General features: G+C 37.1%; 3 protein-coding genes across 3 annotated transcripts; 1 reads left to right on the top strand and 2 right to left on the bottom strand.

The window, feature by feature from the left end:
• Positions 1-14,319: 14,319 nt before the first annotated feature.
• ccnd1 (cyclin D1) lies at positions 14,320-23,021 on the top strand. Its single transcript, XM_067457022.1, has 5 exons — positions 14,320-14,762; positions 16,040-16,255; positions 16,559-16,718; positions 17,904-18,052; positions 19,987-23,021. Exons 1-5 carry the CDS (start codon positions 14,565-14,567, stop codon positions 20,140-20,142), a joined length of 879 nt encoding a protein of 292 aa, XP_067313123.1. The 5' UTR covers positions 14,320-14,564; the 3' UTR covers positions 20,143-23,021.
• Positions 23,022-40,588: 17,567 nt separating this feature from the next.
• On the bottom strand, positions 40,589-44,005 carry lto1 (LTO1 maturation factor of ABCE1). Its single transcript, XM_067456902.1, has 5 exons — positions 43,815-44,005; positions 43,562-43,667; positions 42,444-42,514; positions 42,253-42,370; positions 40,589-41,376 (listed from the first exon to the last, which is right to left on the bottom strand). The coding sequence occupies exons 1-5, from the start codon at positions 43,871-43,873 to the stop codon at positions 41,305-41,307; spliced, it is 426 nt and encodes a 141-aa protein (XP_067313003.1). The 5' UTR covers positions 43,874-44,005; the 3' UTR covers positions 40,589-41,304.
• A 2,328-nt stretch (positions 44,006-46,333) lies between these two features.
• On the bottom strand, positions 46,334-51,175 carry fgf19 (fibroblast growth factor 19). Its single transcript, XM_067456788.1, has 3 exons — positions 50,889-51,175; positions 48,645-48,748; positions 46,334-47,148 (listed from the first exon to the last, which is right to left on the bottom strand). The coding sequence occupies exons 1-3, from the start codon at positions 51,088-51,090 to the stop codon at positions 46,861-46,863; spliced, it is 594 nt and encodes a 197-aa protein (XP_067312889.1). The 5' UTR covers positions 51,091-51,175; the 3' UTR covers positions 46,334-46,860.
• Between the last annotated feature and the right edge of the window lie 1,038 nt (positions 51,176-52,213).

Here is a 52,213-nt window from a genome sequence, read left to right as displayed (position 1 = left end):
TGCGCAACAAAACAGACATTTGATGCAGTTTCACAGATTCATGGGCGGGAACAAAAACATTCATGATTCATGACTCTGGAAAAACAAACTGCATCCACTGTTTAACCCTGGGTTGTTTGGAAAGCTGAACAGGGTTACCTTTCCCTCACAGCCAGAAACACACTTCTTTAGTGGCATTGTTGATTTCGTGGCCTACAAACAAAATGACAGCGCTTCCAACGGCTCCCGTAACCCAAATGAAGCTTGTTGATGGAAACATTCCACCATCAGCTCTGTTTTCTGTTCAGAAAAGCTTTAACTCTTATCTGTTGGTTGTTTGTATTATTCTATATTTTTACTTGTTATTCATTTTTTTATTTTTTCCCTTTGTAGCACTTTGAGATTCTTCTAAATGAAAAGTGCGTTATAAATAAAATCTTTTATTATTATTGTGGCAAGGGACGAGGGCGAGGGACCGCGAGAGCGCATGACACACCGCTCTCGTCTCGCGGCCGAGTGACGGGAGCATAAAGGGAGGAGCGAAGGCGGCGGAAGACAAAGAGGACCAGGCCTGGATTTATGTTATGTTTTGTTTACGTTTTATAATGTGTGTGTGGGCAGTCGTCCGTGAGGGGCTGCCCGCGGTTTTACTTTCGTTTTGTTTATTTATTTTGGAATTAAAGTTTGTTAAACGTTCGCCGGTCCTTCCTTCCCAGCTAAGAACTTACGATTACAATTTCGTTACAATTATGTTCCTTACGTTACAATTATGTTTTTGTTAAATATGAGGACACAAATGTGTACAATGACATGGGTGTGACACAGGTATTACAAGGCGAGGGTGAAAAATTAGGACATTACCCATGTCCCCAGTGTAGGGCAGTGTAGGGGGATAGAAAATCCGGTTTGTACATTATAAAAACCATTACACCTATGGAAACTACATCACAAAAACGTGTGTGTGTGTGCGTGCGTGCGTGCGTGCGTGACATCAAACAGGGCCATAGTCAGACAAAAACTTTACTGGAGTGTAAATAGGAGTTTATTTGGCACAGAAATACTCTGTCATACATCTAACTCATTGTTTTGAAATTACTCGTGACTTTTTACAAACAGCGCAACTAACCATTCTAAACACACACTGTTCGTACGCGAGATTAGACTTATGCATGTGCTTATGTGATCTGCAAATACACAGTTATTAGCATTCTTAAATATAGAATTGTCGGATAAATGAGCTAAAGCAAAGTACTGCTTTAGCAAAGCGGGAATTCTTTGAAGAGGCTCTCAAATCCTAATCTCATGGGCAAGCATTTGCACTAGAACACGGTGCATTGTCTGTGATCTGGTCACTGAAGAGGCTTTTCTGCAGTGCAAGGTGACCCCTCGTGCCCCTGTCAACACCCACCCAGCAAATTACAGACTTAAGTCATACAATTATGCATATATGATAGCATGCATTCCTCACATGATCGGAGGGTGCAGCCAATGAAATGCAGTGCTACTGTATGTAGTGCATAAGTGCAAGACTTGCCCCTTGAACCAACAGATACTTCTGGTGTCAAATAATGGACGCGGGATAATGCTTTCTCTATGAATGTGCATTGCCATATCTCCAAAGACCAAGGGTCCATGCACCCAGTTATCATCTTAACAGACTGTCTTTGTTAAGATGACCAGAAAGCTGAACACAGACATGGTTTAAAGCTTCTGTGGAGTTACATAACACCCCAAACCATCTACTAAAAACATGAATTAATTGTATATCATGCATAATATCGAATCAACGATGTGCACATTGAATAAAATGCCAAGAAAGAGTTTGACATTTCCATTTTCTTATTTGAGGGTGACTCTTCCACCCTGCATGGGTGATGGGAAATCCATTTGGCACCACATTCATCTTCATCACCATTAGTGGAATAAAAGATAGCCACTGGGCTATCATCGAGAATGGATCCTGTCAACAAAGAGGTTTTGGGGACTGAGACTCCACTTGGGCCTCATTTGAATTGATTTGTGGTTTTTCTGGAAATGTTGCTAGTTCTGCTCAGAAAATGTGCAGCAGAGCAATACGGAAGTGGTGTGAAAAGATTGCAGAACTAAACAAGGGAATCTTTGGATTATATCATCATGATTATCTTGCAGAAAAAAAGAGGAAGCCTCCATCCTTCCTTTCTTCCGAATTTAGAAATCAGCTGTGAAAGAACACTGAAAGTACCTTGTGAATAGGCTTTGTGTCAAAAGGGACTGTTGTCATATACTTTAAAACGCCAAAGCATAGTCATTACATCTGAAAATGTACTTGTTATATTATTAAATTTAATTCATATCATTTTAAATATGTCATGAACTGGCTTTTTAAAAAATGTTTTACTGTTGTTCGTGTGGTTTTTACATTTAAAAAACATCATAATGACTAATAAGTAATAGGCTATTTTCTACACTCGTTTTGAGGCTCTCTCCTGAACGCTGGGTTCTGATGGGGGTCACACTGGAGACTTGGAAGTAAACGGCTAGGATTGGATAAGATTTGCATATTTAATGAGCTTCTGCTCTCCTGTCAGTTCAGGTCACATGAGGGAGGGATTGTTTAGAAAGCGGCACCAGAATGATTCTCTCGACCACAGGGCTCGTAAACGTCTTTATCAAACAAACACAATGATTTATTTCTCATCCACCCGCGATTGATTGGAATATTATTTTTGTATTATTTGGCCACCTGATCGGTGGATAAAAGCACCAACCGCTCGCGCACACACACACACACACACACACACACACACACACACACACACACACACACACACACACACACACACACACACAAATGTGCAAGCCCAACCCAGGCTCATTGGAAATACGTGACTCTGCCTACATTTTTGCAACACCTGAATTATGTACCTCCAGGTACGTTTACCTGCACTTTTGGGGTAAACCGTCCACCGGAGGCTCTAAGTGGTAATATTTTTTCTCCATTCCAGATGCACAACATGACATCATGACTGATCTCACAGAATGAATATTTTTATAGCCTAATTTTATATTTTGGAGTAACTAACTCCACTCCTACCCTAAACCTACCCACTCTCAACAATATAAAACACGTAACAGGCAAATAAATGTACAGTCACATGTATTTATTGCAAAAACTGACCAAAAAACTGTATAAAAGTATTAACTCATGTTGCATTCCAAGTCTTCTGAAGTCATACGATATCTTCATGTGAAGAACAGAGATGATCTTAATATTTTAGTCGTTGAAATGATGATCGCGCTCCTTTGCGAACAGAACACACACGCACTCGTTCATTCATATTTCTGATTCAAATGATACACACAAGTTGAATGACGCGATCAGTCACGAGACACACGAGAGCCAATGGCATTTTACAATCAAAGCTGACGTAATGACGCAATTGGACACGAGACACACGACAGCCAACGCTGTCAAAGCTGACGTGACGTTTCTTCCGGCGGCAATATTTGAAATTTATTATTAATCTTTGGCGGATGGATTCGACGTTACTGATCGCTTTTGGGGATTTTCTTCACACAAATCAATCGTTTGGCCTCGGAACACTTGGAATATTTGTACTTTCTGAATAAATTATGCCTGCAGTCGTATCTGCCTGTTATATCCTGTTTTTTATAATGTTTTATACACAGATGGGTAGGTTTAGGGAAGGGATAGAGTTACGCGTTCAAAATGTGTCTGAATATGTGTGTGTCCACAAGGTAAATGGATTTATAAACATACTAAATTGTTTTTTTTAAAATGTAAAAATTCCATCCCATTTCATGAGATCAGTCGGGGAATGGAGAAAAAATATTACCACTTAGCGCCTCCGGTGGACGTTTCACCCAAAAAAAGCAGGTAAACGTACCTGGAGGTACATAATTAGGGTGTTGCAAAAATGTAGGCAGAGTCACGTATTTCCAATGAGCCTGGGTTGGCAAGCGCGCCTTTCAAATGTCAAGCAAGAGAGAGTGAACAGTGCAGATCAAGAAAGGAATATTATTTCACTATTTGAGATTCACCGGCCTGCCGACTGGTTCACGTTTTGGTAGCCCGTCTGGAAAACACACAGCACTGGGATGTTGAGCTTTGCGGGCCCTGGCCCATACATGTCTGAATCACGTACACATAAGCAAAATTATCTATAACAATGCAATACTATTACATAAAAAAACAAGTTTTACTCATATAAGTGTGTTGCACCATTCCTCCTGTCGGATCCAATATAGAAGAATAGCGTTGTGTTTTAATCTCAATATGTCTACAAATCCAGCATCGACCTAAGATTTGATTACAAGCGATCCTGCAGTGAAATGAAGCGAACTCACGAATGTGTTCCCCACGTGAGGTGGAACTTCATTAGAAATAAAGTTCAGCCACTCACTCCTAATATTAGGATCAGAAGGAAGCTTATGCAGCGACTGTGTTCTTCCATAACCAGGAATAGCGCAATGTCTCGCTATCTTCTTCAGCATGTTTATTGCTGCTGGCTAGCGCAATCCGAACGGCTCCATGAGTCGGTGGCCGGGGCGACTGAACTACACGTGCTTATTATTCTGTAGAGGCGTTTCGTCAGTCGAGGACGTCAAGATGCGAACACGATCGTTTGCTGAGCCTCGTGTCTAAAAAAGCTTTTCTTTGACTAACAAGGATGTTTTCAGCACTGAAACTTACAGCATATTCTTATATTACTATGATATATCAAGAGCTCAAGGGAAAGTTCATTGCTCAGTTCATCACCCCTTTAAAGCAGCTTTACAGAAAATGCATGTGTCTAGAACATTCCCTGTCAGAATCTGTTCAATCAGAGATGACTGTGTCCAAGTAATGAATTTCAGATATTAGCGAATCTACGATTGGAGATACAGTTTGCTTTTAAAAAAGTTAAGCAAAAAAACTGTTCACTAACAGAGTTTCTTATTATCCATTATCTTATTGAAAACATATTACAAAATCATAATTCAGTCCTTGCCAAACAAGCTACTTCCTTTTTTTACTTTTAATGAAATGTTGGTATTACTATGGTAGGTACATGTTACATATGTTATAACAAGTGTTGCCACTCTTTATTAGTCACTATACTAACTGCATTTGTCAGTACAACATACTATTCCTATTTTGCTTTATTTATTTGTTTGTTTGTTTGTTTGTTTGTTTAAAGGCAATCAGTGTGCATGCTTTTTAAGTAAGTCTAACTAGATTTTAAAGTGTAGGTAATCAGTGTAGAGATGATATAATTGGTGTTATATTGTTATGTGATCATATATATATATATATATATATATATATATATATATATATATATTTTTTTTTTTTTTTTTTTTTTTTTTTTTAGAACTAGTAAGAACTCTAGAGCTGCATTTTGGACCAATTGTACACTCTAAAAATGTCTGAGTAAAAAACAACCCAATGGGGGTCAAATATGGACTAACCCAGCAATTGGGTTGTTTTAACCCAGTGATTGGGTTGTCTTAAGCAAATATTTAACCCAACCGCAGAGTTAAAACGATCCAATCGCTGGGTTAAAACAACCCAATTGCTGGGTTAGTCCATATTTGACCCAACATTGGGTTAAAACCACCCTGCATTTTGTAGAGTGTAGCTTGTTTATTGAGGATGCACTCTAAAAAATGCTGGGTTGTTTTAACCCAATGTTGGGTCAAATATGGACTAACCCAGCAATTGGGTTGTTTTAATCCTGCGGTTGGGTTAAATATTTGCTTAAGACAACCCAATCGCTGGGTTAAAACAACCCAACTGCTGGGTAAGTCCATATTTGACCCAACATTGGGTTGTTTTTTACTCAGTCAGGACAGTCAGTTAGTAAAGCATTACAGTAATCCAGTCTAGAGGTCAGGGAGGCATGAACTAGCTTTTTTGCATCCGAAACTGATTGCATGTTTAAACGTGCAGTATGCAACTTTTGGCCACTAGGGGTCACTCATTCAAAATAATAACAACTGACGTACTTTGATGACGCCGGGAAAGTGCGTGGACTCATGGGAGTTGTTGTCATTATTGCCACTGTCAACCAGCGAATCTGGCATCTCCAGCAGAAAACATGTTCACTGACAAGGTAATTGATTGTTATATTACATCTCTATTATTGTTAAGTTTAGTTACGGCTTTTCACTTTATGTAATGTCAATCTAATGAAATAGCAGCAAGCTACCGTTACTTAACAAACTTATCAGTAACGTTAGATAATGTGCGAGACAGAATGTTGTGCGGGCGGTCGCTATGCCAACATACCTATAAGTTGGTAGGCTATGTTGACATATTAACCGCGCATCATAATTTGAGTTACTCAAATTATAGATATGTTGACATGGCATCCGCGATTGTCGAACATTCTGTATATCAACTGTTCAATAAGGAAATACATTTCAATTTAGTTTATCATTACCAACATAAAACATAGTAAATGAGAGAACCAGCACCAGCAATACGTTGTTCATTGGAACACGCGCTGTGTCGCTCCCCACGTTCATCAATCATTCTAATAAACATTTATTTTGGAACTCAGAGATATATGAATAAGTAGATCATTATTAAATCAATATTATATGTAGCTAGTATTAACATATGATAAAAGTGACGGTCGCCTTATATTAATTGACCAAGATAGTGGCATATTACCTTATGAAGCTAACATTACTTTCTCCAGCTACATATAAAACCAATAATAGCTAGTCCATCTGCGTTTTACACATGACATCATCGTGTCACCAAATATACGGATAGAAATACTTTTGAATCAGTTTTTAAAAAAATAGCTCTTTCAGTCTCCAAAAACACAGAATCCGCCTGTTTGAAAAGCCGATACAAAATGTATAGGTATTCAGCTAAACGCGTCTCAATGTGGTCAAGATCGCTATGCAATATGCAAACATACAGCATGTTATGATTATATGATTATTATGTTAGCTGAATGGTTACTTAAATGACCTGTTTATTAAAACGCAAGCGAGATCAGCATCTCTCTGCAGTCCGAGCTTGTCACGAAGATTTCGCCATCTTTCAAAGGCTTCTCCAAGGTTTACACGTCTCTTGCTTCTTCTACTGTCCCAAAATCTTCTCGGGTCATTTTTTTCACCCTTACGTTTGCGCTTTGTTGAGCTGGCACAACGTACAGGCAAAGAGTAGTCATGATCCATTATCATACAGACTTTTTTATACGGGGGTTCCCCTTATACTGTCTGTCAGTGTTCCTCTTTGAGTTTGGCGGTTCCGCCCATAGATATCTATGGTTCCGCCGAGTTCCGCAGGAGGACGCAAACGTGGATATGACGTGAAAGACTGGCGACATAACGGAAATAAAGACACGGTCCGTGTCTTCGAATTAAAATATTAATTTCTCTGGATTTAGAAGTTAATTGGAACTGTCGGGATAATGTAAACACACAACTTTAAAAAATATATAACATAGATATAGTGATCTTTTATATTTTTAATGCTGAAACATTACATATTGTGCCTTTAATAGATGAGGTAGAAAAAGGCTGATAACATATGAAATATGATTATCGTCTAAAATGACACCAAATTATTTTACTGTATAGGATGAAGTAACGGTACAGCCTACTAAATGTTAATTGTCTCTAAGATGTCTGTGTACATGTTTTTGAATAAGTAATATCTCTTATCAGAATTTAATAGAAGAAAATTACAGGTCATTGAATATTTTATTCCTTTAACACACTCAGTCAACTAGGATTTCATCTGGTCATAATGAAATGTGACCCTGGACCACAAAACCAGTCATCTCGAATCTGAGGGTGTGTTGAGAAAATCTCCTTTAGAGCTGTCCAAATGAAGTCATTAGCAACGCATATAACTACTTATATATAACTACATTTTTATTTATTTATAGTAGGAAATTTAAAAAATATCTTCATGGAATATAATCTTTACTTAATATCCTAATGATTTTTGGCATGAAAGAAAAATATAATTGTTGACTATAAATACCTGTGAGACTTCTTTGTGGTTCAGGGTCACAAATGTGTAACAGAGTTATGTACCTATTCACCTTGGATACCTGTGATTTGTCGTTTTTCCACTGTGTGTGTGTGTGTGTGTGTTTTTGTTGTTTTTTTTTTATTTTTAATAAAGATTTTATCATGATGGTGCAAAACATCACGACTCCTTATCGCAATATTTTCCAATATTGTAGGTTCTCAGTTCATTGACACTCCAAGCAATTGTGCCACACACACACACACACACACACACACACACACACACACACACACACACACACACACACACACACACACACACACACACACACACACACAAACACATATTTCAGTTTGAGAGCACATTGAAAGCACCTGAATTGAATGCTTGTGTTCGAGTAAGCATCCCATCCCAAGAGCTAGAGATTACGGGTCTGTTGTTTGCTACAGGCTGGACAAGATCAGGACTTGTACACCTGAGGGCACAGGACAAATAGCCAGGGCTTAATGAGAGGTAATATGTGGTAAGAAGGATGAAGACTACAGAAGAGGAGAGAGCCTGCAGGTCAAAATGATAGGTGGAGGGATCAGCTCGAGTGATTGATGACAGCAATCTGCTCGTTAGGTAGCCATAAGCTGCACGCTAACATCTCAACATACTGCTACGAGTGCAATTGTTGAACTATTTATTACCTGATGTATTACAGGCTGTTGTATAGAAAATACAATGAATGTCATATTTCCTCAAAGATATTTTTTTTCCCCTTTCCGGATGTGATGTTACATCTAAGCCCCCATGGATGATACCTTCAACCTTTACACACATTTCTATATAAATGGAAACTATCCATTTGCATGGTATCTAAATGAACTGTTTTTATTACAGTCAAAAAAGCTTATTTAATGTAACTGAAACAACCTAACGACAATAGGTTAATTTTACATGAGAATATGTTCAACAGTTGTCCCTGTTATAACAGTATGCTGATGCAGATATCTACATATATATTGTTCCAGCAAACAGATGTTTGACTCTCTCTCAAATAGATCGGGAATGAGATTGTATTCCTGTTTAGAATTAAATAAACGTTTCTTTTTTAATGATTTAATAATTAATGCATCTAAGGGCTATACCCTTGCAGGGCACAACTGCAAATTGCATATACATGCATGGTACCTTTTATGTGCCATTGATATGATGGAGTGTCAAACTAAAGTAAATGATCCAAAGCTGGGGGAGGAGATGGGCACTTATTGGCAATAGACCGACACCCTGTTTGAATCTTTGGAAAAAGATAGTCCTTTGTCTGGCTACTTTTGTTTCTTAATCTCAGTGCTCACCAGGAGTCGTTTGCCTTTAGGTAGCCGAGAGAGTTATTTATTGTGCCCTCATCCCTACATTCATACGCAGACATCCACATTCACCCTAAACCTCCCTGATGGTTAAAGCGCTTAAGACTCCACCTGAACATTACCTGCTCTTTTGTTATATTTTTAAATCCTTTAACAATTGTTTTTTAGGGAGATCCTTAGGATGTATGTAGATAACAGCTGTGTACACACACACACACACACACACACACACACACACACACACACACACACACACACACACACACATATACAGTACTGATTGAAAGTTTGTGAACCCCTTGCAGAATCTGTGAAAATTTTAATAATTTTAACAAAATAAGAGGGATCATACAAAATGCATACTATTTTTTATTTAGTACTGTCCTGAATATTGTACATAAAAGATGTTTACATATAGTCCACAACACAAAAAACTGCTGAATTTATTCAAATGACCCCGTTCAAAAGTTTACACACCCTTGATTCTTAATACTGTGTCGTTTCCTCATGATCCACGGCTGTGTGTGTGTGTCTCTGTGTGTGCATGTGTGGGCATGTTTTTGTGAAATATGAGGACAAAAATGTGTATAATGACATGGGTATGACACAGGTATTACAAGGAGAGTGTGAAATATGAGGACATTGGCCATGTCCCCACTTTTCAAAATGCTTATAAATCATACAGGATGAGGTTTTTTTAGAAAGTAAAAATGCAGAATGTTTCCTGTGACGGGTCGGTTTAGGGGCTCTGTGTGTGTGTGTGTGTGTGTGTGTGTGTGTGTGTGTGTGTGTGTGTGTGTGTGTGTGTGTGTGTGTGTGTGTGTGTGTGTGTGTGTGTGTGTGTGTGTGTGTGTGTGTGTGTGTGGTGATGGTTTTTCTTGAGTCTCTTGTTTGTCCTGAACAGTTCAACTGCTCAACGTTCTTCTTCAGAAAAACCCCCAGGTCCTGCAAATCCTTTAGTTTTGTATCTAAAGAATGCATAAAAGTATATAAATATTGGTACCAAAAATATACATATCCTTTTTAAATGGTACTGTCCCAGTCCGTTTTTCTGAGTGTACAGTTGTTATCAAAAGGATTCAACCTCCATGAACTGCAAGAGCTTTAGCAGCTGAGAACATTTCAACAAAGGCATCAGCGAATGATTATAGAAGTTTATTAATACTGAGAATGGAGTTGATGACAAATGAAATGCATAAAAAATTATTCAACCTCCAAAATATAACTTTTGTGCACAATATTTTATTCTTTATAACCTCCAGTAAACTGTCTGTAAGTTTCTGTCACTTCTCTACATCTCAGGCCATTCCTCGCTTGAACAAGCTTCCAGATCTCTGATAATCTTTGGTTTAAACATTACCACAGCTTTCTTCAGATTCCACCAAATATTTTCACTCAAGAACGTTCTACGACTGATCCCTGACCCAAGCTGAAGTAGATTTGGATGTAGTAGGATGGGTGTCCTGCAGGAAAGTCCATTGATCATCATGCTTCAGTCTCAACACCCAAGGCATCACCATCTTTGCCAAAATGGCTTGATACTTCAAATAATTCCTGATGTCCTTCATACAGTCAAGAGTTTAACTTCCTACAACAGCAAAGCTCCCCGATAATAAGACTGGACCGCCTCTGTTTGACCATGGAGATGCTGTTCTTCTGCTCATACGCTTTGTCTTTTTTGCACCAGACATCCACAGGTCTATCCAAATGAATTTTATATTATTCAAGTCAGTCTTTTATGTTCTTCTTGGTCAAGAGTGGCATTCATCAAGACGCCCCAACGTGAAGGCCAGCTTCATGCTTGTCTAGTGTTCTTCTAGGTTTCCTCCTTTCATCAGGTCATCTTGCAAGTCTTCAGCAGTACATTGATGTTTTTTCTCAGACACTCTAATCAAACATTTCATTCCCCGGAATGATATTGAGCCTTTTTTTTCTTTCAAAACCCTAAATGGTTTTCTGGTACAACAAATCTTAAACATATGAATAAGGCTGCCAGCTGTGTATAGGCACTATCTTGTAACCATCGACTTTGGTGAGCGCTCCTGTATTTGCAACTCAACATTAGCACATGCATGTCATGAGCTAAATGTATGCATGTGTAACAGCACAAGAAAATTCTGATTTGTTGTAGTTTCCAAAGGTTTGATTGTGTTTTAACACAATACCATACCATACAAATAAATAAATAACAAGTGTCGAAAAATTTACATAGAATTACAAAAAATCCTATAAATCAAAAGCATTACATTATATATTGACATAATCAATTTTAATTTGCCACTAATCTGTTTATAGATGCTTAAAATCTTTAGAAAAGCCTACATTTGTTAATTATTACAGTTGAATAATTTTGATTGCAACTGTTGCAATACCATTAATATAAAACTTTATTTTAACACTTCTAACAATTAAGTTCTTCAAATCTAGTAGGCTAAAAGTATTTCCATTGACTAGGCTATTACAAATGACCTTATTCAGTCATTCACTACTTTAGAAAGAACATGTTTAAAACTAAAAAACCTTTTTCCCACGTCTAGAAGAGCCCAATGTAATATTCCCAGGTTTTCATGACTGTGAGGAATGCTTTTAAAAAATGTCAGTAGTTCGCATTCGTTGCGGGAGTTTAACATGTTGGTCACTTAACATGCTTAGGGCTAAAGGGTCCTAAAAAACTCAGTATAACACTCGAGATTAGATCTTATTTTCTCCGAAGCTATAGCACTTGTTGTCTATGAAAAACGCTATAGCCTGTATGTTGTGATCTTTTCAGTCACTTGCAATACCGTGCACAGTCCATCAGTAATCCTCACCAAACATTCAGAAACGTGAGACTAACATGTTCTCTAGTCTTTGAGAGTGAAGACGAACTTCACATGCAGGCTAAGCGCTGCGTACAGATAAAAGAGAGCGAGTTCCGGACTGTGCACGCACACAGCAACTTCCTATTGCTGTACCGTATTTCTGGTAATAGAAATGCAAGTGAAAAATCACATGGTCGGAAATTCATTGTTAGCAACACTTCTGTAGCCCAACATGGCTTTCTGTCATGTCGAAGTAGTTGTTTAACGTTCATTTACAATAGTTTAGCTTCGAAACTTTCCTGAAACAACACTGGTAGGCGGATCTCAAAGAAAGGTCAAAAGACTTTCTTCTTTTTTAAGGATTTTCTTTTTTAGGAATTACTATTTATTATTTTTATTTATTTATTATTATTATTTTGTGAGATAAGAGCTTCTTTATTATTATTATTATTATTATTATTATTATTATTATTATTATTATTATTATTATTAGGCTAATGTTAATAGACTACATGTAACAAATTCCTCCAGTTGTTTTCTTGTTAGAGAATTCACCATAAGTGTTCACCATAGGCTAAATATATTTGACTAGTCTATTATAATGTGAAAGTGCATTTATGCAAATCATATTTCACCTATAAAAGTAATTTTTACGTATAGCCTATGTATCTGTATGATTTTTTTGTTCTGATATGGACACTTAAAATGATCTTAATCTAAATAATAGAAATTTACACTTTATTTTCAGATGATATAGTTACATTGTACTTAGGCTACTGAAATAACTAATAGCCTAAGTATGTTCTACTTATAGGCTAGAGTTAGGGTTTGGTTTAGGGTTAATTACTTGTAATTATGCATAATTTACTGTTATCACTAGCCTATGGTGAGCACATGTAGTAACGTGTAACAAAGTCTTACCAAATACATAATGTTCTAATTATGATCTCAAGATGGTTGTATACAAGGCTTTTATAAATTAGGGATAAGTGTGTCGTTGGTATCTCTGTATTTAACAAAATAATTAAAGACAACAAACAGTGTAATGTGAAGAAGGTATTTCTTTGTTATTTCTAGCTTCTCTCTTCAACTCGAAAGTTTTTGTCACGACCAAATCCTACTTGTTTTACGGTACTGAGAATGGAATGTGTGGAATTTGCAAAGCTCCGATTCATCCTGAAGCGACAGCAGTGAGGCAGCGAGCTCTTTAAAGTGAGAGCGCCCCTATTTGATCAAACTATCAAACAATTTGCGTTGTGAACGCTTTGTGTGTGTAATGTATGTGTGTTTAAACTCCATTACTCTCTAAAAGGAGCTGGTTTAGGATTCTAAAATGCACAATGACGTCCTTTTATTGTATTTTCTGAAATATGTAATATGCACTTCCTATCGAAACTTTCGGAAATAGCCTACATTTCGTTATGAAGTATGGGTGACAAGGAGAAGGCTTCCCGTGATATCTTCTATATGCTGTCCATTTGCACGAGGAGTTTGAGATGAAAGCTAAGGCTGCAGTTCTGCCTGGCAACTGGTGCTCTCGTTCATTGGCTTGGGCTAATTTGTGCTTCCTTCTTTTAGGATAACCCCCCAAAAAGTTTACTTTTTCCAGCACAGACCGCACATTTGTCTCATACACACTGTTAAAAAAATAAAGGCTCCAAAATGGGTGTTTCAATGTGGATCAATGCTAAAAAAAAAAAAAAACTTTCAGTCAGTTTTTTTTTTCCATTAGTGTTAACTTTCTAAAAAAAAAAAAAAAAAAAAAAAATTAGAACTAATCTTCATTGAACCATCAATGCCCATAAATAAAACTTGCGAAACGTGTTGCATAAAGTTGTGCCACTTGTGAGACCGACGCAATCTTTTAAACGATCTAAAAGAAAAAAAAATGGGTGTCAGAGCAGAAAACGATTGTGACCATAGGCTTTGAAGATGAACCGAATAAAACTTTGGCTCATGCGCGCTACGCTAAGAGAGGGCAGCTGAGTTTCTTAACGTGACAGTGTGTTGGAGACCTTGATTTGGGCTATTATACCGCCCCCTACCAAAAGCTTCAGCAATACACATCTTCGGACGCTTTTACCCCGTCTTTTTCACCCCCGATACCAAGCCTGCCCCCTGCACCCCCACCCCAGCCCAGCCTACCCCCCTCGTCGCCCGGCATAGGACCTCCTATTTCCATAGTGCTAAAGGAGGCAGCCCAAACTCCAGAGGAGATATAGTTCTTTAAGACTGATCCTCCGCCCTGAGCAGACAGCCTCTCGCGCGCTCACAGGCTCGCCTCTGCTTTGATCTTCCTTAACAACAGTCACGTCATCAGGGGAGTTTTGTCAAGCGGAGCTGCAGCGAGACTTTTAGAGGGTTCAGCAGAGGCAGCAAAGCATCCACGGGACCAGTGTCCGAACACGAGATCCAGTTTTCTTCCTTTATCAACCGCTAAACACTGAAGACATGGAACACCAGTTGTTTTGCTGCGAAGTGGATACCATTAGAAGAGCTTACCAAGACAGCAACCTGTTGAATGACCGAGTTTTACACACAATGCTCAAAGCAGAGGAAAACTATCTCCCATCACCAAATTATTTCAAGTGTGTTCAGAAAGAAATTGTCCCTAAAATGAGGAAAATCGTCGCCACATGGATGCTCGAGGTATATAATAGTTGTCTTTTTTGTATTAGTTGCACAAGTTTGATTCTGCTCGTGCTCTTTGGACCCCAAGAACTGTGTAATAAACGTAGCCTAAATATATTTTTTAATGCAACTTGAGTTATCCATCCCAGAACTTTAACACTCACAGTGGCTGATTGTTTTAAAAGTAAATTGTTTTATTATTACGAACCCAATATTAATCTTAAGACACGAGACGTTTTCTTTGCTTTCTGACATCGCGTTTTTATTTAAATCGTTCCCCATTTATCTGTTTGGTTTCCTATAGTCTAAAGAAAATATAAATCAATTTCGTTTTTATTTCAATTTAATACCAATGTACACGTATGCATTCTCACTCGTGCCAGTAGCCTATTATACGCCATCTTTGTTGTCGTTTGCTTAAGTTTTTTATATCTCTAAATTCTAAAATGGAAACATTATTGACATCGCGTGCATAAAAATTCCTACTAGTTGTCCTATAAATTGCGGGTGTCATTTAAACCTATTTTTTGCAAGAAAACGTAGATTTTGTTTCTTAAAAGTTTTGTTTCAGTTTGCCATACCTCCCGCACGACGGTCTAAAAATATTATATTTTTCACATTTCTAAATGCAACATCGTGATATAAACGTTCGGATTATGTAGCCCGTCGCTTAATTTGGATTTACAGATGTTTAACGTTTGATTTAATGCTTTGGAATAATTTATATTAATTTTTAAAACACCCGCTTCTCTGAAATGTCGCGTGCTCGTCTTTGTATGCTGGTGCTTTCGAAATCAATTCATTTCACGTCGTTTTTGTCCATGAATTCGAAGGATTTTTCGCTTGTTTAATAAAGCATGTGCCGCTGAACATTTACATGTGTTTTACGTCGAGCGAAACAATTTTTAAATATTTTTAAATATTTTTTGAAAAGATGACGAACTAGAAAATTGTTTCCTGGACCTAGCTTGGACGCCACCTTTTTCCTCGGAAAGCAACGACCGCTAGCATCAGCAGCAAATTGCAATATTTATACTTTGTGCGACGCTTCTTAACTAACTGATTAAATATAATTTTTAGCCTTCGCACGTGTCCCTTCTCTAATTTAACACTTTCATTTGCACGTGCACGACTGAGCAGATGCTACACACGTGGGATAACTCGATTAGATCAAAGCATAGCTAAAAATCATTCCGCTTCGTTTATTTAATTCAAAATATGAGTTTATTTCGGTTAAAAAACAGCCAATTGCAGACGATCTTTATTTTATACCTTGTACTTTGTTTTCTTTAAAGGTCTGTGAGGAACAGAAATGCGAAGAGGAAGTTTTCCCATTGGCTATGAACTACCTGGACAGATTTTTATCCGTGGAGCCCACCAAAAAGACCAGATTGCAGCTTTTAGGAGCAACTTGTATGTTTTTGGCCTCTAAAATGAAAGAGACTGTGCCGCTGACAGCTGAGAAGTTGTGCATATACACGGACAACTCCGTGCGTCCCGGCGAATTATTGGTAATTATCCAAACATTGCATAATCACATTGTTTTCTCATATCACTGTACTCAAGTGAATTTTAAGCGTGCTTGAGTTGCACGAGGAAGCCTTGCATTAAAAGCTAATTTGATTGCACCTCAAGTGTAACGTGCATTGCAAATGCAACACACTTTTCAGTATGTGCCCGTTAATTGATTGTAGGCCCTGCGTGACTGCAATTAATCGACATCTCCATCTAGCGGTCAAAGAGTGTAAAATCGTGCATGGAAAATGGTCTGAGCCCTAATGTAAACTCGGGCCTTTTTTATATCTCCCTCGCAGCAAATGGAACTGCTGGCACTAAATAAACTGAAGTGGGATCTAGCCTCAGTGACACCGCACGATTTCATCGAACACTTCCTCGCCAAGCTGCCTATACATCAGAGTTCCAAGCAGATACTGCGCAAGCATGCCCAGACCTTTGTGGCCCTCTGTGCAACAGGTATGTTTCACCATTCGTGTGCATTATCACTTCGTTCTTTGTGAATTTGCTGACCCAGGCACAAGTACTATACCCTGAACATGCATTGTAGACCCTCCCCCCTAAGTGCAGACTTCTTTATTGCAATGGAAAGAGCCATCTCGCTTGCCCTAATTCCTCCCTCGCAGTTATTGTAAACCAATGTGAGCCTCTGCAAGAGAGAGAAAGTCTATTTCCTTTTGTGGTGATTGCTGTGACTGCCTCAGAAGCCCTGCCTGCCTCACGACACCACTAGTGCATGTGAAACGAAAAGAGGAAAATGACATTTTCATTTTCAAAAAAGAGGCTTATTTTCCATGTCTTGATATCATGAGAGTGTTTGACTTTCTCGCCCTTGCACCTCATTGTCGGGCAAACCTACAGCATTGAGTTTATCACCTGCCAGGAAGGAACTACTCCGGTATATATACTCTTTTTTTGTCCCTCCATTTACATGGTGGGTATCGCCGCAGCTCGCTCTCCTTTTATGTTTATGACCTGCATTTCTTTGGGAAGTAGCCTGGGATCTCAGCCAGGGAGAGTTTGGTTGGACGGATACTGGGAAGGGGGTGGGCGCTGGTGAATGAAATGAATGGGCCGGGGTGAAGGCTCCCGTGCCTTTATGCTCAATTTGTCTTGACAATTGCCCTCTCGTCTCTGAGCTATAGCAATGCTAGACGACTTCCTATGAGAAAAGGCAGTTGTAATTCTCTATTCACCATGTGTGGGCCAAGCGCAAAGTGAGAGTATAAGGCTTTGATTTAGGAGCTCATTGTCCGTTTGTGATATGAGGCGTTTTGAAGAAGTTTTGGCCTGTGTTTTCTGAAGTAGGAGTCTGAAATATCTTGAAAACCCTCAGATTTCAATGGCGTTTTAGCTTCAATATGCATGCAGTGGCATGATTTATGGGACGTTTTGGAAAATGAGGCTAGGGGGTAGCTTGCCCGGGACCTACAGCAAAGTCCTCCGCTTTTGAGTCCTGCCGCAGAATGGTGTTGGGCCCCAAATGTCACGGACTGTCCCCTACCAACCGTGCTCTCATTATAGTTTAGTCATGCTATGCTTCATTATGAGCTCAATCCCCACCCCAGCTTCTCTATTTGTCGTTTTATTCCTCTCCAGTTACTTTTTAAGATTTTGCTGACCAGGTTTGTTTGTTGTTTTCAGATGTCAACTTCATCGCCAGCCCTCCCTCCATGATCGCGGCCGGCAGCGTCGCGGCAGCGGTGCAAGGCTTGTACCTGAAAAGCGCCGACAGTTGCCTCTCGTCCCAGAACCTCACCAACTTCCTCTCACAAGTCATCAGAAGTGACCCTGTAAGTGTCCCACCTTCCGTGCATTGTTTTGGTTGCACTTTATTTTACAGTCTTGTTTGCATGTGCATACTAGGTACTCATTATAGTAATTGCAATAAATGGGTAATAACTACACTCTAAAAAAAATCTGGGTAAAAACAACCCAATGTTGGGTCAAATATGGACTAACACAGCAATAAGGTTGTTTTAACCCAGTGATTGGGTTGTCTTAAGCAAATATTTAACTCAACTGCAGGGTTAAAACAAACCAATCGATGGGTTAAAACAACCTAATTGCTGGCTTAGTCCATATTTGACCCAACATTGGGTTAAAACAACCCAGCATTTTTTAGAGTGTTGGGACTAACACTGAACCTACACCTAAACCTAAACTTAACCCTTGTCGTTACTGGGTAAATAGAGGACAGAACACGTTGGGTTTATTTTGCTCAGAAAAATTGGGTTGTTTATTTAAAGGGATAGTTCACCCAAAAATGAAAATGTGATGTTTATCTGCTTACCCCAGGGCATTTAAGTTGTAGGTGTGTTTGTCTCTTCAGTAGAACAAACAAAAAATGTTAACTCCAACCGTTTCTCGTATAATGCATCTTAATGGGGTCTAATTCTGTCAATGGGGTCTTATTCTGATTAGACCCCATTGACATGCATTATACGAGCAACGGTTGGAGTTATAAATCTTTATTTGTGTTCTACTGAAGAAACAAACACACCTACATCCCAGATGCCCTGGGGATGAGCAGATAAACATCACATTCTCATTTTTGGGTGAACCCAAAACAAACCCTTTAACCCAACAAATGGGTTCATAACAGTTTATGCATTAGGCATCAGGTGAAAAGACTGAAGTAACACTTGTGTGACTCACATTACACCCTGTATGTTGCTTTGCCTAATATTATAAGATATACAGAATAACATATGTATAGCTCAAATCTGTAATTTACAGAAGAATGCACCAATTTTACCTTAAAAATCCTGGGGTTTTTTGAACCCATGTTTGGGTCCAATATGGACAAACCCAACTGTTGGTTAACATTTTTAAATTCAAATTGAAACCCATTGGTGGGGTTTGTCCATATTTGACCCAAACATGGGTTGCAACAACCCAGCATTTTTGAGAACTGCTCTCTCATGTAGAGGTTGCAAATGTCTGGGATAAATAACTCAAACCCTTTATGTTTGGCCTGGGATCTGAGTAACACAAAGACTAGCCAAACACTTGAAAAATAACCACCCAAAAAAAGATTTATAAAGGCTCAACCAAGGATTCTTAATAGAATGGTACCTTTAGGGAACAGCAACTTGTCACTGGGGCAGTACCCTTAAAGGGCATTCTTTGAACCCTAAAAGTTTCATATTAGTATCTTAAGGAACATATTGCTAATCTAAGGTTCTTTTAGGGCACAAAAGGGGGCAAAAAAGATATCCTTCTGAGAGTGTGCAACCATTTTGGAAGACTCCGACCTGTCGAATGTGTTGCTAACTTCCATGTTTTCCATTCTTCATCTTCAATTTGAAACCCATTGGTGGGGTTTGTCCATAAACATGGGTTGTAACAACCCAGCATTTTTGAGAACTGCTCTCTCATGTAGAGGTTGCAAAACGTCTGGGATAAATAACTCAACCCCTTTATGTTTGACCCAGGATCTGAGTAACACAAATACTACCCAAACACTTGACAAATAACCCCCAAAAAAATATTTAAAAAGGCTTAACCAAGGATTTTTAATAGAATGGTACCTTAAGGGGATAACAGCTTGTCACTGGGGCCGTACTAAGGGCACCCTAAAAGTTTCATATTAGTATCTTTAGGAACATATTGCTACTCTAAGGTTCTTTTAAGGGCACAAAAGGGGGTAAAAAAGATATCCTTCTGAGAGGAGTTGACTCCGAGCTGTCGAATGTGTTGCTAACTTCCATGTTTTCCTCCACAGGACTGCCTGCGGTCGTGTCAGGAGCAGATCGAGTCCCTGCTGGAATCGAGTCTCAGACAAGCTCAGCAGAACAACATCTCCACAGAGACCAAAAGAGTGGAGGAGGAAGTGGACCTCTCTTGCACTCCCACAGACGTCAGAGACATTAACATCTGAACGGATCGCTATTCATCTCGTGCGTGCGACGAGTCTCTTCATCTTCGATTCTGTTGGGTATGGGCTTTGGCCAAAGGCTTCACGGGACAAGAGGGAAAACGGGCGCCCACCTGCACCCCACCATCCGACCATTACCTCGACAACTTGCCCCTTCAGCGCGCCCAAACTGTTGAGCGCTGAGCGGCATCCCCTCGTGTGGTTTTGACGATTGGGCTATCGCTGGCCCGGACCACCACCAGCGCAGGACGGGGAAATCTCTCCTTTGGCCCCTACGTCAAAAAAATAAAAAGAGTATCTAGGATTTTTAAATTGTATAAAAAAGACAACAGTAGTTGTGACTTGCCTTGACTTGTCGCTAAAAGACAACCTTGGGTATTTTTGTTTCAGAGCATGTCAAAAACTATTTTGGAAAGAGAAGAGACGTTACGTGTATGTCCGATTCCTTGCTCTCATAGATAGTAACTTGTTACACTTGAGCGCTCCCTGCTTTTTCCGCAGTCTAGCCGTGTAAAGTAATCCCCACTTGCTATGCGTTTAGTCACTTTATTGTAATTCCTAGACAGATTCCCTAACAAGATTCTCTTCTCTTCCAAAATGGTTCATGTAACCGTAGTATATATTTTGTACGCATGTATTTTTGTAATGATCTAGAAGGCTGTGGATTGCACTCCTTCGAATCACTGCCTTGACTTCACTGCCATATTAATGTATAACGTCATCACTGCCATGACACGATAAGCTTATGTCGTACCTAAAGCTTGCAGTGCGGTCCACAGTCTGCTTTTTCTTAAGATTCATGTATTATCTAAAAACCATTCCATTTAAAAAAAAGAAAAAAAGCACTTTCAGTCCGTCGTTTAAGGCTGACTTTTGAAAAGAAAGAAAGATAGAAATCCACAGTTGTTGAAACAATGGAATGGAGCGAGGGTTGACGGAGCAGGTCTCTTTATCTGAGGTTAGAGAAAGGAGAAGAGGGGGACGCTGAAAAGATATTGAATGCGATGGAGCGTTCTAGGCATTTTGAAACACTACGATGTTAAATCAAAGATTAAGAGCTATTTATTTTTGTCAGTTCCCCTCTTTAAGGCCAGTATGCACGGACGCCCGAGTGTACCTAAGTTCGAAGTATGTCTAATGACCCGCTAGTTGCTAACTCGTGACACCATAGTTGACGTTTTTTTCCTCTCTGGTCTAGTAATTGTTGTGGCTTTCAAGTAGATTTTGCACAAACCCAGAGATGTCAGAAGATCTCTGGAAGGGGAGGAAGACAAGGAGAGATGTTAGAGACGGCAGAAGGAGGCAAAAAAGGGTGATGGCTGGACATCAAAGAGTAAAAAAAAAAGCAGAACTTTAAGAAAGGAATTAAAAAAGAGGAGAACCTGGGAGAAGACACTCCTCATATTTAGCTGCTATGGAGGGATTTCCAGCAAGTATGAAACTTTCAAATGGAAAACAACAACAACAACAAAAAAAAAGAAAAAAAAGAAAAAGACATTCTTCTTTCTCTTGTCTTGTTTTGCTGCTATATTTTTTGTTTTGTTTATATAAAATGTCAATGCCATTTAATAGGTTAAATTTTCTCATAGAAAATATTATGATATTATTGACAACTTTTTGGTAGGTTTTTTTTCTTTTTATGTGATCAATTTTTGTTAATGTGATTTCTACGCTATGCTATTCCCAAAACAAAGAAACAAACACAAAAAAAGACAAAAAAGCGACAAAAAAAAGCAGATGAAAAAAATAGTCAAATGTTCCTGTTATACCCACAATACCTCAAACTACAGTCGTGATTTAGCATTAATTTAGTCTGGGATTTTTTTTTTTTTCTTAAAGTGCTATTAGTGCTATTGTTATTTTATTTGATTGTTTCTTCGGTTTAAACCGTGCCTGTTAGTCCTGTTGTAAAATGTAAATGAACATGTTAATCATCATCCTACTGGGTCCTGATGCGAGCGAGTAGAAAGCACATTGAATGGAATTGGTGCCATACACTCTTTGGAGTTTTTTTAGCTGTTTCATTAAAGGAGACTTAAGTCCCATCTTGAGTTTATGAAGCTTTTATTTGAAAAATGACACCGTTTGTGACTACCTTGTGTACTTACAAAGCCATAGTTTTGTCTTGTAGTAATTTAACACAGTGCAGATGTTCATGTATAAGTGGCTGCCTGTCTTGTTCTGAGCACAGGACGCTTGGTATGTCCCCATCAATAAATGTGACGCAGCTACAATCAGCAGTGATGTTTCCCTTCATCTTTTTTTTTGCATCAAACTGTAAAGATCCACATATCCAGTCCTCATGGGATTCTTCACGCTGTCGTTTGTTTCAATCCCTTCGGCCTTTGACGTGGTGCTGCTATATGTTTGTATTGAGTGATTTGCTGAAAGAGATGCGGCGATAAGCTAGGAATGATGGGGACCCAGGGGACGCAGATATATTCTCCTCTGTAGTATCAGGAATCTTTGTTTTACCTCAAGGTGGAAATTCAACTGAATGATGAAAACTAGCATGTGTATCGGTGCGATTGTCAAACACACACACCAAGAGACTGTCATGCAATCGAGGAAAGTAGACCGCGCAGGTCCCGAGCTTTTCTCTTGAATGTGTTTAGGGGGAACCGAGAAGCGATTGACTGCATCCTCCCATCCCCACATGATAAAAGCTTGGCCTCGTGTGTCACAAACCTGTAGTCTTGTGGCTCAATATGGTATTCATTCCCAAGGATCGAAATGTGGTGATCCTGAAATACAATGTTTGACTTTTTATTATATTATTATTATTATTGTTCACAAACCGGTCACTGGTCTGAAATGCACAATCTTGCTGACCCATCCTAGACATGAGGTTAACTAGAATAAAACTTGAGCTTCAAAAACCACTCGTCTTGCGTGATTTGTTTTTTTATTTAAAGGGACAGTTCACCCAAAAATGAAAATGCTGCCATCATTTACTCAACCGCACATTTCGAACCTCAGAAAATGTTGTTTTTTGTGTCTATACAATCAAGACTTTCATTCTGTATCCCTTTAAGTAGAATTTTCCAAGAAAGCAACATACACTCTTAGAAAAAAGGGTTCGTTAGGGCACTGTAAAAAAGAAAAAAAAAGCACATTTTGAACTTTTGCTGTACATTCGACTTGGATGTTTAAGTTATTTCAACTTAAATAATGTTAAACTGACTTTAAAAAATGAGTTACATCTTGTATAATTAATAAAAAAAAGTTTTAACATTTCTTAGCTTATTTTGATGAGTTAAAACAATGTAAAAACATATTTTGTCATAACGTATTGAACATATAATTTTTACAGTATATATAGAACCACACACTGTAAAAAATAATTTAGAAAAAAAGTTACCTGGTTTCCTTTCAATTTTGAGTTAATACAATGAACATTTTTTGAGATTCGACAACCTTTATTAAAATATTATTAAAAGATTTTGTAAGCATATTGGGTAATTGTGTGTGTTTTATTTCTGATGACGCAGTGAAACATGCCAAATAGTGCTATTTTCATGATTTATCACATTTTTTATGTGGTTCAGATACAATAATATTTTGAGTTTCTATTTATTAAACAAATTTCCTTCATTGTGTCAACTCCAATTTTTAATTTCAATAAACTCAAAATTTTAAGGCAACCAGGTTACTTACTTTTTTTTAAGTTAAACCAACAAAAATCAACCAAAAATTTTTACAGTGTAGGGTTCTTTACTCAACTCCAAAGAACCTTTTATGCTAATGACAAGAAAGAACCCTTTTTGTCACAAAGGTTATTTAGGCTATTATTCATTCATATATTACATTATTCTGCAACATTTTGTAGTTTTAATTAAATTATTGTTTATAAAACTGTTGTAGTAACTTAATATCACATTTGAATTATGCTGATTTTTGGAGGGGAAAAACTTAAATGGCATTATTTGTGTGATATTAATTAAATACATATGAGATAAACATATACATTTTCTAACCCCCTTATCGTGAATTTTCATTTTCATTCATAAATGCATTTGAATACACTGAATAATGCAGTGAGATGTTCGTCAATAATATTAAATATTTAATATGGAAAGGAGAAAAAAATGATAATGAATGAACTAAAAGTTCCATATAAAACCTTTTCCTGGTTTCAAAGAACCCTGAAGTGTTCTTTTGATTGAACCCTTATAAAAGGGTTCTATATAGAACGTTTTAGGGGTTCCAAATGCGTAGCGCCGATAGAACCTTTTATTTGAAGAGTGTAGTGTTCCACATGAACCAGATGTGGGCCGGATGCTGCCTGGGTTATTGTTTTATTAGACAAATGATTTTGATAGTCATTAATTGAATTAAGGTTGCATTTTATTTGTATTAAATTTGCAATAACTGGGTAATAACTAGGTACTAAGCCTGAACCTACACCTAAACCGAACCTTAACTTCTGTAGTTACTTTATATTACCCAGTACTTTCATAGGTAAGAATGCTGTAAGGGCACGTACAGTAAAATAAAGTGCAACCAGAATTAAAAATGTTGAAAATTTGTATCCTGATGTATTTTGTTCTAATACTCAAATTTTAAAAGTGCTTTATAAATAAATAAATGAGATGTTTGGTCTTTAAAAATGTTCTCAAAATGTTGCAAAAAAAAAAAAAAAAAAAAAAACGTATTATACAAAGTAAAATGGGATCATTTGACTTGAACTTAATGCGTAGTTGAAAAAAATAAGTTATGTGGAATTGTCAAGTTCACATAACTTATTTTTTTTTTCAATTATGCATGAAGTTTATAACTTAATAACATCAAGGCAATGGGTTTCCTCACTTTTTTAAGTTAAGTCAACTGATGACTACATCCTTCAGGGAGCATTTTTAAATGTCACCACTTGTTTCGAAATGTTTAGAGAACGTTCAAATGTAACATTCCCATAATGTTTTCAAAACAGAATGTTCATTAACATCACCAAGAAAAAAAAAAGACATTTTGAACGTTTGGCAAACATTCCGAAATAATGTTTTCATAACTTAAAACAATAAGTTAGCTTTAGCTAAATGTTTGTAGCAACCCATAATGTCAAAATTGCACATAATGTAATAAGTTTTACATTATTATTATTATTATTATTATTATTATTATTATTATTATTATTATTATTATTATTATTATTATTATTATTATTATTATTATTATTAAGGATTTTAAATATTTTCTCAAAATTTTATAAAATCTTGAGTTCATAATGTAATAACAATTTTTACTTTATAAGAAAATTATTGCATTATAAACTAACCAACACATGTTTTATTTTCATTATTGTAGTAGCTAAATCCAGTCCTAAATACCTGCAAAATGCAACATTTAAATATTCATGCAATTATTATTATTATTATTATTATTATTATTATTATTATTATTATTATTATTATTATTATTATTATTATTATTATCGTATGTTTATTAAACATAAAGCAGTGGAATTCCTTTACAGTACATTTTAGGTCTAAATTTACACCTCTAAATTTACTACATTAGATCTAAATTTAAAGCGTCTTTAAACTACTACTCTTAGTAATCTGGTGGATTATGCAGGGCAGGTTAAGACTAGATTTAGATTTTAAAATGTACTGTAAAGGAATACCAATACTTTGTTTATTAATAATAATAATAATAAGAAGAAGAAGAAGAAGAAGAAGAAGAAGAAGAAGAAGAAGAAGAAGAAGAAGAAGAAGAAGAAGAAGAAGAAGAAGAAGAAGAAGAAGAAGAAGAAGCATGAATATTTAAATTTGTAGATTTGTTTTAAAGTACTGTAGGGGAATTAAAAAAATATATGTTTTAAAAGCTATTACAATAATGAAAAAATGACATGTTTTCGATGAGTTTATAATGTAGTCGTCATAATTATGTTCCGGTTGTTTTAGTTTTCACGGATGTTCAGTTTGTTTTCATTGGTCACATGTCGTCCTTTGTTCAGTTTCCCGCCACTTTTTGTTGTCATGGTAATTCATTGAATCATCACAGGTGTTATGATGGTTATCTCCCTCATGTATTTAAGTTGCTGTCTGTGCACGCTTCAGCTGTCTGGTATTGTTTGTGCTTAACACGGTTTCGCATCTCGTCTGTTGTTTTGGAGTTATCTGTTAAACGTTGTAGTTATTCTCATCATCATTGAAGTAAAGCGTGACCGTAATAGATTTCTCATAATGGAAAAACGTATTATAAGCTCACGATTTTATTTTACATTTTGAGAAAATTATTACATTATGAACATTTTATTACAATAATAATGTAAAACAGTTTTTAAAGTTCAGTTATTGCTACAATGTGACATATTTTTGTTAGCTTGAAAAGTGGTCCAATTTCTCTTAATTTGACCTTATTTTATGGCACATGTAAAACTATGCATTTAAATGCTTAAGATATGAAAAATATCAGGACTTGCTTAGTAATATAACGCTTTCAAAGATGCCATTTTTAGATTCACTAGATTCAGAAATCAGCTCACGTCATTTTATGTATGAAGAGACAGAGCGACACGTGTGGAACAAACCGTCTCCATTGACTTTCTATTGCGGGAAGTGGTCTCTTTGTCATTTCTGATTTATTACAAAAAATCTACCAATGTCTAAAAGCTGATATGTGACAAGGTGTACAGAAAACAAGCTAAAAAAATCCAGAACCAAAAAACAGAAGTGTTTATAAGCTGCTGACCCAAAAAAACGAGCGTTTAAAGACAAAAAAGTGCATACATGCAATAAAGACAGAGTGTGTCATGTTATATTACACTGAGAGCTACGACCACTGGAGGGAAAAGTAATCAGCGACAGGAAATATAATATATAAAACTGACATTTGGATATCTGACAAAATGTTTACTGCACAAGTAGACATATGAGGCATACTGAGTGTCCGGATCCCAAAATTGACCCATTCTTCCCGCTAAAGCTTCACGTCTGATTGCCTGTATCCACTTTTGTCTCCTACACAGGCTTGTTTTTGGGGTCGACAGCTTATAAAAACGTAGTTATGTGTTTTTTTAGCTTGTTTGCTGCACATCTTGTCACATATCAGCTTTTAGACATTGTTCTGTTTGATTGTAATGAGTCTGAAATGACAAGGAGGCGGCTTCACGCAATACGAAGTCAATGGAGAGTGTTGGATTGCCCTCCCCCCCTCCGGTGTGGGCGTGGCCTAAATACGCTCTGTCTCTATAATGTTTGTGTTTGCGAAATAGAATGTTCATTAACATTAACATAACCACGAAAAACCACATAAAACACAACATAAAAAAATGGACGTTTTGAACGTTTGGCGAACATTCCGAAATAATGTTTTCATAACTTAAAGGTGCACTATGCAGCTTTCCATCCACTGGAGGGCGCCTATTCTAAACAAAGGCGTAGTTTGATGACGCCAGGTGTGAGCGCAGTATCTTTGGACATGTGGTCTTCACCTCACAGCAGGTGGAAAATAGGACACGGGCAGAAATCATGTTCATGGATGCGGTTATTAACGTTACTGTAGTGTGAAGCAGAGCAGGACCGAGTGTTGAGGAGCTGAGCACAGCCGCAGGAGCGATTGTTATACAAACACACGGCTCGCGAGTACCGGGACTTTTATTATGACGGGACGGGACACAGTCGCCGGGCGCTCGCACTTCCGCTTTTTCCGGTCATGAGTATGAGGTAACGCAGCTCTGTTTATCATATTAGATACATTTAAGTGTGTTTAAAATGATGTTATGACTTTACTCCGTGCGTTCGCTCGGCGTTGCTGTGACATGTTCACACTGCCAAGAGTAAATCGCTTCTGCAGAATAAAACCGAGGGTAACGCAGATATGACGCGATTGACAGACGACTCCCTCAAACGCAATACTGAAACATCCCGGGTCATTAGTTAAAATAGCAATTTTCTCACAATTTACAAATAGTTGGAAACATCTGGGATATTGTAAGTACTCAACTGAACAAAATATATAACACCGGCCTAGTGGTTTTTGGATATTTTACTGCAAAAATACTACATAGTGCACCTTTAATGGCAACTTTAGCAAAATGCTCAAACATATTTTTGTTAGCTTGGAAAGTGTTCCAATGTCTCTGAATCCACCCTTATTTTATGGCACACCTATGAAATTAAATGCTTAAGATATGAAAAACATCAGCAATTGCTTAATGAAAACCTTTCAAAGTTGAGCAGCTGGAAACAGGCCGCTATTGTTTCGGCTTCAGAACTTTTAGATTCACTATATAATATTAATCAGACAGGAAATTGAAGATGTTTGTGTACAGCTTAGATTGAGAAATGAGCAGCGTTCTGGAGGAAGTGAATGTTGAAGCTTGCTGAGGTGAGAAAGGATTGGTGTGTTGAGTAAATAAACGTTGTTCTCTCATGTATCAAGCAGGTGATAGCTCCCCTTCTTTTATTGTCAGAGTATTATCTGGCATCCCCGGCAGACGCTCTTTGATGTTGTGTTTTGAAACACACTGCAGACATCAGTGAGGAGACTGCAAGAAAGAAAGAACTCGGGCTATTTCACGCACCTTCGCTACTGACTGAGGTCTGAGATAATACTGTGTCTTTGGCTTTTGGCATCTCGGTGTCTGCGGTTTCGGAGGAAGGAGCAACATTGCTCCCCTCATACACACTGTTCCAAAGGCTAAAGTGCTACCTTTCGAAGGTTTGCCTTTCCAAGATCTGACATTGTGGCTGCATGCAAAAACTAAACTCTGCTCACATGTGAAAAGTGCATATTGTGGGTAGACTCCCAGACAAGTTTTTCATGGTGGGGCCAATGTACACAGCTAACAAAAATATGTTCTAAAGCCCAACGAACTTTGAGTGTTGACGCCTCTCGTCTGCTGCATCTTGGACAAAATGCTGTGCTTGAACACACCAAAAGGACTAAAGGCGACTGTCAACTCGCACGTGCATTCTGTGCCTGTGTGTAAGCAAACATCTGCAGGTATCAATAGTCTACAATGGTCATTCAGAAAAGGAAACCAAAACTAAGACACAAAATGCCACACTCTCTTCCCATTTGGAATATTATTCATGCTGATCACTTTCTTCATTCCAGTTGGCTCGTTGTTATGAGAATATTTGTGCATTCAAATGCTCGTTTTCATCACTTTACTTTTATTCTCATGCACTGAATGGTTGCTAAACTGAACAGCCATTGAGAGTTCTCCTCTCACCGACGGTCCATGCTGAATCGGCCCAAAAAAAAACAACGTGTCCCACTATAGAGCCAACGATGTGGAACTCACTATAAAAACTAAGCCGATCAAAAACTAAGCTCAGTTCATTTCTGAGTGAAGTATTCACGGAGGCACCAGACTTTTTTTCTGGAGGAGATTTGAGCTTGAACATTAATTTTTAAATTAAAACTGTTAAATTCACAAAAACGTGTTGATTAGATGGGACCTTGATATCGCGGCTCCACTTGGCGCTCAGTACTGCGCAGACTCGAGACTCAAGATGTCAGCACTATATTTGAACACTGCCGACTTCACTTACATCAATGGAAGTGAGTGAAGGTCATCTATCTTTTTTTTTTTTTTAGTCTGGTTCAAAACATCCGGTTTTTAAAATGTTTTAAAAAGGTATTTTCTTGCTTATGAAAGTTAAAGGAGTACTTCAGCGCTGGGAAGATGAATCTGTATTTAAAATGGGTCATTAATGTAGTAGAAATGTGAAATTATTTTTTATTTGGTGCTTTCTAGACTGAGAAAGGACAGAAAATGTATTTTTGTCTCATGGGGATGAAAGACAACAATTCCCAGAATGCTTCGCTGCCCTGTGAGGCCACGCCCAAAGCCACCGCTACTGGATTACTGAATCACTTTCACTTTCCCACCACAACCGCATTCATTTTCATAAAATCAGTCAAACTACAATTAAAAACTGAACGTGTTCAATATGTGATTTAGCCGCCGAGGGAGTCTCACAGCCCAAAGCGTTCAGGAGTCACATTGACAGTCATGGATGAGCTCGTGATGAGAGCTGAGGTAAACGTGTCCGCGGCAGAGATTCACAGCGCATGTTCAGTCTGGCGCGTTTTCAGTTCATGCCTTTGAAAGCTTAACTTTCATTAGAATTAGTTTGAGAAGTCGAAAGACTTACTTTGCTCCGCTGTCCGCACCGTTTAAACATGAATGCCTGAGGCTGCAGCTGCGAGCTGAGTGCTGTGAGTGTGATCTCCATCCCCCACGCGCGGGTTCAAAACGGAAATGGCGGAAATGGCTCCCTCTACTGGCTGTAGTCTTTAGCCTCTGGCCAACAATTCCTCCGATGACGCAAATTGACGATATTTGCGTCATGGGAGGAATTTTTTCAGAAATAAAATGCATAAATCTCTTGTCTCAGGGCGATATGAGGGGGGGAAGCACAATCATTTGAATATACTCCAGTGTTTACAAAGCCATATACTAATCGCTGAAGTAACCCTTTAAGCAAACATTCAGTTCTTCTAACATTATGGGAATGTTACACTCTAAAAAATGCTGGGTTGTTTTAACCCAATGTTGGGTCAAAAATGGACTAACCCAGCGATTGGGTTGTTTTAATCCTGTGGTTGGGTTAAATATTTGCTTAAGACCACCCAATCGCTGGATTAAAACAACCCAACCGCTGGGTTAGTCCATATTTGACCCAACATTGGGTTGTTTTTTACTCAGAATTTTTTAGAGTGTACTTTTGAATGTTCTCTGAACATTCTAAAACAAGTTGTAACATTTAAAAATGTTAGCTGAACGTCCAACTAAAACATTTGAGAAAATAATTTTTGTGATAACATTTTCATACAGTTATTAAATATCTTGGGCCTCGTGTACAAATCTTTCCATAGATCTTCATCCTAAAAGTCTGTGTACGCACAAACGTTTTCAGATTTATAAAACCATGCCAGAAGCTGAGCAAAATTCCCTTTATAAAATCCAGTCAGCAGAAGTAAGAGTGTTCATCCCAGTAAGAGATAGCTGTCATTTCACTGTCTTGGTTAACTAGACCCGATATAGTCCGGCTATGAGTGACCCACTTCTAGCCAAAATATCCTTCAATTTGGTTACATGTCATTTTTGCTAAAATAACATGTGAAGTATATAATATCCCATCATGTAAGCAAAGTCAACAGTGATTTGGTTTTGTTTCTTTGACATCTTTATGTTCTGGATGACTACACTGTAAAAAAAAAAAAAATTGGTTGGTTTTTGTTGGTTTAACTAACCTGGTTGCCTTAAAATTTTGAGTTTATTGAAATTAAAAATTTGAGTTGATACAAAGAAGGAAATTTGTTTAATAAATAGAAACTCAAAATAGTATTGTATCTGAACCACATCAAACATTTGATAAACCATGAAAATTGCACTTTTTTACATGTTTCACTACAATAAATAAAATACACACAATTACCCAATATGCTTACAAAATCTTTTAATAATCTTTTAATAAAGGTTGTCTCAAAAAACGTTCATTGTATTAACTCAACATTTTAATTTCAATAAACTCAAAATTTTAAGGCAACCAGGTAACTTTATTTCTAAATATTTTTTTACAGTGTAGTCTATTCTTGGGCTAAATGGTTAGACGTCTATTCAATTTTCACTAACAACCAAATTTTACCTTGTTTTACCCTAGATGTCGGGGCTGTATTTGGACGGAGATTAGACGTCTTTGAATGTAAAATTGCTTGCTGGGATTAATACAATTTAGTTGTTTGTTTGTTTTTTAACTCTAAAACAAGGCAATGATACTGAATGATTTTTAGCAATGTAATGTTACAGCACATCGTCCGTATCTCATATTTTCCTAATGTCTTGTACAGTTAAAAATGGAACCACATGGATGGGACTATGCATATAAAATATATGCAGATGACACTATACATTATAGGCGTTATAAGCTCCTTAAATGATTATTTCAGGGAGGATACATGGTGAAGTTTCATACATGCACAATCTTTTGCTGACTGGGTTTTATATAGCGAATTATATAGGCAAAATCTAGCTTTTGTGTATACACAATTTTAGGATGAAATCTACAGAAAGTTTAACTTTAACTTTGACTCTATTAACGTTAGTGGAAGCACATTTGCTGTTTTTAGCCTTTTTTTAGCCCTGCTGCACCCTCTTTGCTGGGTAGGCATGAGATGAGCTTGATGGCATTGTCCATGTCGGCCCATATTGGAGCTAAGTCAGTTTGGGACGACATAAACCTCATCAACAAACCCATGGGCCCTTACCTCAAGGCCATACCGTGCCTACATTAGCACCACCAACACAATCTAATAACTATTTTATGTTTCGCGAAATTTGCTGCTGCATTGGGTACTGTAACAGAAATAAGTGGTGTGTTTTGAATTGCAAGTAGATTTTTGAAGTAGAAAGGTGAAGCAGAATTTGTTGTCCCAAAAAGTATTTGGACACTTAAAACATACGGAATTAAGAATGTACCTGCATTCGATTAAACACTCTAAAAAAAACAAAAAAACAGTAGTAACCCAGCAGTTGGGTTGTCTTAAGCAAATATTTAACCAAACCGCAGGATTAAAACTACCCAACCGCTGGGTTAGTCCATATTTGACCCAACATTGTGTTAAAACAACAACCCGGCATTTTTTAGAGTGAATATTAAACCAGTCGGCATCAGGAAACAAATGAATCGTGGGCCCTGTTTACACCTGGTATTAAGAAGCAGTCTTAGCTGATCGGATCACAAGATCTCTTTTGTCCCCTTTCAACCACTTCTGTCCTGATTTTTTCGAGGGGAGGGTCATATGGGTGGGTAAATGTACACTCGAAATAATGCTGGGTTGTTTTTTAACCCAAAATGCTGGGTTAAGACTGTTGGGTAATTTTTGTAGGTTTATTTAATCACATTTTAAACACCATTGGGTAGTTTCAAATTTCCAGTCGTTGGGTTAAACCTGCTGGGTCGCAGGGTTGTTTCACGTGCTTCCCGCCTTGATTCGTTTAAATTCGCTCCCAAACTGTCATTTTGAAAGGACAATGCAAAAGGCAAAGCCACTGGTTACATATGTTTTAAGATAAGTTCATATTATGTTTTCATTAATAATCATTTTAATTATGGTTTATGGTATGGAGGCAACATGACCTCTTCAAGTATTTTAACATATGCAAACTGATCCATGATCCCTGGTATGCGATAAATAGGCCCAACACCATAGTAGGAGAAACATGCCCATATCATGATGCTTGCACCTCCATGCTTCACTGTCTTCACTGTGTACTGTGGCTTGAATTCAGAGTTTGGGGGTCGTCTCACAAACTGCCTGTGGCCCTTGGACCCAAAAAGAACAATTTTACTCTCATCAGTCCACAAAATGTTCCTCCATTTCTCTTTAGGCCAGTTGATGTGTTCTTTGGCAAATTGTAACCTCTTCTGCACATGCCTTTTTTTTAACAGAGGGACTTTGCGGGGGATTCTTGAAAATAGATTAGCTTCACACAGACGTCTTCTAACTGTCACAGTACTTACAGGTAACTCCAGACTGTCTTTGATCATCCTGGAGGTGATCATTGGCTGAGCCTTTGCCATTCTGGTTATTCTTCTATCCATTTTGATGGTTGTCTTCCGTTTTCTTCCACGTCTCTCTGGTTTTGCTCTCCATTTTAAGGCATTGGAGATCATTTTAGCTGAACAGCCTATCATTTTTTGCACCTCTTTATAGGTTTTCCCCTCTCTAATCAACTTTTTAATCAAAGTACGCTGTTCTTCTGAACAATGTCTTGAACGACCCATTTTCCTCAGCTTTCAAATGCATGTTCAACAAGTGTTGGCTTCATCCTTAAATAGGGGCCACCTGATTCACACCTGTTTCTTCACAAAATTGATGACCTCAGTGATTGAATGCCACACTGCTATTTTTTTGAACACACCCCTTTCAACTAATTCAACTGATTGCCCAATTGCACAGCCTTAAGAGCGTGCATATCATGAATGCTGGGCCTCATTTGTTTTCTGAGAATCTACTGAACCTACTGGTAACTTGTTTTCCACGTAGCAATAAAAAAAATACGAAAAACCTTGATTATTCTGGTTAGTCACATTGTACTGCTATTATTTTGAACAAGACTGTACGCCATAGGTTTGTAGTTGTCATTGTTGCCAATTTTAACACATTTGTGTGTTTTTCCATTTGACAAGCAATACAAATGATTGTTTTAACAGTCTAAACATGCATTCTTCATTTGTTCTTTCCTTATTGTCTAGTTTTAGAAATTTTAAGAACAACCCAGCAAGAATAACCCAGAATAGCAAATCCATTAATGGCAAAAACTGACTACATTTTGGGTTTTCTCAACAGCCCAGTCTGCTGGGTTAAAATACCACTGGGTTAATTTAACCCAGCATGTGTTCTGTCTAATATTTTCCCAGCGCTGAGTTGCCAATTGGGTTGTTTTTGATTCACACCTGAATCATGTTTCATGGCCATTAAGAACACTAAAACATGCTGGGTTGTTTTAACCCAATGTTGGGTTAAGATATGGACTAACCCAGCAATTGGGTTGTTTTAACCCAACATTGGGTTGTATTTTACCCCGAATTTTTTAGAGTGAACCTTTAACATCCACATAACCTTTCAAAAGCTACTCTATGGAAAAAGTTTCTTTAGATAATGAAAATGTTCTTCAAATAACGGTCCTTTGTTGGAATTGATGGTTCCATAAAGAACATTCACGGAACCTTTGCATTCCACAAAAGTTTCTTTATAGTGGAAAATGTTTCTTTAGGATATTTCACATGAAAAATGATGCCATTTTATGATCCGTTTACTGAAAGGGAACTAAAAATGGTTGTTCTGGCATCATTGCAAAAACCTTATTTTTTTAATGCAAGCCGCAAAACCTACATAAGGTGACGTCATGAGGGACTGTTTTGCTCTTTGTTTTATTCTGGAGATGATTTAACAATACTTCCAGGTGAAACTGATATTATGAAGGTACTCATTTTCCGATTTTTTAAAACATCATTAATTTTGCAAGGCACAAATGATCCTATTTAGGAGTACAGTGACCCCGAGCAGTGTTAAATGAGGATGAAGACTGATGTTGTCAGTGCTCATCGAGATCCTTCCATCATAAGTGTAATGTTATATTAGCGGATACAGTATATGAACACTCGACGAAACTCAAGCAGCCTCCCTCATGGCCACATGCTGCCCCCCACCCCTTCATCTGAGTGAAGTGGCTGAACCTTTCTTGTCTGTGCTGTGAATAGGAATTGCGCATTTATCATCCACATCATGAACCATGCGAGGAAGCGAGCGGCTCAATGCTGAGATTGGAGGTTGTGTGTGTGTGTGTGTGTGAGGGAAAGAGTGGGGGGTATGAGGCACCAAGGCAAAAAAGGGAGATACTATGCCACCATTCAACTTGGGGCCTTTTTTTTCAAGTGCCCGTCGGTTGCATTTGTCACGTCCTCCTTTCATGTCACCACTCGCCACCTGCTCCTGAAATTCCTGAACATTTTCTGAAACCTTCCAGCGTCCTGCTTCATTTTCTTGGCCTCCCTCCCTTTCGCTGGCCCCATCCACTCTGTTCCACAACTGAAAGGAAACCAAAGAAACATTGCTCCTCTAACTCTCTTTCACAGACTCGGCCCTCTGTCTTACACCCCCCAAGTTCATGTTCTTCTGTTCTGCATTTGGAATTAGCCTCTGCCTCGTTCACTCACACTCACACTCACACTCACACTCACTCACACACACACACACACACACACACACACACACACACACACACACACACACACACACACACACACACACACACACACACACACACACACACACACACACACACACACACACACACACACACACACACACACACACACACACACACAATATCTGAGAAACATGATGTATCATGCAAATGACAGAGACACCTGACACTACAGCTGCTCATAAACTTTAATTATACAAGATCATATTTGTAAAGAATAAACAAAGTTCCCTTTCTGTCCTCATTTATTCACCCTCATGTCGTTCCAAACCTGAGAAACAACATTACCTCCATGAAAAAAAAAAATCAGTGGCATCCAATGTCGTTTCAACAAATATCCTTTCATACACACTCTAAAAAATGCTAGGTTAAAAACAACCCAAGTTGGGTTGAAAATGGACTTACCCAGCAATTGGGTTGTTTTAACCCAGCAGTTGGGTTAAATGTTGCTTAAGACAATCCAATAGCTGGGTTAGTCCATTTTCAACCCAACTTGGGTTGTTTTTAACCCAGCATTTGTTAGAGTGCAGGTTTGTAATGATAGATGACGACTAAACGATGACATAATTATCATTTGAGGATGACTATTCTTAAACACAATATCCACCTTTATTTTTAATTTAGAAACAGGTGCGGCCACGTGTAGATTAAATGTGCGAGGCGTCCGGTGTGGTCAACTCATAAACTGGTATTTCTTATCATATTATTTGAATGCATTGTCATAATTATAAACACTGTGGTTTGTAGCGCAAAGCGTTTTACTGTTATTCTTCGTTATTTATATCTAAAATAGCTTATTTTCCGCAGTGCAAAATAAAGGGCTCTAAAAGTTTTTACAACGACACTTAAAATATATATTTGAATTATTAAATCATTATATTGGATACAAAAATATCAAACCAAGAAAGGGAGGACAGAACAAGCATGGTTTCAAGCAAATCATTTCTCAAGAAGGATTATTAAAGAATAGATGATAAAACAATAGAGAGTGTGAAACATTACTGGAACACATTCATAGTTAGTGTGATGAACTATGAGTGAACTTAAGAACTGACTTCATACTATACATCCATAAAATCACTTGTAGTTGGCATTAAATGGAAGTTGCGATAGTCTTTTCTTCTCTGTTGTGACGTATATCTGAGAGAAACGCTTCACGTCCAAGAGCAAATGTAGGGCGGGGCTTGATTTTGTCATTGGGAGTTGATTGGATGGTTGTAGTTTGCTATTGGTCGATCTCAAGTGAGTGACAGTAAACACATCATCAGGGAAGATATTTCACTGGAAGTTATTTAGACTAAAGATTATGAGGCCACATGAATATAGATGAGTATGTTTAAGGTCCTATTAATTTTTTTTTCTTCTAAAATTGTGCTTTATTTTTATTTATTTTTACCAAATTCTGTTTTCTGTTCTAAGTTTTCTTTTTTTTTCTTTTTTTATGGTTTAATAAAATTTTGATAATCAGAAAGCAGTTAATTTAATTAATAAAAAATGTAATTTAATTTAAAATCAAGTGGGGTTTTTTTTTTCAGATTTTTGTGTTATTTTCATTTGTCTGCCAATGAAAAAGGCATAAACATTGATTTATCTTTTAAATGGACTTTTTGTCAAACAAAGTGTTGCACACAAAAAATAAGTTTTAATAATTCATTATTATTAGTGTTTGAATTATTTCATTTGGATGTAGCCAAATTCAACAGTTACAGTTATATACTTATGTTACAATTTCAAGTTAAACTGAACTTTGAGCTTCTATACATTTATGATATGATGAGTTTTCCTCAAATAAAATGGTGAAATGCTGATGAAGTGACTCTCAGAGCGGCTCTGGAGATGAAGTTCATGTCCTCATATAAAGTAAGACAGCAGAGGCTGAAAACACAGCTCTTGCTTCAGTGTGTGTGTGGGAAATAAAACAGAGACCCGCAGAACATCCATATTTAAATAGTCCTTTTACAGTTTAATATTCACGTCAGACACAAGTCTACATCGCAATTAGATGCTTTTTTATTTATTCATCTAATTTGGCAAATTCTGTGAAATTCTGCCAACAGTAATTTCCATTTTATGACTGGATTCTGTGAGTCCCTGTTTTGCACGTTGCCGAATCATGTATAATACTGCAATAATGCATAAAAAAAAAAATTAAAAAGAACTATGCATTTTGATTACATAGTAACTGTCTGTCAGAGGACACTTGGACTAAGACGATAATCAGTGTCCAGTCTTGGGATCACTTTATAATATGTGTGATCCTGGCTTCCGATGAATGCCTCAAACCTTGACTCCCAACAGCAGCACAGAATGATGTAGCCTGGAGGTCTTCAGGGAAGAGCAGGGTTTTATCTGTCAGGGCTCAGAAGGAGCCGCCAATGGGCCCAGTGTTTACCTGCTGCTGCCCACGGCGTAGACCAGCTGCCATCTCCAGCAACACCCTCTAATACGCTGCCAACTCCTGTCCGTCTGAATTCTGATCTGCACCTCAGGCTTCAAGTGTGAGGGGAGCGGAACAAAACCAGAGTGCGTGGCGCAGCCCCCTGGCCTCTCGCACGGGCCCCACTGCAGCATTGTTGAGGCCACAGCAACTGTCCCCGTTCTGGGCCCAGGAGAGGAGAGGGAGGAAAACTATCTGTCAGGAGACTCTGCTGACCACCCCTGAAACATTCCTTACGATTCAGGGCCGCTCACACACACCAAGAACAACTATAATGATAATAACTATATTAACATCCCTACCAGTGGATAGGGATGTTAATATATCATTGCAGTTTTTGTTGTCATGTCACTTTAAAGCTACACTGTTTGTTTTGACTACGCTGCGTCTGAAAACCTAGGCAGCTGACTGGTTGCCTCGCTGCCTTATCAGACAATGGCTTGGAAGGCAGCGTTTTGTGCACAAAGGCGCCTCACGAAATGATTTCGGACAGACCTCTAAGTCAGTGTAACAGTTTAATGATCAATTCTACAGAAAAATAGAGGGAGCTTTGGTGAGAGTACTAAACATATTTAATTACTACGAATATTTTTCACTTCTGATGTCATTTCAAGTGAGAAAAAACATAAAAACATACATTTACAAACAAACTGACCAGCAAGCGCAACTTTCGGACGCCATCCTTTTGCCCCCGCAGCTAAACTGTCACTGAATGGAAAGCAGAGGATTGTGGGATACCAAAGGCAGTGAAGGTTACATTCATGCTGCCTTCAAAAATGGATCAGATGAAGGTATCTCAGGAGACAGGAAGAGAAGCAAACATTAGATTCGGACGTTGCTTGATGCCTTCCTGCCTTCAAATGTGTCTGCCGAGGGCAGCATTTTCCAGGTTTCAGACGCTGCCAATAACAAAGGTGTAGATTGATGACGCAGTGAATGAGCGTGGAATCATGGAACTTGTCGTCATCTCAATGATGGATCTAATGTTATGGAAAATCATTTTTCTGGATGAGTGAATGCATTCATGGTTTTATAATATATACTCGGGGGATATAAATAAATGAGGACATTTAATTCTACCAAAATACCCACAAGTGCTGAATCACTACTCATACAGATCTGTTTATTTCACCAATTAAACCTGTGAGGAAACTCAATGCTGTTTTGACTACACTATCTAAACTGCATCTGAGTGTGGTGAAAGTTATTATCCATGTTAGTTTGTTGGCTGTATGAGAATATAGCATTAGCTACATCATACTGTTGATTTTATAGTAGTTCATTGTGTTGAGTGACATTGATTCGTCTTATGTACATTTTCTTACCCGTCTAATAAAGCACATGCAAGTCGAAGTTTGTTGTGAAGCTCTTGCCATCTGGAAAACGGCACGTCGACACTGGTCATCTTTTTATTCCGAAGTATAACGTTTGAGCATGCCGTCTGTTACCATGGTTTCCATGGCAGTAAAAGTGAAACCGAGGGTAACGCAGATATGACGCCATCGACAGGCGACTCCCTCACATGTCCAGGTTCAATAGTATAAAAAAAAAAAAAACCAATTTTGTCACAATTTACAAATAGTTGGAAACATTTGGGATATTGTAAATACTCAACTGAACAAAATATATATCACTGGCCTAGTGGTTTTTGGTTATTTACGGCAAAAATCCTACATATTGCATCTTTAAATGCTCCAGCTCTTAAAGCAGGATGGATTCAGATTGGCTGTCAGTCTTTTCATCATCAGCTGAGCCTGAAATTGATTCCAACAATATTATTTGTCTGTGCCGTTATTCTTTTAGATTTATAATCATTTTTAGAACTATATCTTTATTGTTATAGTTATCAAGATTTATGCATTTCAATAAATGGTAAAATTCCATCAAATTAAACTAAATAATCTTAGAATATTATAACAGAGTAAATGATGAATCCTTAATCAGTTATTCAATTAAATGTGTAAGGATTATTCAATTTGATGGAATTTTACTATTAATTGAAATGTGTAAATCTAAAAAAGAAAAAAAAGAAGAAACAAAAAAAAAAGACTTAAATCACTAATCCAGCAACTCTCAAAAATAGATATTAACATATCTAAAGGAGAACTGATAAAATGTCAGGCATTTTGAACTAATAAAAGACCAACAACATGTAACATCTACAACACTTAACACAAATAATAATTTGTAAAAGTTATTATTATTGATCAAATAAAAGGAACATAATATAGACAGCTATACAACAAAATAAGTAGCAAATGTGGTTAATTAATATTATATTGAAATAAAGACTTACCAATATTAGTAATAAGCTTTTGTTATGTCTTGTAACTTTATTATGTCTTTCCATTCAAAATCAATTAACATTTCCTTTAAAGATATTTCTTAAATAATCGTCCTTAATTGTCCTTTATAATAATTGTTCCCTAATAAGCATGTTCAGTCGAAACCTGTAGAGCATTTCCTGCAAAACTGTCTGTGCTGCTGCTCATTGTGGTGTTATATCCATGACTATTTTAATTTAAAAGTAGCAATCCTGCTGCACTTACAGTTCACCAGCAGACGGAGTCACATGACTGCAAGAACGATTCTCCAGTTTAACCACAAGATGGAGCTCTTTAAACAGCACGGTCCATTAAAAATGCACTTCGTAGGTCATTCTTCTGCATACCGGGAGGGTTAGAAATATTAAAAACCATTTTGCGAGATGAAGACACTGACTTGTGGTTTGTCTTGCATATTAGATTGACTCATAATATTGCCATTGCTATTTCACCCCTTTATATCTCACTTTAAAACCACCAAACCACTCATATTGTCCCATTGAGTGTCTAGTATTCAGTGTTAAGAACTGCTGTACGACTCCAGCGAAGGTGAGACTGTCACACCTGTACACACTGCAGGTAAACACCAAACAGCGGTCTGCAGATCTGCTTCTTCTTCATCATCATCATCATCATCATCATCATCATCATCATCATCAGTTTGCCATGAAGTCTCAGAAAGACATTCCTGTTGATCCACTCACATATTCTCTAAAGTCTGTTGACACGTTCAGTAAAGAGCACACCTGTAGAGATTAGATGTGTTAGCTAGATTTAAAAAAAAAAAAAAAAAAAATTATATATATATATATATATATATATATATATATATATATATATATATATATATATATATATATATATATATATATATATATATATATATATATATATTCACACACATATACAATTTTGGAAGCATTACTATTTTTAATGTTTTTAAACAAAGTCTCTTCTCATCAAGGTTTGATCACGTAATATTGTGAAATATTATTACAATTTAAAATAATGGTTTTCAACTTTAATTATAATTTATTCCTGTGATCAAAGCTGTATTTTCATCATCATTACGCCAGTCTTCAGTGTCACATGATCCTTCAGAAATCATTCTCATATGAGGATCCATTATCAATGTTGGAAACGGTTGTGCTGATTAATATTTTTTTATATCCTGACACACCTTTTGATGAATAAAAAGTTACAGCATAAAATAACAGCATTTATTAACAATATAAATATTTTTGTAACAATATAAATTACCAATCAGAAGTCCGTTTTTTTTTTTTTTTTTATAAAATTAATACTCAGCAAGGATGTTAAATTGATAATAAGTGATCACATGTTCCAAAAAATATTAAGCAACACAACACTGAAGATAATTCATCCTAAATTATTTCTGAATAATCATGTGTTACTGAAGACTGGAGGAATGATGCTGAAAATTCAGCTTTGTAATTTTAAATATAATAAAATAATATTTATTATTTAATAATAAACAAATGCAGGATTGATGAGCATAAAACACTTCTTTAAAAAACATTACAAATATTAATGTTTCCAAAATTTACAAGTACTATATTATATATCAATTTGAAAAACAACAAGAAATGCAATATGGTTACCTGTCTAAACTTGGCGCGCACTCTCTCCATGTCCTCTTGAAGTTTGTCATACTGAGAGTCTTCATACGGGAAGTTCTGGATCACTCCGATCAAAGACTCCATAGCTTTCAGCCTTTTTCTAGGAGAAACTCTGAAAGTTAGCAGCGAGATGAGCCTTTGTTTGTTTTTTTGTTATGTGCTGCAGAACATACCTCGCTTTAACATCACTGTTGTTCTGAAGGAGACATTTCCATGCTAGAGCGAATCCATAATAAAAAGACACCTGGAAAAATAGGACATCTGACATTTAAACATTTATTCACAGTAACTAAAGCTGATTTAATACATACATTGTATTGTAAAATATTATTACAATTTTAAATTTTTTATATATTAATATATTTTAAAAAGAAAATAAATTCAGCACTCAGTATCACATGATCCTTCAGAAATTATTATAAAATTGTTGATTTGCTGCTCAATTATTGTTGGCATTTGATTATTAACAATAGCTTTTATATTATGAGCAGATATTTATTGAAAGCCGTTCTTGTTGCTTAACATTATTGTGGAAATGTTATTTATTTTTCAGGATTCTTTGATGAATAAACAGTTCAAAAGAACAGCATTTATTTGAAATAGAATATTTTATAACCTTATAAATAGATATACTGTCACGTTTGATCAATTTAATACATCCTTGTTGAATAGAAGTTATTTTTAAGTATCAAATCATCATAAGGATTTCTGAAGGATCATGTGACACTGAAGACTGGAGTAATGATGCTGAAAATTCAGGCATGAATTACATATTTTAAAAAATTTGATTAGAAAATTTGTAATAATATTTTTACACTTATTACGGCATTTTTCATCAAATAAATGGAGCCTTGGTGAGCACGAGAGACTTCTATCAAAAGCATAACATTATTCTAATCAAATTTGACTGGTAGTAATGTAGATATTTTGAAGATTCTCAATAAATTCAATAAATAATGATGATATAAATAGACAAATTAAATTAAAATATATACTAATAAAAATCATTAAAAATAGGTTTAAAGTAATTTAAATGAATTACTGCAAAACACACTGCTGTCAATCATGTCGACTGCTTGTTCAAAAGTCATTGTAATAACACAAGAGAAAAACTGACATTGCTTTTCCAGAAGAGTCAGTCAACATGAATACTGAACGGATGAAACCAGTAAAGACATTTACTGCTAGAGTTCTTCTAAATGAAAAATACAGATGATATATATATATTTTATTTAAAAGCACTGAATGCTATCGTGTGTGTATTAAGAGTTAACGTTAGTCCATATTTCACCTCGGCACTGAGTTTGGCTCCGTGCAGCCGCCCGTGGTTTCGACCCTCAATGGTTCCCTGTCGAGTTCCCTCCTCAAACCCTTCCTGATAACCTTCAACATGAAACCTAAAACAAGAAAGCATTTATAAGCTTAAAACATTAACAATGACAGCTACTGACTGAACTAAACCCACTGACACACTGAACTACCGAAACCAAAACACCATCACGTGACGCAGCAGTTTGCGTGTTTATGTTTATCGTTGAATCTACCTGTTATCAGCCATAATAATTGAGTCGAATAAATCATCACTACTGGACACGAAAGCCATTTTTACATCAAACGACTTGGCTATCTATCCCCGAAGTATTTTCTTTCTGACTAATATATGGAATCGCTCTTCTTCGTTCCAGTTGCCCGGATGTTGGTATTTATCATGTGACTGAACCACGGCGCCATCTTGTGGAAGGGAAACTAAACTAAGGCAAGGTTCATTTCACAATGTTTGCTTGATCAAAATAAAAGTGAGACCATTGGTAATAGACTGAAAGAAATACTTCATATAAGCAGAACATGCTTATCCTGTGAGGACCAAATCCCTATTTTTCGGGTGTGTCTGTCAATCAAATAGGTAACTTTTAATTTACTCTTCTTTGATTTTTAAGAAATAGTTTGCCTAATTATCTTTTCGTGTTAACAAAATGTTCTTGTTGTAGTTATTGATTTGAGTTCTTCAATTTAATGTATTTTTGGGACATGCTAGCATGCTCGCTCAGAAAAACAGTTGTTGAGAAATCATCAGTTGAGCAAAGACAGTCTCATATTCAACTAACTGTATTCATTATGGGACAGGTCAAACAGATGAGCTACTGTAGCTCAAATTGCTTATAATGCTGGTTCTGATAGAAAGGTGTCAGAATACACAGTGCGTCTCAGTCTGTTGTGTATGGGGCGGCATAGCTACAGACCAGTCAGGGTGCCCATGCTGACCACTGTACACCACTGAATCGCCAACAGTGGCACGTTAGCATCAGAACTGCACCACGGAGCAATGGAAGAAGGTGGCCTGGTCTGATGAATCACGCTTTCTTTCACGTCACGTGGATGGCTGTGTACGTGTGCATCGCTTAGCTGGAGAACACATGGCCCCGCAGGATGCACTATGGGAAGAAGGCGAGCCGGCGGAGGCAGTGTGATGCGTTGTGCAATGTTCTGGGAAACCTTGGGTCCATACCCTCCATGTGGATGTTACTTTGAAGTGTATCACCTGCATAAGCATTGTTGCAGACCATGTAAAAAGGTATTCTGGTGGCTGTGGCTCTTCCAGCAGATAATGCTCCTGCCACAAAGCAAAAAAGGGTTCAGGAATGGTTTGAGGAGCACAACAACGAGTTTGAGGTTTTGACTTGGCCTCCAAATTCCCCAGATCTCAATCCAATCGAGCATCTGTGGGATGAGCTGAACAAACAAGTCTGATCCATGGAGGCCCCACCTCGCAACTTAAAGGACTTAAAGGATCTGCTGATCATCTTGGTGTCAGATACCACAGCACTCTTTCATGGGTCTAGTGGAGTCCATGCCTTGACGGGTCAGCAAAAGGGGGACCAACTCAATATTAGGATGTAACGTTATGCCTGATTGGTGTATATTTAAGCATGTTTAAAGTGCACCCAGAATTAGGCTTCAAACATTGCTCCTTAATTGTGGAAAATGTGACTTATGGATATTTTCATTTATTTTGTTTGTAGATAGATAAAGACTACATCACTACAAAACATCCCATGTTCTGGTAAGTATTTTAGCAGTACAGCAAAAGTGAAAACTATAGTTTACCCTACAATACAAATATATAGATGAACTTACTTTTAAGACAATTCAAGTAATTAATACATGCACTTTGTGTGCTTGCAAAATACACCACATTATATATAGTGATAAACAACATTACAGTATACAGAGAGATCACCGTTGCACATATTATCAGGGTATCTCTTTTGTGGCAAGTATTTCTATGTAGCCCGGCTCTCGTGCAGTCTCTTCCCTTTATACACAGACTCTATAATCTTTCAATTGAGTAGTTGAATAAGACACTTTTGTTTAAATTACATTTAAAGGCATAGTTCACCCGGAAATTTCAGCCTCGTGTTGTTCCTAAGATGTATGAGTTTCGTTCTTGTGTGGAGGGGATGATATTTTGAGGAATGTCAGTAACCAGTTGAAGGTAGCCATTGACTTCCATAGTGTATGGGGGACATTTTATAGAAGGCAATGAGACCCGAAACTGTTTGGTCATCAACATTCTTCAAAATATCTTCTTTTTGTGTTCAAGGATAGAAAGAAACTCATACAGGTTTTGAAAAAAACAAGAGGGTGAGTAAATGATGACAAATGTTCATTTGTTGGTGAACTATCCCTTCAACACCATTATCTCAAAATGCAATTTGCCAGTAGAGGGAGCCACAACATTACAAAAACCTTTCAGGCCAACAAATCTTTATAATACTCATCATCAGTATTTTGTGGAAGTAATCATGCAGTCACCAGTGTCAAGAAATAAATCTTGGTACAAAAAAAGGTAACCCTTTTTTTAAGATTTACGCATTTCAATTAATAGTAATATTTCATCTAAATGATTTAAATAATCCTTACATATTTCAATGGGAAAATCCATAATCAATTACTCAGTTAAAATATGTACAGATGGATACATTTCCTTTCCTGTAATTTTACTAATTGAAATGCGTAAATCTTCCTCTTTTTTTTGTAAGGCATAACATTTGTGTGTGTGTGTGTGTGTACAAGATAAACACGCCTTGATAATGTAAGTTCATATGATCCTTATATGTAAGAATTAAAACTTTTGTCTTAGTTGTGATTTCCGGTACATTTTGGACATACATTTGTTAGAAAACCATTGAACCACTTTTAGCATGTAAGTAATTAGATTTCACAATAATTAATCTTAAAACCATTGTTCAGAGAGAACAAATAACTGTATAACAAAGAATACAAAAATATATAAAATATGTTTTTACAGTGCATTAATACTGTATTAACTATAACATTTTAAACAATAATTAGACAAACAAACAAAAATAGAAAAATAAATAAATGCATGCTGCAAGCGATGCATCATTATGGTATATCTTACTACTAACTTCAAGGTTTGGAGTGATTTTTGTTTGTTTGCTGTCCTGTGACTTGTCCAGCACACTTTCTGAAAGTCTGGCCCCTGTGCTTCGGTTCATGGCGGGACTGATTCTGTTTTTTGACCTCGGGGTCGTTTCCTTAGAACATCCACATGTGATTGTTCACTCGTCATCTTTTGTTGAAACTGGGACTCTGGATCACTATTTGAGAGCTCTTTCCAAACGGGTCCATACTGTCTATTTGCAGGCCTAACTGGTGGTCCTGTGCGGGGTCGACGGGAGAGCGCTGTTCCCTGGGTTCCTGAGGAAGTGTGTTCACCATGGGCAGGAACTGGGATGCTGCAGTCCCGTCGTTACCCAAATTCACAAGGAATCCATATTCGCCCGAGATGTAAATGTTGTAGCCATCTGGCAGGATGCGTTCCAAAAAAGAGCAGTCCTCCTTAGAGTAAGTGTGCTGGCAAACAAAACAAATGGCAAAAACATGAAAACCAAACTTCTTTTTTTTGTGCATAAGATCACAATATGGAAGTGTCATCGACCTGCCCTGCCCTGCTTGTGTTTTAGGTTTTTTTGATAGCTGTTTGCACAGCACATGTAGAGGCCAAGGTTGTTATTGCTGTTTCTTTTCGATGAGGTTTTAGCTATGCAAACATACCCCGCCATTGGGCAAAGGTTGCTGCATGACACCGCTCGTATTTGGACAGAATCATTTTCATTCAAGCTAATTGAGCAGTCAAGCATTACTTTGCACTATCCCTTTGTGTGATCATTTAGGCTAGCCACGAATTACAAATGTCTTAGGATATTTACTCAAACTCATTCATTTTACAGGTATGCATTAAGACTGACTGTGTTCACTGTTGTTGGTCGTGTCCTGAAATAATGTTCTTGGGTTTTAACGTCAGATGGGAGGAACGACCCATGACCAGAACATAATGTCAATAAAGCTGGATGTCTGTGGCGAAATCGGCTTGACTACACTTCCTCAGTCATAGAGGACATCCTGAGGTGACCTTAGCACAACAAGGTTATCTCTGACGAATGTGTAGTTTTATTATGATTAGTGGCAGAGCGCCAAAGGTGCTCTCTCTAAGAATAAAATTATTGTCATATATATGTCACTGTTCTAAAAGGAGAAAATCTGAAAGCCATGCTACACATACCTGTTCTTTTGAAATATTGGATATTATAGACAGGAATTTAAATCGTACATTAATCCATTTTGTGATGAAAATTTTAAAAGTATTGGCTTTTTATTAGGTCCCAATTCTGTAAGTGCATGCATGTGTCAAAAAACAAAACGAAACAAAAACGACAACCTTCCTAGACAGCAACATGGTGTCAGATCCGGCCCACATCTGGTACACATGGATTCCACGCGGTCCAGATGTGGGCCGGATCTGGCCCTGACTCTATGTTGCTGTCTGGATTATGGCAGGTTCACACAGAAAGTTTAAAATGTCTTTTAACTTGAATTTTAACAGTGCAATTGTTAAAGAGTCCATAGCGTTTACATTGAAAAACAATGTAAAAGTAGCACGTTCTGTGTGAAGTGCCTGCCAACAGGCCATCATATCGGTATCGGCTGATATATGTCTGTTTTTTGTTTTGTTTTTTTAATTTATATATTGTTATCTGCCAATAAGTAATTTGTCTGATATATTAAAGCCAATAACTATAAGATTATATCCCCAGATGAGACACTTCTGTTTTCCATGATGGTTTTGAATTGCTTGAAATTATAATTTAAATCACGTTTCTTTTTTTTAAAGGTAAATACAATTGCAAGTGCAAGACTGTCCTATAAAACGGACACATTTTTCAGATCGGTGCATCCCTGTCAAATAGTGTTATAGGAATGCTTCTGAGTAGAACTGTTAATACAAATAAAGAATCTCACTCTTTAAGAATGTACATGTTTATCAGCCTACATCTGACTGTCACACCTACCGATCCATAGAGTTTTCCTCTTCTGTCCATGCAGAGAAACCGAGAGCTTGCAACTCCTTTAATGACAACACTGCCCGTGTCCACCGGCTGTATTTCAACCAAACCTTTAGGGGAAAAAATACGATTTTATGGAATGCAATAAAAGTAAATAATTGTATTTTTTTTTTTTTTTTTTTTTTTTGGCTGAAAATCAGATTTTACACATTATTGTTCAGCTCACAGATATTTGACATGAATGCTGATGAATCTAAGTTGCAATGCTCATATTTGCATCAAAAGCAGAAAATGCATAGGCTCTAGTGCATGTTGCAGAAATGAGCTATAATAATGCATGGCATCCAAAGTGAATGGCATGGCATGAGGTTTGTCTGGATCTATCTTGCAAATAGATTTTTCTTTTCCTTTAAAATATATATATATATATATATATATATATATATATATATATATATATATATATATATATATATATATATATATATATAAAAAAATGCATTTCATAGAAATACATTCCCTTTTCTATTTCGAAAAAAACTCCCGTTTTTGATTAAATGTTTTAAGTTCAAACGTGGTGTAGCCCAGGGGTTTTCAAAATGGGGTCCGGGGACCCCCAGGGGTCCTCCAGAAGGTTCTAAGTGGGCCCCAGAATATTTGACAGAATAAAAAGACTGATAAGTCTCTCCTTGTTTGCCATATACATACTTTCCAGAATTGTATACCTGTATCTTTGCTTAGTATCTTTAGTTAGTCCTCTTCATCTTGCTCACTGGGGTTGTAAGGCAGTATTATTAAAGCAGTACGTAAGCTGCTTACATACATTTATTGTGAAAGTTGCAAATCATTTTTAATTTAAAATGTTTGTCTTCAGGTTTATACGTCCAACATTAACTAAAGCCAATTTAAGTTTGAAATTTGAAAGTTTGTTGTATTTATAATGTCACACTTACTATTTATCTAACAGTATAAAAAAAAAAAAAATAAACATTTTTTTTTTTTCATACATTAAAATATACAGATGGATTTTAGAGAAGGTGTCCCTCATAAAAGGTTCATCATATTTGGGGGTCCTTGGCATAATTAAGTTTGAAAACCCCTGGCTGGTGGAGCCTACATGCAGTGATCTCTAAGCTAATAAAGAAAAAAATGTCTTATTGAATGGCTGAAACAAATTTTATTTATTTATTTTTATATCAAATATGATTTAAAAATAAATATATATTTATTTAAATATAGCCTTTGCATAGCTACATTTTGGTCGGGTCAAATGGACTTACCTAACCCTAAAAGATTCACGATGCAAAAGGCTATATGTTCATTTAACCCAATGTTGGGTCAAATATGAACTAACCAAGCAATTGGGTTGTTTTAATCCTGTAGTTGGGTTAAATATTTGCTTAAAACAAACCAATCGCTGGGTTAAAACAACCCAACTGCTGGGTTAGTCCATATTTTACCCAGCATTGGGTTGTTTTTTACTCAGAATTTTTAGAGTGTAACTATATTTAAATAATATTAAATATACACTCTAAAAAAATGCTGGGTTGTTTTAACCCAATGCTGGGTCAAATATGGACTAACCCAGCAATTTGGTTATTTTAACCCAGCGAGTGGGTTGTTTTAATCCTGCAGTTGGGTTAAATATTTGCTTAAGACAACCCAATAGCTGGGTTAAAACAACCCCACTGCTGGGTTAGTCCATATTTGACCCAACATTGGGTTGTTTTTTACCCAGAATTTTTTAGAGTGTAGGATACTGTGTCGGAAAAGTGTGTGCCTACACCCACGTGTTTTTTACTTGATGGTTACACCACTTGACATTTCGAGCTTTTTTTTAAATCAAAAAACAAAAACCTCCTAGGATATCGAACGTGCTTTAAATGGGCTATACTATAGTCTACACTCTAAAAAATTCTGAGTAAAAAACAGCCCAATGTTGGGTCAAATATGGACTAACCCAGCAGTTGGGTTGTTTTAACCCAGCGATTGGGTTGTCTTAAACAAATATTTAACCCAATCGCAGGATTAAAACAACCCAATCGCTGGGTTTAAACAAATCAGTTGCTGGGTTAGTGCATATTTGACCCAACATTGGGTTAAAAAAAACAGCATTTTTTTAGAGTGTAGTATTTTTTTTTTTTTAAAGATGTCTCCTCTTTGTCACCTCGACATCCTCATTTGTCATTGACCCATGTGTGAGAAGCCCTGAGATGAACCTGCAGTGGTGTGTGAGTTGCTGTCACTTACTGTCCGAGCTCTGCATGCGCGACCCGCTGACTTCTCCGTGTGTGTTGATCTGCAGATGGAAGCCGCGTCGGGCTGCGTACAGGTGTCGGAACCGGACCGCTTCTCCCCAGTCATTCGCCAAATGTGGACCAGAGTCCGGCAACGGGAGGCCCTCCACGCCGATGCCACTTCCACACACAGTGACAAAGAGTAAGAGGAGCATTATTAAGTATTATCTGTGATAGTCTTGTTCTGCATATGAAGCCTGCACACTCTATCTCCTTTGTATTGCTCTGTTTTGGCGCAAAGCTCTGCGACTGGCCTTTAAATCGTCCTCTTATCAGATCAATCGATAAGCATTTCCCCCTTTGGCAGTTCTGAGAACAGGGTAACACACCCCGCTGAACATCCAACAGACGATGCAGACTGAATAAATTATCAAAATGCATTCTGTTATTGCTTTATTATATTGCATCTTTCGTGCATAACTAATTATTGTAACATAATCCTGTTTATATTTGAGTGTGCATTAGAGTTATATCGAACTGCGTTTGATGAAAGAATTATACCTACTTTACAAAAGTTTACCTGCATGTTACATTGTTACATATTAATAATGCAAGACATTTAGCAACATTGGTTATGACTTGTTACCATGTTTTTGAATCTTTTCCCATGCATGTGAAAATATGCATAGTCTGTATATAGCTAGATTAAAGGCAAATCGACAATCTTTGTTCATGTTTATTATTTTAAAAAAAAACATCTACAATGTCAACATGGTTTAATGACTAAAATGTACGATGTGAGTGCAAAACATTTAAAACATTTAAATTAACTGCTTTAAAAATAACTGTTTCAGCGGATGAACTGGATCTAATAGGCTATCAATAATATTTGTAATAATAGCCTGTTGTATATATTTTTAAGGATTTTAGCGATTTCTGTTACAGTGACGAGACCCACAATTATTTCAAAATTTAAATACATTTTGTATGAGCTGCATTTTCAATATAATCAATAATGGGGGGGGGGTTGAACACCATGTTTCCAATTTTTAATCGAAAAAAAAAAAAAAAAACTCTTTAACTCTTATGCACATGCGCACTAGGCACACGCAGGCTTAACCTCATATAATGCATTACTGTTCGTTTCGCGCATTGTGTCTATTTTGGGAATTGCATAACATAATAGTCGCATTCTAGAAAATGCTGACTTAAAACGTCTGAACAGGATGCTAATCTTGCATAAAATATCTAAATGGTGTCAAGTCATGTTCCCTCTTAATAGCTATAAGTCTTTGTGTGTCTATCGTTTTGTAAGCTGTTCTAAAATTTGAAATCGTT

Source organism: Pseudorasbora parva, chromosome 1, assembly GCF_024679245.1.
Source record: "Pseudorasbora parva isolate DD20220531a chromosome 1, ASM2467924v1, whole genome shotgun sequence".
In the NCBI taxonomy this organism is placed as follows: domain Eukaryota; kingdom Metazoa; phylum Chordata; class Actinopteri; order Cypriniformes; family Gobionidae; genus Pseudorasbora; species Pseudorasbora parva.
The sequence above is the reverse complement of the archived record's forward strand: the minus strand, read 5'-3'. Positions and strand labels throughout refer to the sequence as shown.

Excerpts from the sequence above, each read along its gene's own strand:
- lto1 (XM_067456902.1), bottom strand. The coding sequence starts at position 43,873 with ATGGCTTTCGTGTCCAGTAGTGATGATTTATTCGACTCAATTATTATG. Across the intron at positions 43,668-43,814 it reads ATTATTATGGCTGATAACAG|GTTTCATGTTGAAGGTTATC; the intron begins GTAGATTCAACG and ends TTCTTGTTTTAG. Across the intron at positions 42,515-43,561 it reads GAGCCAAACTCAGTGCCGAG|GTGTCTTTTTATTATGGATT; the intron begins GTGAAATATGGA and ends CTATTTTTCCAG.
- ccnd1 (XM_067457022.1), top strand. The coding sequence starts at position 14,565 with ATGGAACACCAGTTGTTTTGCTGCGAAGTGGATACCATTAGAAGAGCT. Across the intron at positions 14,763-16,039 it reads TCGCCACATGGATGCTCGAG|GTCTGTGAGGAACAGAAATG; the intron begins GTATATAATAGT and ends TTTTCTTTAAAG. Across the intron at positions 18,053-19,986 it reads AAGTCATCAGAAGTGACCCT|GACTGCCTGCGGTCGTGTCA; the intron begins GTAAGTGTCCCA and ends TTTCCTCCACAG.
- fgf19 (XM_067456788.1), bottom strand. The coding sequence starts at position 51,090 with ATGCTCCTCTTACTCTTTGTCACTGTGTGTGGAAGTGGCATCGGCGTG. Across the intron at positions 48,749-50,888 it reads GCGCATGCAGAGCTCGGACA|GTTTGGTTGAAATACAGCCG; the intron begins GTAAGTGACAGC and ends TTTCCCCTAAAG. Across the intron at positions 47,149-48,644 it reads GAGGAAAACTCTATGGATCG|CACACTTACTCTAAGGAGGA; the intron begins GTAGGTGTGACA and ends TTTGTTTGCCAG.